Here is a 72,089-nt window from a genome sequence, read left to right on the forward strand (position 1 = left end):
AATAAAGCATACTTTTGAAAGTTTTTGAAATACTAATTTTTTTTATGAACCTAAAAACAATTAGTCATTTACATTCATGTTGTTAATCTTATAGTTAGTTTATAATATAGTATTGAGTCGAATGAATAGAGTATTTGTTTAAGTAATTCTAATATTTCTCTTCTTAGTCTTCTTTCTTCAATAAACCATCCCTACATAAAAAAAATCACTTAGTCATTATTTTTTGTTATTAATTTAAGTTTCTCTTAAATAATGGAAGAAAGATGACATTGAGTCTAAAGATGTAAGTATATTTACCTTTGAATATCACAACACCACAAATCTCAATATCCCTAAGGTGGCAATGTGAATGTCTATGTGGCTTTTCCACATCCTACGTGGCTTTGTCTAGTTGTCATTTTTTAGGATGCCTTTTAATAGTATTTATAGATAATAATAGTAATTTTCATTAATATTTTTTTCGTATTTGTTTTACCTATTGAGCTCCTCACTAATGAATTATCTTATTTAATAATACTCATAACTCAAAAATAAATGAAAAGGCAAATTAAAAGATGGGAAACAATAGTTTATAATGGCTATTAAATCTACAATAGTTTTCATTCACTAATCCTCCATTTAATAACTATTACTAATGAACTTCTAAATTACAAATTATATTTCATGGTTGAATTAAAAAATTCAAAAAAAAAAAAGATGTAACTTACCAAAATTCACATCAAAATTTCTTAATTTACAATTAAAATTCCCATTTTACAATAAAAAGAAATGTTAGTGAATCGCTTAACATTTTTTATAGTAATATAGGTCATAAAATTTATACATTTATTTATTTATTTAAAATTACACAAACTTAAAAAGAAAAACAAATAAGTAGCTTAATAATATTCTTAAAAATAAAATTAGGTCATTTTATATTTAACCATTATTTAAATTCAACCTACGATAATTTTCACATAAGTCCAATGATTTTCTTAAAGGCATCGTCGAATTTTCTCACAGGTCTCTTCTAATTCCCTACCCTAACCTAACCGTTACTCTATTTAACTCTCATACTAATTTTGCAATAATTCCTACCACCATAAAGATTGTATAAAGCAACCCACTATATACAACCCTTTGAATGTTTTTGTTTTTTTCCTAATTAATATTTATGTAATTTAAAGTTTATGAACCCTAATTTTAGTGTACATTATTTAACTTTCAAATTAGCATTATTTAGCCTCTCCTATTTAAGAACGTCTCATTTGTTTTCCTCCAAAACAATCATTTGCGGGTGGTAAAAATTTGTAGTATTTTTTCTTTAACTTAAATTTGGAATGACGAAATACTAATTTGTGTATTATTTTTTGTTGTACTTTTGTTTTGTAGGCAGTACGAAAGGAAGACCTTGTGGTGAATTCGTATGGTTAGTGGCTAACTCTTGATGCCATGCACACTCCACAAATAAATTCACTTTTTATACAACTAACAATTTCAATATTTCAATTTGGTTTTAAAGTTTTCTAATTCGTACATAATCAAATTCTAAAATTTATGAATCGTTATTAGATGATGATCAAAATTAAAGAATAGGCATATAATCAATGATGAAATAAATTTCGATTTAATTTGATATTCACAAAAAAAAATCAACTATCTAAATTTTTAATTTTTCTAGAGATACCCGTGATTTTCACGGGTAACAAAACTAGTTGTGGGGTTAAAAAATGTTAAAAAAAATATATAAATGTTGGGTTTTATGGTGGATTAGTGTGGGGGTATGGATGACATTTTTTGTAAATATGGAGTATAAATAAGGATAAAATGGTCATTTTCTTGGCCTCAAAAGGAAACATATAAAGTGGAGTTGAATGGACGAAAAAGGAATACATGTAAAGTGGAGTTGAATGGAGGGAACACTAATTTATGAAATTGATACAAACATGTTCTATATAAACAAATAAAATTATAATCCAGTGAATTTCACGGATCTACTTTTAGAGTTTTACATGCATATGGACATATGGTATTAAAATTGTACAAGTAAGGCCATGTTATTTTGGACTTAAAGTCACTTAATTTAAGTTCACTTCAGATCCTATAAGTTCATTTCAGTTCAGTTCAGATCCTATAAGTTCTGTTAAGATCCAATAAGTTCAGTTCAGATCTTATAAGTTTAGTTCAGTTCAAATCATATAAGTTCAGTTCAGATCATATAAGTTCAGATCCTATAAATTCAGTTCATAAATGTTATATACAGAGTATTATTTATAAAAACTGATGCAAAAAAAACGGGAAATTAATTATCCGATACATATATACATTATTATTTTTAAAACAAAATTATCACTCCTCTAATTATTTTTTATCGTAATATAATCGTAGTATAATGTATGAACAAACCAATGTATATAAAGCGGAAAAAATGTTATTATCTTACCTTGTGATTTAAACTATATTTTCTTATAAATATTTTCTCTTGACGACCCACTAATTTATTGTAAAAAAATTATTTAATCTAAATAAAATATTGCGTTTTTTTATTAATAATAATAATAATAACAACAACAACAACAACAACAACAACAACAACAACAACAACAACAACAACAACAATAATAGTAAAGTTAAATTAAATTTAGTTAATTTAACTTCGGTTCCTATAAGTTCAGTTCAGTTCAGATTCTACAGTTCAGTTCAGATCCTATAAGTTCAGTTCAGTTCAGATCCTATAAGTTCACTTCAGTTCAGTTCAGATCCTATAAGTTCAGTTCACTTCAGATCAGATCCGTTTCAGTCCAAAAGAATAAAGCCTAACCATCCTAATTTCTTTCATTTTATATTTATAAGAATTATTTTAGCGATTATAATTCTCTTTTTAATGGTAACATATATTAGCTGATTCTATTCATCTGAATGTAAAACAGCCCGTGAAATTCACGGGTTTAAAACAGTCCGTAAAATTCTATTAGTTTCTAACCTTAATGACATCAGGTTTTATAAATGAAACTTCCTTCATACATGCAGCCAAATTTGATGCTACAAACTTCATTACCAAACACAATTGATTTTGGTAAAGTATAAGTTCCTCCAATCTAAATAATAAGAGAAAAAAAATTAAAACTTTGGTTTGAAAAAGAGGAGACAATAAGAAAGTAAAATTATAATTATTCGATGTCATTACCATTACCAACAATAAATCATACGAAGTAATAAGAAAAAAAAATCAAAACTTTTGTTTGAAAATGAGAAAACAGTAAGATAACAGAAATCATAAGGATCCGATGTCATTACCAACAATAAATCATAATAAGAAAACAAAATCAAAACTTTGGTTTAAAAATGAGAAAGCAGTAAAAAAATAAATGAAGAAAAAAAAATTTATATCAAAATAACATGAAACTAAATAACAAAAAAACAGTACATACTCAACAATATTAAGGTGAGATAAGTTGTGCAAAATCCCCATCTACCTAAGCATGTTCTTAATAATCTTATTATTAGTTAGTAACAAAGGTTTAATTGCATATATCTTTTTGGTAACTCGATGTTCAACTTTGGGAACTCATCCAAATGACCATTTTCATCATTTTCCTATGATCTTGTACTCATCATTAATGTATCTTTTCTTCTGATGCAAAGAAAAAACAAATATGGCTTTAAGTACAAACTATTTTTATTACCCGTTAAATTCATGGGATTAACTATATTTTGAGGTTGGTGGTGTTATGTAAGCCCGAATTTATAATCGCACTGGATCTTAAGAGAAAATGATTTTGTAAGAAAAAAAGTTTCTATTAATCAATACGTATATTATTATAATATGTCGTCAAAGTATAATCTAGTTATGTTATGTATATTACCAAAATTTACTAAACTTTTACCACGAATTATTAGCATTTGACATGAATATTGTTATGTTTATTAATGTTTTGCCACGATTATTATTATTGTTGTTGTTGTCATCTTTCATTTTTTTTTCCTCCTGTTTATTATATTCCCTCTATTCCGGTAATTTGTTTATTAAAATAGAAATTTATTCAAACTAAAAAAAAGGTTTTTAAAATTAGAAATTTCTATATTTTTATTTGCGAACTATAATTCAAGGTATATTGAACAGGTAGCTTTGTTTTTGAAAGAATATGGTGCAAACTGTAAACGCTGAAAAAATAAATGATGATTTGGTTTCTAAAATTTATTATAACAATAAAATCTCAAAATTTATTTAGTATTTGTAAACTTTTATGTGAGTAACTTTAACATCTATTTCAATGAATTCTAAGGAAATAAGGATAGACATCTATTCTGGTGTTATTGTGATGTTATTCTTGTGTCACTTTGATTTTTTTTTATTACTTTGTTTTTCTTTACTCTTTTTTTTTTACCACGTGTTATTGTGATGTTATTCTGGTGTCAATTTGATTTTTTTACTACTTTGATTTCCTTACTCTTTTTTTACCACGTGTTATTGTATTGTTATTCTGGTGGTATTGTGCTGTTACTCCGATATTATTCTGGTGTTATTGTGCTGTTATTTTGGTGGTATTATGATATTATTATGGTGTTACTCTGATATCATTCTGATGTTATTGTGCTATTATTCCAGTATTATTACGATATTATTGTGATGTTACCCGGACCTTCCCTTGGTTGATCAATTCTCCACGAAGAAATACCGAGTACTCTACATCTTCCTAAAGAAAGCAGAATGTATGTATCAACACTTATGTACAGTAAATCAGTATATAAGGAAGGAAGTCAAAGTACGCAATCTATATACAGCTGTAGAGAAGTGACACTAACATCAAGCTCCCCGTACTAATTTAATCAACCACTACCGGCGGCGGATCTTGGTATAAAATCATTTCCATCATCTTTCTACAATCTTCTATCGTCAAATCTTTAAGTTTGTCTTTGTCAATCAAAATATCTAAGTACACCGATAGATATTACTTGCAAGTTCCGGATTATTAGCGTCATCTTACTTGAAAGCTCAAAGGTTTGGTTGTAATCATTTCTTAATCCATTGCGAATCAAATAACCGAGTATGTTTTGAAATCGGGCTGGTTCGGCTATAAAAACATATAATATCCGAAAGCTTATCTTAATATTCCGACGCCAGCTCCTCCACCACGAGTCCAGATTCAAGCAACCATACCCCCCCCCCAGTTGTATGACGCACCAGTAGCAGCAATGGAAGAAACCTGCACTTCGACTACCCCTGCTCCCTCCATTGACGACCAGAATTCACCTCTAACAGCACCAACGACATCATAACCCGACACCGTTCACACTACCACCAACGGCCTCGTCGCCGAGAACAACCTCGACGCAATCTCCAACGACGGTCACAAATTAAGGCCTACCGTCGTACTCTCTCTCCACCAGCAGTTCACGCGGCATCGGAATCGAAACCTTAAAAAATCGCCAACACCTAATTCTAACGAAAGCCAATTCATTTGTCGAGTTTCAAGCCTCCAATCCGAGATAAAGATAATTTCTTTTGATTTGTGAAGTTTTCCTTGAATTTGCATGGGATAAAAGATAATTTCCTTGAATTTTTGAAATTTTCCTTAAATTTGTATATTTTGTAAATTAAATATTAATGGAGGTAGATAAAATCGCGTTTTCGACAAGAGACAAAAAAGATATAGAAGGGGAGTACTGGAGCAGTATCTCTTTTGAATGACTATAAAAGTTAGAGGAGATGCTGAGATTTTAAAGCATAAACTCACCGTAAGAACCAAACTCACGAGATCCCGCCTCTCCCTCTCTCTCTCTCTCTCTCTCTATATATATATATATATATATATATATATATATATATATAGAGAGAGAGAGAGAGAGAGAGAAGAGATCAAGTGAGTCCATCCAATTTCATTGAGTCCATAAGTCCTCTTTAGGGCCATTGAAAAGATGAGATGAGAAGTTGAGATTGAAGGGGAAAAAGGGGGGATTAAGGCTAAAATAAGGGGATGGATGCTAATTAATCCATTTCTCTCTCTACCATCACTAATCAAACCCTAATTGACTATAAAAGTCTTCTTTTTCCACTCACTTATCTCTCCTATCACACAAATATCAATCCTCTACCTCTCTAAAAACCAAAAAAATCAAAAAACCAGAAAAATCAACCCCCACCCCACCCGACCTCCCTGACCTGCCACCTCCCTCCTGCCCGCCACACACGACCCACCACCGCACCACTCCACCATCCGCAGCAAACACCACCTTCCTCCATCCACCATTCGCAGCAAACACCACCTTCCTCCATCCACTACAACCGCAACCATCACCAACACCTCCTCCTCACACATACACGCCACCCACCACGTCACCACCACAACACACACGCGACCACCACTGTCGCAACACCAACATACCACCCTCCTCTCTCCCTTGCCGAAACCACCACACACGCCACCCACCATGCCACCACCACAACACACACGCGACCACCACTGTCGCAACACCAACATACCACCCTCCTCTCTCCCTTGCCGAAACCACCACCACCACCACCTCCTCTTACCCTTTTCTCCACCAACTGCATCTCACCGCCACAAAAACAGCCACGACGACCTTTCTTCACCAACCGTGTTTCCAGATCTGAACATTCTCGGTTTTTTTTTTTTTTTTTCAAATTTGATTAGTGGGGCTGGTAGTTTATATTTGTTCACAAATTTGATTAGCAGGGCAAAATTGTTGTTTATATTTTTTCACAAATCCCGTCTTTTTTCAAATATCGTCTTGTTTTATATTTTTTCAAATCTCGTCTTGTAAAAAATCGTTTTGTTATATATTTTTTTTAGATTTATGGTTCAGATCTGGTTTTGTTGGGTTCTTTTTTCATTTTTTTTTGGTTTTTTTCGAGATCTCACAAATATCATTTTGTGTGGGTTGGTGAAAGAGGACGGTGGTGGTGTTGGTGTCATTTCTCAAATTTACAAGTGTAAATCTAAAAAAAAACACTTGTATATCAATTGGAAGCTTGTTCCTTTAATCTTTTATTAAAGTTATATTCATTTTTCAAATTTACATTCGTAGATCTCATAAATATATAGTAGATTTTTGAAAAAAAATCGTATTATCATGATTTTTATTCTTAGATCTAATAAATATATTTATTATACTCATATTTCTTTACATTTACACTCGTATTCCTTTACATTTACACTCATATTTTTTTACATTTACACTCGTATTCCTTTACATTTACACTCATATTTCTTTACATTTACACTCATTTTTCAGATTTATACTCGTATTTCTTTACATTTACACTTGTATTTCTTTACATTTACACTTGTATTTCTTTACATTTACACTTATATTTCTTTACATTTACACGCATTTCTCAGATTTACACTCGTATTTCTTTACATTTACACTCGTATTTCTTTACATTTACACTCATATTTCTTTACATTTGCACTCATTTTTCAGATTTACACTCGTATTTCTTTACATTTACACTTGTATTTCTTTACATTTATACTTATATTTCTTTACATTTACACGCATTTCTCAGATTTACACTCGTATTTCTTTACATTTACACTCGTATTTCTTTACATTTACACTCATATTTCTTTACATTTACACGCATTATTTTTCAGATTTACACCCTTATTTGTTTACATTTACACTCGTATTTCTTTACATTTAAACTCATATTTTTTACATTTACACTCATATTTCTTTACTTTTACATTCGTATATCATCTTTACATTTACACTTGTTAAAATTATAGATTTGCACTCATATTTTTTGTGGATATGAGTTGGTGGTGGAGGACGACGATGGTGGTGTTTTTTGGTAGCCGGACTAAAGTTTTACTCGTAAAGGACAAAAGTTACACTTATAAAGGACCAAAGTTACACTCAAAGGCCCAATTTACTCATAAAATACTACATTTACACTCTTAAAATATTACATTTACACTCGCAAAACATCAAATTTACACTCGTAAAATGTTAAAATTATAAAAATTCAAAATTTCCGTCACAAAAAATCAAATTTACACTCTTAAAATATTAGATTTACACTCGTAAAACATCAAAGTTACACTCGTAAAATGTTAAAATTATATAAATTCAAAATTTCCGTCACAAAAAATTTAAAATTACACTCTTAAAATGTTACATTTACACTCGTAAAACATCAAATTTACACTTGTAAAATGTTAAAATTATATAAATTCAAAATTTCCGTCACAAAAAATCAAATTTACACTCTTAAAATGTTACATTTACACTCGTAAAACATCAAATTTACACTTGTAAAATGTTAAAATTATATAAATTCAAAATTTCCGTCACAAAAAATCAAATTTACACTCTTAAAATATTACATTTACACTCGTAAAACATCATATTTACACTTGTAAAGTATTAAAATTATATAAATTCAAAATTTCCGTCACAAAAAATCAAATTTACACTCTTAAAATGTTACATTTACACTCGTAAAGTGTTAGATTTACACTTGTAAAACTCATACAACATTACATTTATTTACACTTCTGAAATCTAAAACTCAAAACTGATTAATTAGGGGCTAGAGATAGAAAGAAAAATTAATTAGTTTGTAGAAATTTGATTAATGATAATTTTTTTTTGGTAATTTTCAATCTCAACCATCCATCTCAATCTAACCATCCACATTTTTTTCCTTTTCTTTTTAATGGTTCTTAATCAAATTCATTTCAACCATCCATTGAGTTCATCCAATGGCCCTTAGAGGAACTTATGGACTCAATGGCACATGTTGGACTCATTAGAACTCCTCTCTCTCTACCTTGCCCTCTCTCTCTCTCTCTCTCTCTCTCTCTCTCTCTATATATATATATATATATATATATATATATATATATATATATATATATATATATATATATATATATATATATATATATATATATATATATATATATATAGTCAAGTTCAAATGAGTCCACCTAAATATTTGAGTCCCTAAGTCCTAATCTAAGCCATTGATCTTCTAAGATTGATGATTGAGATTTGAAACTTTTAAACAATTTTTGGAATGAAACTTTAATGTTTTATAAGTGAAACTTTAATATGTGAATGAAACTTTAATTCTTGAGAATTGTAACTTTAAATTTTTAAAGTCATTTTTTAACAAAATTTTAAAATTTAAGTATTTTTGAATATAATTTTAATGTTTTTCAAGTGAAACTTTAATGCTTAAAAGTGTAACTTTAATTTTTTTTAAACCATTTCTAACAAAAAAAAATTTGATTTATGAAATAATGTAATTATAACTAATATTTTTTTAATTTAACTGCTTTTTGACTCTAACTTTAATGGTATACGAGTGCAACTTTAATGCCTAAAAATGAAACTTTAATTTTTTTAAGTCATTTTTAATAAAAAAAATTTGGATTTATGTAATAAAGTAATTGTGACTAAAATTTATTTAATTTCACTCATTTATGGACGTAACTTTAATATTTACGGGATGAAACTTTAATGTTTAACGAGTAAAACTTTAATGTTTTTTAGGCCATTTCTAATATAAAAATTGAATTTATGTATTAATATAATTTTAAAGTTTATATAACTTTAATCATAAATTATGAAACTTTAATCATAAATTATGAAACTTTATTCTCTTAGGAGAATAACTTTGACGACTGCAATTTTAGTCCATGTCCTGTAACTTTAGTACTTTACTGGTGAAACTTTAGTCCATATAGGTGAAACTTTAGTCTGAACCACCATCATCGACACCAACTAATAACAACAACCACCTCCTTTGTCACCAACCTGGCCCACCACTACCTTTACCAACCACCACCATCACAACCACAGTCCGACCACCACAACCACCTCACAGCCAACAACCACCATAGATCTAAATAAAAGAGTGGAAAAAAAAAGGAGGGAGTTAGAGAGGAGGGAGTTAGAATGACAACCGCCCATAACTCACGGCACGGCCACCACCACCACGGTCCACGGTCAACCATTCCGTCACCTACTCAAATCTGAAAAAAAAAAAAAAACAGAGAGAGAGGCGGTAGAACGACCACCACGACAACATCGAACCAAAAAAAAGTGAGAAGAACAGACGGCGGCAACCAACACGACAACAGCGAACAAAAAAAAAGATTTTCAGTACAACAACCGTCGCATCAACATCCCAACCGCCATTTTGGTCATTAGAAATTAAATTTCGAAACAAAATGAAACTTGCCGCCACTTTTATGCGTAGATTTGAAATTTTCAAAAAAAAAAGTTGTAAATGTGTAGATATGATATTTTCGAAACGAGAAATAGAGAAATGAGAAGCGGAGGGAGGCGGCAACGTGGGTAGTGGAGGACGAGAGAAAGCAGGCGGCAAGTCGCGGTTGTGTGAGGGATGGTGGCAACAAATGGTGGAGAGGAAAGGCAACTTGGGTGGCGACTGGCGGCGAGTAGGTGGCGGCAGTTGGAGGTGTTGGAGAGAAGGAGAAAGAGAATGGAGTGAGAGTGATGGTGGCGGAGGGGCGGCAGCAACGTCGTGCGGTGGCCGCGGGAGTTAGAGAGGAGGAGGGAGAGAGGAGGGAGTTAGAGAGAGGAGGAGGCAGAGAGAATGAATGAGTGAGTGAGGATGAATTAGGGTTTGCTTGCTTTTATATCTCCCCTCTTTTTTTGTTTTAATCTTAGTCATTCATTTTCTATGATCTAAGGGTTAGAAATAGGACTTAAGGACTCATCTAAGAGTAGAGGACTTACTTGAACCTAATTCTATATATATATATATATATATATATATATATATATATATATACAACAAGGATCCGGTGAGTCCGGGGTTTTAAATGAGTCCGTCCTACCATTGTGGGTCGTTAGATCTAATATTATTCAACGCACTAGATCGTGCCACGTCAGGCTGAGGAATTAGAACAAAACCTTCTGGCTGTCCCTTACTTTTCTTTTCCTTTCTAATCTCTTTCCCCAAAACCAACTAAGAAAGAAATATACAGATAAGATTGTTGATAAAATTTACGATTCGGATTCTTCATCATCTTGTTATTCCGATTCCGATACAAATGATTGCAATCCTTCCGATTCTTCGCTTGAATCCAACTTTTTTCTTCCCTTTGGTCATCAACAACTTGCACAATCTTAGTAATGGTAAACGCACTTGTCTCAGTATTTTTAATTGTTTAGCTAGTTATTGTATCTATTCATTATTGTAAAGTTTATTTTCGTCTTAATTGTGTGCTTAATTGTTAATTTTTAGTTTAGATTTGTAGGATTAATTTGTTTCTTTGAGAATCTATTAGATTATCTTTTTTTGTTTCCTTCCAGTCGACATTTTGTCACTATTTTTTTCCATGCTATTTATTTTGATTTTCTTAGAGTGAGCTCGATTGATGATATTTTAATTAACAATATGTCAAATTTAACTTTAGAATTTCAAGTTTCAAATGAAACCACAAGCAGATTCATCTTCTCGGCGTGTTTGTTATTGTAATAATACGTATTTACTCTTACTGGAATACATATTTAAGGTTATTGTAACATGAATTTAATTGGCATTGAAAAACTACTCCCCAATCACCTAGATATATCACGTCTCATATGGAATAATTTTTGTGATCGATAGGTTATCTTGTGCAACGTAACTTGTTGGTTACCAACTTATTTATAATTGGTTGTTGAGTAAGTTTATGCTTCCTGTATAATGGTCTTGACTGTGTTAATTTTGAGTCCTAGCTCTTTTGGGATGTATATGTAGTATTTGGGTAAGATCTTTCTCAAAGGCTATTAGCTCAAAGGTAGAGCAATGTACAGTTTATTGTAATACAAATAAATTGTTATTATTAAGTGTGGTATGTCAAATTCCAGTGCGTTTATGGTTTGTATAATTATTTGGCTACCTTAACCCAACATTGTGCTCTATCAAATTCGTCAGATTTATGGTATGCATAATTGTTTGGCTAGTGAATGCATTCATCGCTTATATTGAACTCGTTGTTTGTCATCTGATTTTTGACCTTTTCAAACAAGATGAAGAAGCCCTTGCTCTAACTGTGTTTAGCTATATGGCTTTATACCACGCTTCTAAAGTTTTACTCTCTAGTATTCTTGGGGTATTCTTTCTCGTTATGGTAAAGTATTCTTTTTTATTATGACAACAGAAAAAAGGTTTAATTTCTACTTGGATAAAGGATAATGCGCACATATATCTAATGACACCAATATTGTTTTGCACTTGTTTTCTTTCTGGTCAAGAACTGTTCTATTCATTAACATGATACAGGAAAATATTTCTTAGGGAAAAGATGGGCAAATTGCTGCTGTTGAGCTGCCAAATGCTCACAAGTCACATGATCATCTCCAGTTGCAGCACGTAAATGGCATGAACAATAGTTCTTTAGCCGAAAAACATGTTGACCATATGCTTGTGATTTTAACACATACATACTTTGTTCTCCTGCCTATTTTAGCATCGGGAACAACTCATATGATAGAAAGTGTTGAAGCTAAGCTCGTAAATTGATGCATAGTATATGTATTTGGTTTAAATCAATTTTGAAAGTCAAGTAGCTCAAATGGTAGAGCATTGTGCAATGCACAAGATGTGGGTTCGACTCCCATGTTGGCTATTGAATATTAGTGTGACATTAAAGAGTAACTTGTGTTATTTTAAGAACAAACTAGTGTTACATTAACTACTAACTTGTGTTACTCTAACGACAAACTAGTGTTACATTAAAGACTAACTTCTCTTACTTTAAGTACATACTAATGTTACAATAAAGACAAATTTGTGTTACTCTAAGGACAAACTACTGTTACATTAAAGACCAACTCGTGTTACTCTAAGTACATACTAATGTTACAATAAAGACAAATTTGTGTTACTCTAAGGACAAACTACTGTTACAATAAAGACCAACTTGTGTCATATAACTATGAGAAAGATGAGTTATTGTTATTGTCATAATAATTGTTTCTTATTCTAACACAATTTGCTCTTATCGTACCACATTTGTTCAAGGTTAATTAACTCAAAAGGGAGTGCAAAGTACAATCATGTACAAAAGATGTAGATTTCCGCTGTATATATATATATATATATATATATATACAGCAAGGATCCGGTGAGTCCAGGGTTTTAAATGAGTCCGTCCTACAATTATAGACCGTAGGATCAGATGGCATCAGACGCACCAGATTGCGCCACGTCACCCGTGTAATTAGAACAACACCTATCCGTCCCCAACTTTTTTTCTTTTCCGTTTCTATTCTCTCGCGTGCATGTCTCTCTCTCTGAATACATCCCAAATTTTTTTAAAAAAAAACTCCTAAAAAATCGCACTCTCTCTCTTCCGCTCCCTTTCTTCAATAGCACTGCTTCCGTTCCATCTTCTTCTCCAATAGGATTTTCGTTACTATAATATTCAATCTACAAATTTAAACATTGAAATAAGAAACTACTAATCTAAGGCAGCAGATCTACATATTTGATTACAGCTCTTAAATTCGTCGAAAAGAGATGCGCATTTAGGGTTAGGTTTATGATTGACGAAAATCGCACAAGCAGGTAAACTAAATTTGATATCTCTCGTATATTTCAAGGATTAATTAGGTATTGCTTGTCTAATTTATTTGCAAATTTATGATTTTCCATATATTTGCATCATAATCGAATCAACAATTTTCTTCGCAAGTTCGCAATAATAAAATCTTCTTAATTAATTTACTGAAGTTGAATTGTTGTGTGAAGTTTGTATGCGATTTGTGTTTATACTGCATATTTGTGTTGATGGATACAGTAGTTCGGCAGAATTGCTATTGAAAATTAGCTTATAATTTTCCAATTGTTTCAAAACTGTGGCTATTTGGCTATTCTGTCTCTAAAGTAGTTCTGGATCTATTTGGCTATTTGGGTTCAAAACTGTCACTTGTAACACATGTGAGTGGTTATTGTAACATATAATTGTTTCTTTGTTGTATCACCTAATAGTTTGTTGTTGTAACAGATGAGTTTTTTTATTGTAACACATAGGTAATGTTACTATAATACATACAATATTAATTACGGAGTATTATAACTCTTTTTATGTAACACTAGTTAGCTATTTACTATAACATATATTTGGTTATTGTAACACATTTATCTTACCAATCCGCAGTCCATATGATATGAGTTCTACCACAATCGAACAAAGCTCATATGTTTTAATATTTTTGAAAGCCAATTAGCTCAAATGGTAGAGCATTGTGCAATGCACAAGATGTGGGTTCGAGTCCCATATTGGTTATTGAATACTCTGTACTAGTGTTACACTAAGGACAAACTAATGTTACATTAAGGACAAACTAGTGTTATACTAATGGTAAATTAGTTCCTCTAAAGTAACACTGAATTTTTTAAAATACTATGCAAGTCAACCATGTTATTGTAATGGTTTAGTCGTGTTATAATAATGGGGTAACTATGTTACAATGATGGCATAATTGTGTGTTTTCAAGTATGAATGATGTGTATTTATTTACATTGTTTTGGAGTATTAGACTGGAATAATGTATTATAGACGCCTTCGTATTCTACTTCGTGTCATTAACGGCTATTAGCTCAATGGTAGAGCGGTGTGAAATATTATACAAAGGTATGGGTTTGAATCCCATGTAGCCTAGAGTTATAAGAGTGGTCACAACGAGATAGTCAATTGAGATTCATCCTCTCGATAATCACTCACAAGATAAGACATTAGTCCCACACAACCAAGGCACCAACCATGCATTTAATCCTCACTTGAAAAAAATTCACTAGCACTTTGCAGCACACATGGATTTGATTAGGCCTAAAATTTATATGAAAGTGATAGTTTTAGAACTTTTCTTCTTGCGACAATATATGCCTTAAAAAGATAGAAGCCTCGAAACAAATTACATACGTGCACGGTTAAAACAACGAGACAAACAATATCTTCGTGGACTTTATCTGTGTTATAATAATCAAGTAGTTGTGTTACAATAACTTTCCAAATCTGTTACAAATTAAAATATAAAAGTCATGGTACTATATGATGATGATAATGTATTGTGTGTTTTCCTAGTTGATTAATCTAACGAAGAATAAGTACAAATTGTATTCGAAAAAAAGGACTCGCACTACAATCATGAAACTAGAGATGACCTATGTGGGATTCGAACCCACATCATTCGCACAATTGTGCGATGCTCTACCACTTGAGCTAATAGGCTATTTACCGTGATTAATCAACGAATACGTTAACGAGTCACGGCTACCCTCTTCGATAATGGCTTACACAAACAAGCTATTTAATTATCAAGTATAATAATAGTTATGATAGTGAAGTAGAGATAGTAACAAAAATTAGTTAAGGCTCACACAAAGCAAAGCGGACCCAAGAAGTCAGTAAATACAAATCTCAGTTGTATATTCTTTGTGAGCAACAAGTACTTCCATATCCCTCCTGCAAGGGCACTCAGGGAACCTCCTGCAACTACACAAGTGAAGCAAAATGAGCTGGTCAGGTCACAACTGCTCATCCATGATGGTTGTCCTGAACATCTGCCATGTGTTGGCCGATGCTAGCACGATTCCCTTCCCGTACACGCCCACGTGTAAAAAATCCCCATCGGTTGACGGCTTAGCGAATGTGGCAAGTCTTGATGCAACACATGAGTAAGTGTCAACACAGGAGTACAACTCCTCATCTGAATCCCCTAAGATGAGTTGGACCGTTAACCTTGAGCCCTAGCCTGATAGCTGGCACTAAGATTGATCTAGAGAAGATAGCCTCATTGAGTGTCCGAGCACGTCTTTTAGGGTCGTGTAGTGTAGCTGTCCATTTTGTCTCCACATGAGAAATGCACGTGCCTAACAAGGGACATAGCAACCTACAAGAATAAATTTGCTAGCATTACTACCATAACAGAAGAATCCCGAACTTGCATTAAAATGTAAAAGAAATCAATAAATTTTCTACCATTACTACCATGAATTAACTTTAAAAGATGACACACTTGTACCCTTATTACAATGACACACTTATACAATTAAAGTAACATAACTATATCTTTATAGTAACATACTTTGACATTAGAGTAACACAATTGTTCTTTATAATAAGTCAATAACATAATAATACCATTATGATAACACACTTGTATCATTAGAGTAACACAATTATTCCTTATTGTAGCACAACTATACCATTATGACATCTCATTTCGCACGCCCTAACAAACAACAATAATGTACCACGAGTTGCACCATGGCTGCAGTACAAACAAAGAACTCATATATGCCAGCCTCTCTATTCCTAACCCCTAACTTAGTTCCAAAGGAAACTTCAAAATCCACCATCCATGGCAGTCTTTCATTTCGCACCCCATGACAGAAATGTCACCAACAAGTTTCCTACAGTCTTTTTTAATATCAAGAGCTTCACCTCTACCCCCAAAGAAAAGAAAGACACATTTCCACCATTATTGTAATAACACACTTATACAATTACAACAACATAATTATCTTTGTTATAGTAACACACCTATAACATTAGAGTAACACACTTACAACAACATAACTATACTATTATAGTAACACACCTATAACATTAGAGTAACACACCTATAGCATTATAGTAACACACGTACAACAAACATAACTATACTATACAGTTATAGTAACACGCCTATGGCATTAGAGTAACACATCTTTAGCATTAAAGTAACACATCTATAGCATTAGAATAACAAACCTATAGTTCATCTTCAATCGAAATGATATAAAAACCTGGATAAATGTCATCTTCAATCGAAACCTGGTGCGATAGAGTAGAAGTAACTGTGGACATCAAAAACAGAGACCTGAAAAACAAAAACGTAGTGATTAAAAGCTTGAATCGATGAAAAAACAATTAATATTCCAACGATTTAAAAAGTACAATTAAAAGCTTGATTCGATAAAACGAAATTTAAAGATGAATAAAGATTGTAAAAAACGTGTAGAAAATACCTGAATTGAAATGAAAATTTACACTAGTTGAAAAGAATATTCGAATTGCAAATAACAAAATTCTGAAGAAAATTATGAGAAAACTTACCATAACAATGAACGGAAAGAAGTCGATTGAAAATTTGAGCATGCTTGAATGAAGAAAACGAAGAGAAGAATCAAAAATCTGCAATTGAAACGACAATTAACCATAGATGCATTCGAATTTTTATTTTTTTTTTAAGAAATCAGCAATTTAATCTTGATGAATAACAAATCAAGAGTAAATCGTAATTTAGGGTTACGGATTTGTTCATAAATGATAGTGACAAACCTTATCCAAGAGCAACAACAACTTGATCTGTTGTGACTTGTGAGCATCAAATAATTTCCGAGATTTGCATAGCCATAGAAATCGTCGTTCGAAGTTTCCCTTCACAACTTTGTTTTGATATGAGAGAGAAAAAGTAGACAGAGAAAAATAAGAGAATATGAAATAGGGATGAAAATGACGATGACAGAAGAACAAAAGGGATTTTATATGGCATAAGCAAATTACAAATCTACCCTTACTTTAGGCGCATCAAATCTGAGCCATTGATGAAGTATGATCGGATGGCTTAGATTGGTAGGACGGACTCACCCTAAGAAGCTAGACTCTCATGATCCTAACTCTATATATATATATATATATATATATATATATATATATATATATATATATATATATATATATATATATATATATATATATAAAAGCGGGTTGAAACGCTGTGGATGCGCCACGTGGCGTTTCAACCTTAATTATCGTCATTTATTTCAACTAATCCTTAAGTATGAACATAATGAATACTGCAATCTCAACAAATTATTAATTATAGTTTAATAAATATTACGGTATTTATTAATTATATTAAATAAGTATTGTTATTTGATTCTAAATTTATTAAAAAAAATATTTGGATAAAAATTCTAAAATGTAAATCATTACGTTTATTTTAAAAATTGCTTTCAATAGAGTATAATTTCCGTTATATTAATTGCAATATTTTGATATGTATTGGTAGTGTCTATATATAAAGCTGGGTTGAGAAAATGTGGATTTAACACGTGTCAATTTTTTTAATAAAGAGAAACTTACTTGAATGTTTTACATTCATACGTGAATTGAATGTAACATTTCCAAGAGAATAGAAATTAAATTTAAATTATAGAGAAGATAATTACAATCGTATTTCCAAGATGCATACTCAATGTAAAAGACTAAAAGGAATGGTTGTGTTCCCATGTTAATTAACACATTCATGGTATCAAACTATCAATGATCTATCACATTCATACCTATTCAAAGCCCTTTGAAACAAATTCACACACTATAAATACAAGTTTTTTCTTCTCACGATATCACACTTCTAAACCTTTTTTTCATTTTCATAGACAATCTGCAAAAAAAAAAAAAGAAAACGAGAAACTAGCCATAGTTATGTTCACATGTATGATACCATGAATATGTTGAATGTAAATCCATAATGATGACTAGAAGGTTAAAGCTCAAAGTATCCATATTGAGAAAGCTTTCAATGCGAATAAGTACAAATTAAGTACATCGGAACTGCATTGTACAACCTCCTCTTATTTAGTTTTTTTCTCTTCTATGCATCTCTTGCATGGTACGGATACTTTGAAAACACAAACATTATTCTATTCATAAACCAACCGGCGAACATCAGAAGAGATCGAGTAAATGTGGTTATGGGTCTGTGTGAGCAACTTCCGTGATTGGGAAGGAAATTTGATAGAGCATGCATGTGCGTGAAGCCGTGAAGGAGGTATAGAATGGTGGCCTGGCGAGAATTGTTGTGCATTTTAACACAAAAAATGAGTATTATTTAAAAACTACTCCCATCTTTCTGTATAATGTCTTCATTAAGTGGAGTGTTTTCAAGCTTGGTCAAATATATATATATTGGTAAATAATCTTTACTTTAATCCATTATCAATATCAATTATTAATACACTATTGTCATTGACTTGCACTTGAAAGCATTAACATTAATTTGGTCTTAAAATCTTAATTGTGAGTTTTGTTCAACAATGCATTCAAATGTAAGGTCTTAAATTATTTATTCTTCGTTTTTTAACGGCTATCTAATTTAATTGCTTTTGGTTAATTTGTGGTTAATTACTACTACACTCCATATATTTATCAGATGTCCCCGAAAGAACTACACTCCATATTATTATACGTATATGGTTTAACTTTGAGGTCTTGAGATATCCGAAAAAAATAGTAATATTATATTGCCGAAGGTTCTCTACACAAATTGCGAGGTGTTTTGGTTTGAGTAAATTTCTCCTCTCTTAAAGCAGTGTAGAAATGTCACTTATAGTTGGGGTTTTATGATGAGGATGACATGCCATCATTAACTTCTCGGGGTTTATTAACCGGGAATGAATCGTCATGAAAAGAGCCGACATTTTCCGTGACTCACCCAATGGAATTTTGAAGTTTTTGCTTAATTGGGGTTCAAACCCAAACTATTTAACAAAATAGGGCGGGTTTCAAACTATTTGCCAAAAATGGGTCCACGTCACTATTTTCGCGTTTTCCCTTTTTTTTTTTGGAAATTCTACATATCTCGCTGTCTGGGACAGCGAGATACTACCGATGCCAAAAACAAAAACAAACAGTATGCTACTTATTTTGGACATGTAAAGGCTCGTTGTATGCGTTAGCGAGAAATGGCATTTAGTTGATTCTCGCTATGTTTTTTTTTTGGTTACAAGTTGATTCTCGCTATGTGGGACGACGAGATAGTGACTGCCATAACTTACAACTATTCTGACCTTGTGCACTTCATGTATTAATTCCCTTTCTCGCTGTTCAGCATGGCGAGACATTAGAGGGGTTAAAAAAAAAAGTTCAAACGACAACTTCCAGGAGCATGCATTAAGCTCCACTATAATTAATTACCTAAACCTGTAGGTAATCATCAATCCAGCGGCAACTAACGTTGATCACATGAATGAGTTTGAAATTCACAACCGTTTCATTATATAAATAAGTTTGAATTTCATACAAGATAAGTATCCTAAAATTAAACCAAACTAAACACAACCATGTATATCACATAATTTCTATTCTTGACGACTTTTCCCTTTTTTTCTTGGCCTTGAAGATGATGCGCCTTCTTCACTCTCTTGGCTTGGTGGAAATTGGAGACGGTGCTCTAAATGGCGGAAGTTGTATCGTGGAGGGGATGGAGGTCTTGGCTCTTCATAGTTGACAAGATGCCCTTGATTGGTAGTGCGCAAGGCGTTAAGTGACATATTACGCATTTTTTCAATCAATGTACAATAGCTCAAAGGGCCATCGTCCAACATATTCTCAAGCATTGTTGTCATTGTGTTGTAGTTGTATACGTTGCTCTCGGTCTATATTATGCAAATCAACATCATTAAAAAGTTACATGATAAAGTTAAATAAGTAAAATTGATTTAAAGCTAAGTAACTTAAAACGACTTACTAGTGTTTGATAATCGGCGGCGGTAGGGTAGTAGTAGTGATGATCCTCGTAGTCGTCATAGACTTGGTTACTATGTGGAGCAATGCGTTGACGAGTGATAGGGATGTACCATTCATAGTACTCATTGTCCCTAGAGCTGGCAAAAGCTGACCCGACCCGACCCGCCCGAAACCCAACCTGATACAACCCGAAAATTGGGTGAACCGAAACCGAACCGACCCGCCCCGAACCGACCTGATAACTGATAATAGCCTTATTTTCTCCAACCCGAACCCGACCTGAACCGACCTGTGACCCGATATTTTCTCAACCCGATAGATGACCCGATAATGAACTAGCTTAATAATGGTTTAAATAACACCAAATTGACATTCATCTTAATTATTTTCACTTAAAACTACAATTAGTACACCTACCTATTATTTAAACATAAAATTACCATCCAAAACGAAATTTATAAGATAAAATATATGCTGATAACCTGACCCGACACTGACCCGACCCAACTTGCCACCCGTTGATGACCCGACCCGAAAACGACCCGACATGAACCGACCCGACCCGAACCCGTCACTGACCCGACATAACCCGAACCCGATATGACCTGACCCGCTTTAACCCGACCCGTAACCGACCCGAGTGACCCGATTGCCACCTCTAATTGTCCCGGCTCATTACCCCGGAGTATTGGGCTCCCCCTTGAACCGTTTTTAGCATACGGTTGTCCCATTGCCTTATGTACATTCTATGTAGGTGGGCAAAATTCGTTGTACAATTCCCTTGTCTGCTAACATTATGCAAATCCACAGAAGTATTACAAATTGTGATAAAACAAGTTTGGTGTTAAATCTTTGGCCTACACAAAATTCTCCACCATTTACAAATTCAGCATAGACCCCGTCTATCCAACTATTAACAAATTGCTCGTTAATAGCATGAAGCCTAGTAAACTCCCCACTAGGAGCGGAAGGTGTAACAAGATCTTCACCATCATCATCATCATCATCTTCATCCACCTCATTTACCAAGATATCATCCTCATTCTCTTCAAACTCATCCCCATTAACATTTCCATCAAATTGATATTGATCAACACTATTCGCCGATAAAGAGACACAAAACATAAAATCCTCTCCCCTCATTACTTGACTTAACATGTTTGAAAAGGTTAAATTACTTTCAGTGGAGAAAGGATTAGGAATTACATTAGATGGTTGAATTGGTGTAACCTCAATATACAAATCCATAGAGGCCGCATTTGAATGATAAACACTAGCCCATAACGCCCTTAAACCTCGAGCATTATCTAAAGACAACAACTTATACCCTTTCACAGTAGGATACTTCATCTTAATTTTCAAGGCAAATTCACTACTATCAACCTCTAATTCATCACATATTAAAGAACAAACTTCATTAAAACTTTGATTGCTACTAACAAACACAAAAAATTGTTCTCCATCCTTATAACCTACATTTTCTCCTTCAATCATTATCTCACCATTACAATAACAACACAAAGGGTAATTGATTTTCTCCATTTTAATTTTTTCAAAACAAAGGAAGTAAGTAAAACAATTTTAAAACTAAAAACAGCTAACAAATCTAATGTATAGACCGAAAATTTACTCTAATATGCAAAAGGGAGAAAATACATATAATCTAATTGCAATGAGTAGGATTTTAATAACAAGAATGAAACTTGTTTACCTCTTATACTGTGATTGAAGAGATGAATGATGGATTAATTATAATGATTTGCAGGGATTTTCGACTATTTAGGGTTTGGTGTGATTTGGGGATTTTTTTTGTTTTTTAACGTTTAATGAATGGGTAATGGGGGGAGTGCTTCATTTTATCACTAGACCCGTATTTTCTCGCCGTCCCACATAGCGAGAATCAATAAAATGCCATTTCTCGCTAACGCATACAACGAGTCTTTACATGTCCAAAATAAGTAGCATACTGCTTGTTTTTGTTTTTGGCATCGGTAGTATCTCGCTATCCCAGACAGCGAGATAGGTAGAATTTCCAAAAAAAAAAATAGTTTGAAACCCGCTCTATTTTGTTAAATAGTTTGGGTTTGAACCCCAATTAAGCAAAAACTTCTGGAATTTTCAGGTCATTTTGCTCGAGTGCCAATTCGAGTTTCACATTTTGATAGTATTTTTTCAACAGAATGCCGAACAGACAATCATAAGATGAGTTAATTTTCTAGGGTTTTTGAGTTTTCTAAAAGAGAGATAAGGTAGGAGTAGGATAAGGGAATACAAATAATTGTAAGAATGCATAAGTTTGTTAGGTTTGTTGAGGCTAAAATTATTTTGTAGAAGATTTGTACATGATTCACCAGAATAAGTTGGAATAGTTTGGTAAATAGCAGAAGTTGACCATAATTATGTAAAAAGAGCATAAATGGTTATAGTATGACATACAGTAAAATATTACTCCACATTTATTACTAGAAATCCATGAAAGTAGTTTTTGTAGAAAAACAGTTTGTATAAATTCTTAAAAATATGTTTACTATCTTCTAAAAACAGTATGAAATTCCGTTTATGATGTCTTCTGAAAACAACATGAAATTAAAATAAAAAAACATTATAAAAAAGGGGAGTATAAGTGTATAACTATATCGAGATGCCATGTAAGTTAAACAAAAACTAAAAGGGATGCATGAGATGAAAAGGAGGACTATTGGATCTTTATAATGCAATAGAATAATTAACTTATGTATCAAGACTCAAGAATAATTCTGTGTATTCAGTTGCTCTTCTAATTAAAAATTTGAGTGTTTTTTACTAACTGAATATTAAAACAGGCCGTGCGAAGCACGGGATTCTACCTAGTTGGCCTATGAAATCGGGTATTGGGCCGGATAAGTAGTTAGAGGCAAGATATATAAAGGGTCTCAAGTTGGGTTAATTTGCCTAAGAATACGGGTAGAGGACCGGCGAGTTTATTGTCAGAGAGATCGAGGGAGGTTAGACCAGTTAGCCGGCGTAGGAAATTGGGTATTGGACCCGAGAACTTGTTGGAATAGAGGTCTAGGTTTCCCAAGTTAGTGAGGCGACCCAAGAAGCTAGGGATTGGACCACTTATATTGGTCACAGCTATGCTCAAGGACGAGAGGTTGGTGAGTTTGCCAATGTAGTGTGGGATTGGAGCGGAAAGGTTGGTCATAGAAATAAAACTAAGCCCGCGAAGGGCTGGAAGTTCGTCCAAGAAAGGCCGTATCCTATCGATATCTTGAAGTCCCCCAAATAGTAAACCACTTATGCGGCCCTATCCGTCGCAGTAGACGCCACGCCATGCTCCATCTGGATCACCACAATCGTTGGCGAGATCCCATAATTTGAGGGAAGGAGGATTGCCTAAGTACGCTTTGATGTGAAGGAGCACGTGTTTGTCGTCGGCATTGCAGACATCTAAATTTTGAGAGTATGAGAGATTGACAAAATGTGAAATTAGGAGCAAAGGGAGTAACATTATTAAGTGGATGTGCGAAACTGGTTGACTCATTTTGTGCATTTCTTGTTGAGAACGTTTAATCAATATAGAATGAGACTAGATGTTATGACTTTATACACAAATGGGGTGCCAGCCGTGCCACTTGATAACAAACAAAAATCTTTGTAGCTTATCTAAAGATCATATGACAAGCGATATGAATATACGAATCCACCAGACTTGGATCCTCTCTATTTTTTTTTATACCTATTTTAAATTATTAATTTCTTTTACTTTATTAATCACTTACATTATTAGATCGTTTAAAAATAAAATTCAGATAATTAAAAGGAAATAAAATAAAGAGGATCTTGTAATCACACGGTGATTTTAATGCTGATGAGGTTTGAATCAAAGTTATGAACACCGTCTTGGGCAATTGATTAGACATAGGCCATCCATTGAGTCGTTTTTCCTTAGTCAACCGTGCAAAGCCAAAGCAAAGAAAATGATGAAAACATTATAAAAATTAATGAAAATTGAAAATTCTAAAGCAAGAACAAGGTAAATGAAATTTAACTAACAATTTTGATGCTAAGATTTGCAGTTATTTGCAAGCAGGTAATGGACCACCACACAGACACTTGTTATGACTGAAGAAAATTGGATTAACCCGTTTGAGATGTCGACCATTTGGGATCGGACCACATAGTTCATTGTAAGTGATATCGACGTACTTTCCGTACTTTCCAAAATAATCTTTTAATCGATAGAACAATTTGGGTAATCTCCCATATATGTTATTGTGGCTTATATTGAAGGTGAATAAACGTGGGGCTAAGTCTACATTCGTAAGATCGAACTTGAACTGATTGTTGCTTATGTCTACTTCGATTACACCCTTGTTGCTTTTGTCTATCAAAAACGTGGCATCCCCGGTTAATTTATTGTTACCGAGCCTAAATATGGCTATGCGGCCACCCGCGAGAGATCTAGGGACTGGTCCGGTTAATTGATTGTTAAAAAGAGATATGTAAGTGAGTCGAGTAAGTAAACCTAGAGATGTTGGGATACGGCCTGAAAACTGGTTGTTATATAAAACAAGGCCATTAAGATTACTAAGCCGTTGGCCTAGAAAATCGGGTATTGGACCGGATAAGTTGTTTGTGTGAAGGGCAAGGGTTTCTAGACGAGTTAAGTGTCCCAAGGATTTGGGTATTGGGCCAGTGAGTTTGTTATTCGAGAGGCTAAGGAAGGTGAGCCCCTTAAGCCGACCCAAGAAGTTGGGTACTGGACCGGAAAACTTGTTATCGTAGAGGTCTAAGTTGGCTAATTTAACAAGACGGCTTAAGAAAGTAGGGATCGGGCCACTCAAATTGGTCGTGGAAAAGGTCAAGGATGTGAGATTGGTAAGTTTGCCAATATAGCGTGGGATTGGACCGGTTAGATTGGGAACTGAAAAAAAAGTAAGCCCGACAAGGGCGGGAAGTTGATCCAAGAAAGACGGGATCTTATAGATATCTTCATTCCAATAGAATGAGAGAGATATAATGCGTCCATCATAGTTGCATTGAACGGCATCCCATCCATCCCTCTGGACGCAACATTCGTTGGCAATGTCCCACGAGTTAAGGGAGGGAGGATTGCCCAATTGGATTTTAATGCGAAGTAGCGTTTTTATGTCGTCGGCATTGCACATTCCTGGAAAACCAGGAATTTGAGAGTTTGAGAGAGTGACAAAATGTGAAATTAGGAGGAAAGGGAGTAACAAAAGTATGTGCTTGTACGAATTGAGTGGACTCATAATGAGTATGGTGTTTTGATGCTCTTTGTTTGAAACGATTATTGAGCATACTAAGATTAATTTGGTAGATGATATGATCAAGTTTATAAACAAGTTGAGTGCATTTATGATAAATACAAAAATTAAGGCTGCCTTGTTCCAGGAAGGTTTCAGTAACGTATCCTAGTTAAACCACGTTTGCACGGTACCATATTAGTCAATTGTCAATTTACATGTAAAGAATTAAGAAGTACGCAATTGAGCCGTGACCAAAGTAGTGATGGGATTTTTAAAATGAGCTCTTACCGTATTAGTCAATTGTCAATTTACATCTAAATAATTCCTTATGTATGTTACAATAAACATAATTGTCATTATGGGCTTATTGTTTAATTATTTTTTGGGATATTATACGGTATACCCCGTGTTTTTCAGTTTTCTATGTTGTACACCTACATTTTTGAAATTCTATGGTATACCTCTAAACTTCTTACTAATTCTCCATAATAACCTCCTTCAAATCTCCATTAACTTTATCACTATAAAACAGCCGCAATTTGACCTTTATTTTGACTCATTAATGTTATATCACCATTCAATATGAGAAGTATCACAAATAACTTTTAATAAGCGCAAAATACTGTTAAAAACATTCGTTACGAAGCAAGAAATGATAATGGCGATTTGATGAATTTGAGTTAAATTTATATACTATTTGGTGCGTTAATGGTAATTCGGCAACTAATAAGTAAATGAGTGCGTTATCGAGTAATTGGAATGCTAAATTGACGATGTAATAGATCAATTAAGAAATTAGGCTAGCAAAGACAATGAATAAGGTCATTGTATAGACTAATGTATAGAGTTTAGAGGTATACCATAGAATTTCAAAAATATAGGGGTATAACATAGAAAATTAAAAAACTCGAGGGTATACCGTAGAATATCCCTTATTTATTTTTCTTACGCGCATGATAGCATGGTACATGTAACTTTGTAAGGTTAGATAATGCACACTAAGAACATCAAAAGCAATCAATAGTCACAAGTTACATATTACCATTTAATGCTTTAACTAGTGTAGGTCAGCGCAAATGCGCAAATGGTAAATATAGGCCTTTTAATTTTTAGTGGATTACTTATAGATGTTAAATTTATATCGCACGAAATTTTTATAAAAAATAATTAATATTAAAATTAATCAAAAGAATTGAATAATTACATGAATTGTGTTTTTATGAAAATATTTTTACATCAAATTATTTAAAAAAATATATTTTTTCGTCATGAAGTTAATGATAGAAGATACGGTTTTTATGTATAGATTATTTTAAATGAAAAATTAGTTTAATAAATGAAAATCTAATTTGTTTCCATATATAAGTTTGAGCAATTTGGAGGGAAAGCTTTAGAGAAGTTGTATTATCTTACTATATAGTAGGAGGATTTATATTTTTAAATTTGCACCTCATTAATATTTATCAATTCACTCCATTGTATTTTGATATGAAACAAAAAAAATTGAAATGGAAAACTATGTAAGTTGTGAATTTTTTTTTAGTGAATGTTTGTTGTCACGAAGCTAATAGTAAGCATATGTCAAGTTATTCTCTACAGTAATAATTATTGCATTACTGAAAAATTTAGCAACTTATACTTTATAGTTTAATATCAAATTTATTTTATTTTAATGAAAAAATCATAATTATGAATTTATTTAAAAAATTAGAGTTTATTTATAAGAATATATTCATTGAAAAGATAATAATGTAATGAAAGAAAATTTTATTTATTACCAAATTTAACTAGATGCTTTTTGGAGGGAAAATTAAGATAATTTTTATATTCTCCATAATAACCTCCTTCAAATCTCCATTAACTTTATCACTATAAAACAGCCGCAATTTGACCTTTATTTTGACTCATTAATGTTATATCACCATTCAATATGAGAAGTATCACAAATAACTTTTAATAAGCGCAAAATACTGTTAAAAACATTCGTTACGAAGCAAGAAATGATAATGGCGATTTGATGAATTTGAGTTAAATTTATATACTATTTGGTGCGTTAATGGTAATTCGGCAACTAATAAGTAAATGAGTGCGTTATCGAGTAATTGGAATGCTAAATTGACGATGTAATAGATCAATTAAGAAATTAGGCTAGCAAAGACAATGAATAAGGTCATTGTATAGACTAATGTATAGAGTTTAGGGGTATACCATAGAATTTCAAAAATATAGGGGTATAACATAGAAAATTAAAAAACTCGAGGGTATACCGTAGAATATCCCTTATTTATTTTTCTTACGCGCATGATAGCATGGTACATGTAACTTTGTAAGGTTAGATAATGCACACTAAGAACATCAAAAGCAATCAATAGTCACAAGTTACATATTACCATTTAATGCTTTAACTAGTGTAGGTCCCGCGCAAATGCGCGGTAAATATAGGCCTTTTAATTTTTAGTGGATTACTTATAGATGTTAAATTTATATCGCACGAAATTTTTATAAAAAATAATTAATATTAAAATTAATCAAAAGAATTGAATAATTACATGAATTGTGTTTTTATGAAAATATTTTTACATCAAATTATTTAAAAAAATATATTTTTTCGTCATGAAGTTAATGATAGAAGATACGGTTTTTATGTATAGATTATTTTAAATGAAAAATTAGTTTAATAAATGAAAATCTAATTTGTTTCCATATATAAGTTTGAGCAATTTGGAGGGAAAGCTTTAGAGAAGTTGTATTATCTTACTATATAGTAGGAGGATTTATATTTTTAAATTTGCACCTCATTAATATTTATCAATTCACTCCATTGTATTTTGATATGAAACAAAAAAAATTGAAATGGAAAACTATGTAAGTTGTGAATTTTTTTTAGTGAATGTTTGTTGTCACGAAGCTAATAGTAAGCATATGTCAAGTTATTCTCTACAGTAATAATTATTGCATTACTGAAAAATTTAGCAACTTATACTTTATAGTTTAATATCAAATTTATTTTATTTTAATGAAAAAATCATAATTATGAATTTATTTAAAAAATTAGAGTTTATTTATAAGAATATATTCATTGAAAAGATAATAATGTAATGAAAGAAAATTTTATTTATTACCAAATTTAACTAGATGCTTTTTGGAGGGAAAATTAAGATAATTTTTATTCTCTTAGTAGTAGGGGGGATTGCTTAAGTTTAACTTAGAAAATATTGAAAATATATAACCTTTGAAGATGAGGAAACAAAATTAAATTCACTTTTTTTTTAACAAAGTGTTCAATTTAGGAATTATTATAGGAATTATTAATTTTTAATGTAAATGATGTATGAGTAGTTTGGCTGGGAAAAATATAGTGGTGGTAGTTTTTTATTTTTATTTTTTTTGTATAAATGAACAATCAACTTTATTAATGGTTTTTTTACATAGTTGTTCTGTACACATTTTACTCATTCATGTACTTTTTTTCATAATATTTTTATACCTTACCCTTCCCTTACCCCAAACCCTTTCTTCTCTCATTCATCAAAACATAATCAATTTTCTCCCCAAATTTTTGATTATAGATCTCAATTCTCATTTTAAACAATAAATTACTTCATTTTATTAATAAATTACATTAATTTTGTTTGAATTAAGTGATTCAATATTGATTTTCTACATTAGGATTTAAGTTTTTCAATTAGGGTTCGTCAGAACGGTGGTAGTGGGGAGAGTAATATTTCACGATTGTGTACTTTCAACTTTTGTTCATTGTTGGGTGGAATTCTATCTTTCAGTAGGGTATTTGGATTAGTTGATCCTTAATCTTATATCCCATCAAGAGGAAAGTTGATTTAGTTTGTACTGCTTCATAATTGTATGTCGATGATTTCGACTTGTCCCTGTGCCCCTGGGCTTTGATTTTGGGATTTTCAATCCTGCTTGTAGGTAGATTATCTTCATGTACTCTGGCATATGGACAATGGGTGGTCCCGTGAACGATGGAGGGTGGTGGCACTAGGCCGTGGACTAGTGAGGAAAGGGATTGTGAGTTACGTTCTTTTTGAAAGGGGAATGAGATAAGTGAATTTTAGTGAAAGTGGTAAAAAAATATGAGAGGGGTAATTGTGGAAAACATGTATATAATTGAGTAAAATCTGTCCATAAATGAGGATCGACCACCCTTTTTTTATTAAGTCCAGTTATACATTGAGTGTCTCTGTTCGACCATGTAAAGTTAACAACACTTCACAATACACTTACAAGTTACAAGTATTACGGAGAAATAATTATACAAAAGAAATATTGAAAATAACAGGAAACAAGAACAAGGTTACTTAAATTGAGTTAACATTATTTATGTTTAAATTATTGCTAGCCTTAGAATTATTTGCATGCAGGTAACGGACCACCACATAAGCACTTGTTATGAGCAAATAGGTTTGGATCAACCCGTTTTAGCAGTCGACCGTTAGGAATTGGACCACATAGTTCATTATAAGTGATATCAATGTACGTTCCTAAAAAATCTCGTTTTCGATAGAACAATTTGGGTAGTCTCCCGTATATCATATTGTGGCTTATATTCATGGCGTATAGTCGTGGAGCTAAATCCACATTTGTCATATCGAACTTGAATTGATTGTTACTTATGTCCACCTCAATTACATCGTTATTGCTTTTGTCTATTAAAAATGTGGCGTCACCGGTTAGTTTATTGTTACCGAGCCTAATAACAATTATGTTGCCGCCCCCAAGAGATCTAGGAACGGGTCCAGTTAATTGATTGTTCAAGAGGGATAACCATGAGAGTTGAGTGATCAAGCCTAGAGATGACGGGATTGGGCCTTAAAAATCGGTTGTTGTGTAGGATAAGCGTTGTGAGATTAACAAGTCGTTGGCCTATGAAATCTGGTATTGGGCCGGATAAGTAGTTAGTGTGAAGAGTAAGGAACCCAAGTTGGGTTAATTTACCTAAGGATATGGGTAGAGGACCGGTGATTTTATTGTTAGAGAGATCGAGGGTGGTTACACTATTTAGTCGGCGTAGGAAATTGGGTATTGGACCCGAGAACTTGTTGGAGGAGAGGTCTAGGTTTCCTAAGTTAGTGAGGCGGCCCAAGAAGCTAGGGATCGGGCCACTTATATTGGTCATAGCTATGGTTAAGGAAGAGAGGTTAGTGAGTTTGCCAATATAGTACGGGATTGGACCGAAAAGGTTGGTCATATAAACAAAACCAAGCCCTCGAAGAGCGGGAAGTTCGTCTAGGAAAGGCGATATCCTATAGATATCTTGAAGTCCAAAAAATAGTAATGAACTTATACGGCCCTCTCCATCGCATTTGACCCCATGCCATACTTCCCATGGACCTCCACAATCGTTGGCGAGATCCCACGATTTGAGGGAAGGAGGGTTGCCTAAGTATGCTTTGATGCGAAGGAGGACTTGTTTGTCATCGGCATTGCACACATCTAGGAAATCAAATTTCTGAGAGTACGAGAGATTGACAAAATGTGAAATTAGGAGCAAAGGGAGTAACACAATTAAGTGGATGTGCGAATTAGGTTGACTCATTTTGTGCATTTTTTTGAGAACGATTTAGTCAGTGTGGAGTTAGACTAGATGCTATGACTTTATACATAAATGGGTGCCACTTGATAATAAACTAAAATAAAGGAAGGCTCGTCCAAGGCAGGTCTTTAAGTGGTACAATTAAGCTTCAACGAGGCTCACTCATTTCAAGGAAAGTCTTTGTAGACTATCTAAAGTTATGGCAAGCGATATCAATATTAGATGAGGCTTAGATCCATTTCATTTCTTCTCTATTTCTATTTTATACCTATTTTAAATTATTTCCTCCGTTTCGATCTTTTATTTACCTTTAATTTTGACACAAATACTAAAAAAAGGGTAAGAGGATATTTATTAGATGACAGGTGGACCAAGTATGGAGGATCCAATTATCTATCAAAGGCATTTCCAAAATAAAAAGGCAAACAATTGACATGCCAAAATGGAAACAAAAATATATGCAAACAAATGACCCGAACATGGGAGTATTATTTTTTCTTTACCTTATTAACCATTTGCATTATTGTTAGATCTTGCCATGAAATCAACTCAACTAATACTTTAAGGTGATGGTTGGAGATATAGAAATGAGTTATACTCTAACATGTCCCCTTACATGACGAAGGCCTTATCCCCACTGCTAAGATATGAGGGATGATAAGATTTGAACTCGTGACCTTTTCGTCACAATGACTCTAATATCACTTAAGTAATCGGCTCTCATGACTGATATTATATTTATCATGAAACCAACTTAGCTATATAATCTTACGACGACGATGGTTGGAGGCCTAGAAATAATTTTATACCATTCAACATTTCAAATTGGGATATAGCATGCACAGGACTAAGTGATCGGTTCAACTGTTAGGGTTTACACTTAATCCGTAGTCACGTCAGCTTAGATATATTGGTACTCTTTCTGTTTTGCAATTTGATATGTTGCATTAAGAACGACAGTAATTTGGAACTGACGATCCTAACTTGCCTAATGAAGCAAGTAAAGAGCAAACTATTAGAGATACATTAGAATAATATATTGATTAGGTGAATATTATGAGGTATCATAATATTCTAAAGATATTTAGGAATAAATTTCTCTACCCTCCTCCGCTCTTTAAGTTGGTGTGCCTCCGCCGATGCCGCTGAGTTGATTGTGTTCACGCCGCCACCGTCATCACACTTGCCGCTATCCAGAGTTGATAAAACAACCCTCTTTGCCATGTTGCTTCGACAACCGCCACCGTTCTAAACCTCCACCGCATTCCGCTATTGCCTTCTCCTTGTCCGCCACAGGTTTGCCCTAGCAACCACCCCTGCCTAACGGGTCGGGTGGTATGACTCCGCCGGTTTCGACCCGCACGGCCAACCACACCTCCACAGGATCGAAGTGCCTCTCAGATGTGTGCTTTTGTCTTTGGTTGAGTAGTATTGTTTTATTTTAATTGTACCGTTGAGTTTGCTTCGGCCCTAACCGTTCGGTGTTTCACGAGTTGTTTGGGCCCTCGTGCACCATTTTTTATTTTCTGCTGAGTCGGTGTTTCACGAGTTGCTTCGGCCCTCGTGCACCATATTTATTTTCTATTAAGTCGGTGTTTCACGAATTGCTACGGCACTCGTACACCTTGACGTTTTAGTGTTGTGTGTCTCACGAGTTGTTGCTTCGGCCGCTCACACACAATTAGTCTTAGTTATTATTATGTGTGGCTATTACTATGGCAAGATCAAGACAAGCAAGGCATCACATCCGGCACCAACGTCGACAACGTCAACTTAGCCCTACGACAATGGCATCATCAACTATATATTTTGGTCCAGTCAAAGTGTTCGTTCACTACCGCTTTGACTGAGTGGGTGTATTAGAGATATATTAGAATAATATATTGATTAGGTGAATATTATGAGGTATCATAGTATTCTATAAGATATTTAGGAAGATTGTTAGAGTGATCTCTAAGACACTCTACTACTATATATTGTATCCTATTTCATAAATATTAATCAGGTCATTATATCGTATTATACTATCTTACACAAACGACATTTTTTTTTATACTTTTTGTGTCTAAAGGGAGTCTTAAGGACGATCGATTTTAATACTAAGGTGATTCCAACGCAGGTCATAAGTATTAGCTCTTATATAATGTCATAAATACCATCTTTTATAACTTTAATACCAAATTACCAACTAAATTTTAGTTAACATGTCCATAATCACTTACTATTTGCACGTCGAGTTGTTTTTCCATAGAGTCGTTTTAACTTAGTCAACCATGTAAAGTCAACACTTCATCCGTACGATATGATTACAATACCCAAAGCAAAGAAAAATGATAAAAACAATAAAAATCAAAAGAAATTGAAAATTCTAAAGCAAGATGAAGGTAAACGAAATTTAACCAACAATTTTGATTCAAAGCTTTGCAACTATTTGCAAGCACGTAATGGACCACCACATAGACACTTGTTATGGGAGAAAAAAACCGGGTTAACCTGTTTGAGATGTCGACCATTTGGGATTGGACCACATAGTTCATTGTAAGTGATATCAACGTAGTTTTCAAAAGAATCTTTTAATCGATAGAACAATTTAGGTAATCTCCCATATATGTTATTATGGCTTATATTGAAGATGAATAAACTTGGGGCTAAGTCCACATTCGTAAGATCGAACTTGAACCGATTGTTGCCTATGTCTACCTCGCTTACACCCTTGTTGTTTTTGTCTATCAAAAATGTGGCATCCCCGGTTAGTTTATTGTTACCGAGCCAAAATATGGCTATGCTGCCACCTGCGAGAGATTTAGGGATTAGTCCGGTTAATTGATTGTTAAAAAGATATATATAAGTGAGTCGAGTAGGTAAACCTAGAGATGCTGGGATACGGCCTGAAAACTGGTTGTTAAATAATTCAAGGCCATAAAGATTACTAAGTCGTTGGCCTAGAAAATCGGGTATTGGACCGGACAGGTTGTTTGTGTGAAGGGCAAGGGTGTCAAGTCGGGTTAAGTATCCCAAGGATTTGGGTATTGGGCCGGTGAGTTTATTATTAGAGAGGCTAAGGTAGGTGAGCCCTTTAAACCGACCCAAGAAGTTGGGTACTGGACCGGTGAACTTGTTACCGGAAAGGTCTAAGGTTGTCAATTTAACAAGACGGCTCAAGAAGTTAGGGATCGGACCAAGACTCAGATTGGTCATATATATGGTCAAGGATGTGAGATTGGTAAGTTTGCCAATGTAGCGTGGGATTGCACCGGTTAGAGTGAGCACAGAAAATGCGAGCTCGACAAGGGCGGGAAGTTGATCAAAGAAAGGAGGGATCTTATAGATATCTTCATTCCAAGTGAATGATAGAGATATGACACGTCCATCATCGTTGCATCGAACGACGGATTTCCATTCACCCCATAGGAGGCAACAGTCGGTGGCAATGTCCCACGATTTAAAGCGGACGTTGTTAAAGCGTCCGTTGTAAAAGGTTTTAACAACGGTTGGTTTTCTTAAGGAAACCGTTGTTAAAAATATTAACAACGGTTTTAAGTATAAAAACCCGTTGTGGAAAGTGTGACTCAATTTTAGGGGGAAAGTTATAACAACGGGTTGTAATATACAAAACCGTTGTTATAACTAAAGACAACGGGTTTTTTATAAATAACCGTTGTTGTTTGTTCTTAAAAAATAAAAAAAAATTAAATTAAATATTACTAGATGCATGCATAATTACGGTCCGTTATAATTACGATGCATGCATTATTAATGCCATCACTGTGCATATGAACGGACAATATGGAATGAGAAGGGTTAGTAATAAGATTTGAAGCAGCATTGAGAGATATGATGATGATTATGACACAACTTCCTAACATATATATTAATTAAAAAACAACTCAACCCACACATTACTTAGTATAAATATATGCATTATCTCAACTAACATTTCCATTATCTTAATATATACATCTCAAAATCATAACTGCTAAAACAAACTCCAAATAAATTAACCCTACTTAATCTTTCAAAACAAACTCCAAACTCCAACAAAATGAATGATATCATCCTTACGACTCTTACTATGATCGAGAACAACAACAGTTTCATCCGCCGGTTGCTCCATATTGAGGAAAGTTTCAGGAGCTACCTTGCGGATGCTCGATCCGTACTGAAGGACGCCAAAGAAGATGGCTTGACGGAGCAGCAGCAGTTGCAGCTATATGACGATATAGCAACTGCTGAACGGAACCTCCAAATAGCCAAGGAGGAGAGGACGGATATGATAGAGGAGAATAGGATCCTCTATGAAAATATAAGAATTGCATTTTTATTAATGTAATTTTTTTTAATTTATGTATATATATATATATATATATATATATATATATATATATATATATATATATATATATATATATATATATAGAAGGGTTCTTATAAGGTCTTCATACCATATAAGGCCCTAAGTCCTTATAAGAGCCCTTGGATGGAAGGGATAGAGGGATGAGATTACATCTCATTGAAGGGTCACAATTCTCCCTCTCTAGTCTCCTTCCCTAATTGTGTATAACTCTACCTAATTTTGTACAACTCTTCCACCATTCTAATCTCCCAACTCACTTCCTCATTCACTCATCCTCTCTCATTTCTCACATTCACTCTTTCTCTCTCATTTTCTCCCACCCTTTCTAAACAAAAAAAAAAACCAAGTTCATAAAAAAAAAAACCCAAACTAAAACAAAACCAAAAAAAACCAAAAAAACTTCCATCCCTTCCATCTCGGTCAGCCGCCCCCCCCCACCACCCCCACACAACCACCCACAACCGACAACTTCCCCCCACGACCCCCACACCACACCCGCACAACCCCGCACCAACCCACACGACCCCGCACCACCCCCTAGCACCCGACAACAACAACAAGACGCCGACACCCTTTCCAACCCCCACTCGCCACCAGCCCACAACCGCACTGTGCCACCCTCACAACCCCGACACCACACACCAGCCGACCTTCTCTCCACCACCAATTCACCACCATGAACCGCCTCCTCGCGCCCCACGACAGCAACAACCCAACCACCGAACCAATAATATAACACCCTTAAATCTAGCCTTAACTAATTACGTAAATTCTACAGAAAAACTGGTAGGATATGTTTGTAATTGGTTCAACTAGCCAAAAACCTGTAATTTCAAAAATTTTTCTAAACCAATCACAACATTTCCAACATTCCCAGAAGCGGGTGCCAAAACCTGCAATGCTAATGAACTACTTTACATGCCATAGCTAAATAAGAAAATAGAATGATACAAACCAAAAATAGAAAAGGGAGACATATGTCCCTTCAAATTATATACAAAACCAAAAGGTAAAAGGTTTACTAATAGAATAGCCAAAACTAGGTCCAAGGTTCCTTGCTCACTAGCTCGTCTGTGACCCCAACAAAGCATCAACGACCTGTCAATCGCATTTTATACAAACACGAAAGCCACAATTCAGTGGGGAGTAACTTCGAGTCCTCCCAGCCACGAATCGTCAAAATTAATGTAACATGTAATGTAACATGTAAACAATATGATAAACCATGTAATTATCATGTAATCTAACCTATGACCCCTAAACTGACCAAACTAAACTATCATGTGAATCATATAATTCAAATAGTAATCCAAACTTTATCAATCAGAATCGGCTTACATCTCACCTATTACAGTTCATAAAATCACCATACAAGAAAGGGCAATATATCAAAGACAGGCATAAGTTCTTAGTACGGTCAATAGTCACTTTGTAACTCGAGTCTATACCACGAGGTAGGGAAGGTAATCGAACCGGTATCTTGGCTCAGCGGTTAATATTAATAAAACATGGCCAAGAGACAACACAACCCTAGCCTAAAATCTGCGCAGACCTAGACATGCGGATACACACCACCGCACCCAAGACCCACAATTTTTCTAAAACAAAGTGAGTACCCTAAGGAGTCCACCAAAGGGTTGGCTAGTACTTAAGCTGACCACTTACTATCAAAATAAGTAACGAGGTCATGCCCCAACTTGGATATAAATCCACTAGTCAGGAACACAAAGGCTATCAAGCAGTGAACATATACTCGTCAAAGACTATAAAGACCTATCTATGATGAAGGCCGAAATACTCACCTAGGACCTAGTCCCAGCTAGTCCCAGCTTGAATACTTTAGCCCACACCACACAAGACTCACCACACAAGTCAAGTAAGACACCCACTTAACCATAAGAGGGCAAAAAGTCCTACTTACCAACATAAATTCTAACATTCTATCATGTGAAAGGCTATATAAATGTCTATTCAAAGATACAAATCCAACAAGATATCCTCAATAATTATTAAATACCAAATTTCAATTCTAACAATATTAACCATATTAAAGGCTTCAGGGAATCTAGGGCCGTTTCTACAATATAAGAAGCTACTTAAATCAACTAATTACACATGTGATATAAAAATATAATGAATGGCCTAAAACAAGAAAAAGGCCGACTATCTAATTCATTCAACATTTCATCCAACCGAATTTTTACCCACAACCCCAGCCCTGCGACAGGTACGGGTTAAATTGCGGCTGACCAATCACTCAATTGACTGACATCGAATCAGTCAAAGGGATTAAGGCTCAGTTTTCGGCACAATCATCAAAACATGGCAATTATTGCTATAAAATTTACCTTGAGCCTAATCATTACAATTTCATCTTATAAACTATCCTAACGTGTGATAACTATCAATATAAGCTAAATTTTACCAACCTCATTATCTATACTACTAACATTATTCATTTTAAGCCATTTTATTACCATTTCATTTTATAACCTATACTAACACATGCTAACTACCAATATAAGAATAATTTCTACTACTTGTATGGTTCAATTTAAAAGTGTACCCATATGTGACTTATACAACTCTAACATTAATTAACCCGAAATGACCAATATTGTACGAAAAACCGCGAAACAAGCACGAACCAACCCGGGCCAACCCAAGGCGGCCGTGGGCTGCCGTGGGCTCGCTGCCATTTCTTGGCCGTCACCCCTACACCACCATTTTTCCATTTTTGTTTAGTAAAAGACCGTCTGAACACTAATTAATCATTCCCAATTCAACTTTGTTAATTTAAACTAACAAAAGGCATAAATTAAGCATGCATGGAACAAATTTTAACATGTGAAAACTACTACTCAAACAAAAATCACCAAACATACAAAAACAACAAAGCATGTGACGATCTTTCGTCGAGTAACTCGAAATATGTTACCTTAAGCTAGAAAATGAGCAATTAGCACCTCAAAACCCAAACCCTAACAACAACTAGCCGCTATCCTCGACAATATACGAGTCCCCAAACTCGTCTTCCAATTCTTCACCTAAATAAACAATAAAAACACAATAATTAAGTATAAATACCGAATTTCCGAAAATTCATCTTAAAACAACTTCAAGAAAATTAAAATTAAAACATACTAGGTTGTAGATCTCGTCGAGGGGATTCCGGAAATATAAATTTTGCGAAAAACGGACTAGTAACGAAGAAATTATGATGAAAATGGTGTTTTGGTTGATGATTATGATAGAATGACGATGGAGATGATGATGGACAGAAAAATCAGAAAAAATGAAGGGGAAGGGGGTGTGGTCCGCGGGAAAGGAGAGAAAGAAAGGAAAGAGCGGGTTTGAGTCGGGATTTTTCGAGTCGGTTTTGACTCGTTTCGATAAAAATTAAAACCGTAGGTCAAAAGCAAATTCCGACAAGACCAAAGTTCTTAAACACGAGATTACAAGAAAATTGAATACTCATACGACCCATTTCCAAATTCGTTTACCCAATGTTCAAAAGAATTGTCATTTTCCCCCCGATACGCCCTTATTTCGAAATAAAAAGTTTTACACGGTTTAAACTATTTTTAAACATTTCGAAACTATCAAAATAAATACTTTTCTTCAAAATATAATAAAATTATATTTCTTTGAATTATTTTTACTTTAAATACTTAAATATCAAATTTTATTTGATTAATAAATTATTTTCGAAATATATTAACGGTCCGAAATTACGGAGCATTACAATCACCCCTCCTTTTAAAAAGTTTCGCCCTCGAAACTTAGAAGGAGAAATTATAGTTATAAGAAAATATAGGTATCTTTTCAATGAAACGGTGATACTCTTGTTGATCAGACAAGAACATCCATATTCATATCAAGATATAAAAATATTTCTACACCAATAAATGAGAAAACCCATTATTGGGACGTCTCCAACAACGAGATTAAACACTCATTAATGTTAAAGCCATTAAAATCATAAAAGCATTTTCAAAATTTTAGTACAAAGTTCTATAATAAGAATAATATCTTTACTAATTATGATTAAATACAGCTTAGTAACGCGGAAAAAGAGTAAGAAAAAGGAATCATTACACAAAACGAGAAATAGCTTAGGTATCCAATCAAACACTAGGGTTGAAAGAGAGTGAGAAATCATTTTCAAATGTTATAGAAAGAGGTCAAATGAGTTCCATAAAGGCGAGCACAACGGAACAAGCCAGAATAACAAGAATGACAATTGTCGGAGATCGGAATTGGGAAGATCGGTCCATCGAGAAAGGTTCACTCAATTTTCCAACCACAGAGTCATCCTACTAGGTCCTCCGAACATCAACAGGGCAACAACCAGAGACCACACTAATCCTGTAATACTCCGTATTTTATTTTACTATTTAAGTCGGGTAATTGTTTAGACGATAATTACGTTAAGTTATTTTACTTGACTCGCGTTGTATCGTAAGATCGAGTTGTTTCGTAAGTTAATTGAGACGGGTTTACATGGAATTCGAGATGTGAGCTAACCCATTTACCCTCGACCCGTTGGAGTTTACCCAATAACATGTTTAACCCAACACCCGACATCATGTTTTAACCTAATTCTTAACCTAATTTTTACCCTAACACTACACAACCCTCATCTCACCCGCCTCCCTCTTTTCGACGCACACCAACACACACACACACACCATCCTTGCTTTTGATTGAAGATTGCTCATCGATTCCAACCTAATTCGATTCCCTGTTTGTAAGTCGATTTCATTCCATTGTTTATACTGTTTTAAAGTCGTCTTTTTCGAAAAGTTTGAAAAGAGAGTCCTGTTTATTTGATGTCTAATTTATGCATATAAAATCTCATAGTCAAATTCTTTGTGGTTTGTCCTAGGTGATTTATTTATGAACATGTCGCTGAAAAGTCCGCGAATCTGATTTGGTTGTGGAAAATGATTTGAAACCTTAATTTTTATGTCGATTCAGTTATGAGGCTTCTTCATACATAATCTTTGTATAGTCTAGATGATAATAGGATTTGTAATTTCTGAAAAATAATGTTTTAAACTCGTTTTATGAATCAATACTTTTTATGCGACGGTTTCTGTCAGTTTTTGGAAATCAGTCTGGAAACCCTTGATAAGTATGGAATTTGGGAAAAACACGTTAGATATAATTTGTAGCTAAGACTCATGGGGTTCCAATTCAATTGGCCTTGTATCAATTTGATTTTTCTGGAATTAGTTATGTATTTTATTCCGAGTCTGTCATGTGCTGGAAAATCAGGAAAAATCGTGTTTGTTCTTTAAGTTGATATTCCTATTAAGTTATGATGAGTCTAGGTTATGTGCATGATTATTTGATTGAGTAGGTGGTAATTATATATAATTATGTTATGTAGGTGATGGATATGTGAAGGTTCATAATTGATTGCTTGTGTGAGCTTGGATTGCGAAAAGGTAGGGAAATACACTTGACTTATAAGCGTTGTTGTTAAGTTGTGTTGACTTGTTGTGTTTCATATGACCAAACCGTGAACGTTGACTTGTTTCGTGGTTGTTGATTTATGTTATGATTTATATCTTTGGAATGTGGTTGACTGATCGATCGTGTTGAGTATGTTATCACAACATTTTTGGTAGTGGCATGATTTCATTCATTGATATACATATTGTGTTGCATTGTTTACTGTTGCGCATTCATATGCATTGGAGATGGAGGATGTTGTGGTGATGTGGTGTAGTGATGATGATGTTGTGATAAGGCCTAGGCGGGTTCTGCAGGACTTGCCCTGGTGTCCTCAACAAGGAAATGGTAGATCGGCTACGGTCGATATATATAGTCTAGGGGATCGGTATGGTGGGCGTTCGGGTTATGAGATATGAGTTGAGATGGAGGTGGAGGTGACGGAGGAGCATGCATATCATATTTTGTTGTTTCATTGTATTCCCTACTCAACCTCGTGGTTGACCCTGTGTATTCGTGAACACCGGTGACGATCCAAATATTGGGGAGCAGACTTGATGGGTTTATGAGATAGGATGGGAGCTTGATGGGCGTGAGACACTGGATCAGAAGACTTAGTAGCTAGATAATCATTTAGAAGACTTTCACTTTTATTTATGTTAGTTCTTGTAATTTGATGTAAATGAGGTTTTGTAAAAAGTTAAGTTAAAGAAATTATGTAATTTGCCTTGAGTTTAATTTGTTATTCACTACCTCGGGAAACCGAGATGGTAACAGTCCGGTTTATTAGGAATGTCTTGCTAGAGGCTCCTTTATAAATCGGGGTGTTACACATCCAAAGAGCCATCTGAACCACTCATCGACAAGTCTACGCATAAGCTAATCCTTGAGACAATTCTATCCTCTACAATTATAACTTAACCATTTCCCACTCAAAATGTTTCCACCAATATTCTCCACCGAACAAAATCAAAATCCAAAGTCGGAACTAGTAACAATACTATACCCTTACGAAGATTCAGTATTCCCATGACACATTCATGCTTGAAACCACCCCACAAGCAACAAGTTGCACTATCCAATCCATAAATAGCACTAACTATAAGATAAATGGGTTCTTCACACAAATCATCTGATCGGTTTACTCAAGATTTACTCAAGATTCACTATCCTACTTCCCAACAATATTCCAATTCCAATAGAAAGATTTCTCAAAGGATTAAATATAAGGTCCAAATTTACAATAACATTCCACAGACTTAGCTATCAATCCCCAATACCGTAAAGTAAGGATCAAATGACAAACGAACAATCCCCGAACGAACAATGCCCAAAACAAATCCAAAATAACCATAGAAATACTCCACCAAGGTAAACTAATCCCATTAGTCTCATCATCATATCGAAACCAAGTGAGTCTTATACCACCAAAACACGCGAACTTTAACTCGCAAGGAGACTACAACATTGCCATCATAAGAATTCCATCAAAAATCTAGCTCTCATATCGTATGGTCAAATACAGACACAAACTCCTACACTAATTCCCGACAAAAATCAAAATACAAAAATCCTCAAATCACATCCCACTAACTCTGTAAACATGGTTAACAAGGTACCAACTATACTAAGTAGATAAGAAGTTATATCGGGATAGAGGAATGGTAAAATATTTTCGAAGGGTGCCTGAGCATGACAAGTTAGAAAACTAAGGAGTCGGACCGTAAAGATAATGGTTGACAGAAATAAGAGGTACCCGAGTTAAGAAGATATCTCGGACAAGAAGAAGATACGTAAACTTTGGCATAAAAACAGGGTTCAAAGATCGTTAAAGAGAAGGAAAGGAGAACAGAAGCAGCATAATGAAAGGGTTACTGCTTACCAAACACTCATCAAAGCTTATGATCGATATGGTAAGGTTACCTCACTAAGGTGCTCCACAAAACCTCAAAAGTCCACCAAATCATAGGACTAACAAGGACTCCACGAGGGTAGGTATTCCTCAACTCAATTGGTTCTAAGAGCCAAAATCAATTCACCACACAAATTCATTTGTTACTATCATGTCCCAAAGTACCTCCTTTACAATTCTCGTCATTGAACTTCACTTACTATGTCATCCTCCAAGTACCATGGCTTGTTCACTCCATCCTCTCACCACTTAATACTTCTAGTCTCCGATACCATAAACTAGAATCACATCTTTGAACTCACGAACTACATCGAACAACATTCCACCAAAATTCCCAAATTCAGATATGATTAATAAGGTCAACCACGTGTTCTCAAATTTTGAAAGGTCAACAAGGGCTACTCTATACTAGATTTGGTCAACTTAAAAGGTTTAACAAACTAACTAATTCCAAAGTATAATACCAATCCATTAAGCAACATCAATGTCCTATTGTATTCCTTTCAAGGCCTACAAGGATTAGAGCTAACTATCATTCCTTTAATTCTCCACAAGAAACATCGAGACTCTCAAATGAAGTAGCCTAGGTTCATTCCATCTTATGTGCTAAGGTAGTACCCATGCTCAATCATCTATAACAAACAAGCTCTCAATAGACATAAATCCCAAGGTGTTTCTCAACTCACTAGGCTCTCATATCATGCACAACTAACAAGTCTAACCAAAGGATCCCAAGTTATATTCTCCTATACAACTCAAACCTTAAACAATCAATTTCTCAACTCGTTCACGCCTTCCAATGATACATTCTCTTAAAACCGGGTTCTCTTGAACAAGGGAACTATCCTGCGGAATAAAAGGAAGGTGTCCACAAGGACTCTTATTATAAGAAGAAAACGAACCAAGGATGAAACGGGAGAAAGAATAGAAGAGTAGTTACCAAGGCGAGAGAAGAGGAATTAAAAAAAAAGACGAATCAACCACGAGATTGGAAGACTAAGGTAAGATAGCATTATCTACATTTATTGGAGTGCCATCTTGTAAAAGAGAAAATCAATTAGTACCTAACAATTAGCAATCACAAACAGACTACCACATAAAATCCTAAATCTATCCATCCTACCCATCTCTCAAGTTTAGTATTTAAAGGTCAAGTGATTTTAAGTGGGGTGCACAAACGTGCGTCGGGAGCAACAAGCTCTGATACCAACTATAACACCCTTAAATCTAGCCTTAACTAATTACGTAAATTCTACAGAAAAACTGGTAGGATATGTTTGTAATTGGTTCAACTAGCCAAAAACCTGTAATTTCAAAAATTTTTCTAAACCAATCACAACATTTCCAACATTCCCAGAAGCGGGTGCCAAAACCTGCAATGCTAATGAACTACTTTACATGCCATAGCTAAATAAGAAAATAGAATGATACAAACCAAAAATAGAAAAGGGAGACATATGTCCCTTCAAATTATATACAAAACCAAAAGGTAAAAGGTTTACTAATAGAATAGCCAAAACTAGGTCCAAGGTTCCTTGCTCACTAGCTCGTCTGTGACCCCAACAAAGCATCAACGACCTGTCAATCGCATTTTATACAAACACGAAAGCCACAATTCAGTGGGGAGTAACTTCGAGTCCTCCCAGCCACGAATCGTCAAAATTAATGTAACATGTAAACAATATGATAAACCATGTAATTATCATGTAATCTAACCTATGACCCCTAAACTGACCAAACTAAACTATCATGTGAATCATATAATTCACATAGTAATCCAAACTTTATCAACTGTAACCGGCTTACATCTCACCTATTACAGTTCATAAAATCACCATACAAGAAATTATGTAATTTGCCTTGGAGTTTAATTTGTTATTCACAACCTCGGGAAACCGAGATGGTAACAGTCCGGTTTATTAGGAATGTCTTGCTAGAGGCTCCTTTATAAATCGGGGTGTTACAAAGTGGTATCAGAGCGAACGATCCTCGGGCCTAAATCAATGAACCCAATGAACGTAGGATGTGTCTAAATAAAATGAACCCCTGGGAATAAACTTTTAGGAGCTCACAGTGCGGTTAAGAAGGCGCCCTTAATACGTGCTCTTTTGCCCTCTCAGTTTTGAACCAGGTAACCCGAGAGAAATTGAGTGAATGGGGTAGTTAGAAGGAAAACCTTGGATATAATCGAGTGGATGTACACCTTGAGACCCATATATTCTAACCATGCTGCAGGACAACATTACGGTAAGTATTTTGTATGAATGATGGCGTGATCATGTGATGTTGTGGAGATGAGAATTAAAATTTTCGTGTTCAGGTTGATAATTGTTGGATTGTGGTAATCGTGAGCGTGAAAATAATTGCGAATTGATGATATTTATCTGGATAGATGTCGAATGACGTGTTGATAGTGCTATTATGTCTCGTGATATGCGGTTATGTGATCCCGAAGCCATGCTAGTATAGTATTGTGATAGTAATGAGAAACACTATTGAATTGCATGTTTCTAGTCATAGCAATCGTGATTTAGATGTAAGGAGTAGATCGAGATGCTTAGGGATGCTATGAGATAGATGTTTACGTAAGTACAAAGTGTGAGATTTAAGTTAGGATGGGTTAGTATCGATAGTGTGGTTGTAAGAGCTTGGAACATAGTAAATGAATGACCTAGTGCTGAAACACGTTTTGTTTGATTTTACTCTCTAATTGATCTTACTGCCATTCGTTTTCTGTTTGTCGCCTATGGATGAAAATTTTCTGAGAGATAGCCTCGTGAGTTAGTGTTCATTTGGCGTTGGTTTCATGCTTATAGGATATACGGATTAGGAGTAATAAATATTTTAGTGGGCTGTGGTCAGGAAGTTCCTGTGCAGTGATGTTTTGACCAACGATTTTGTAAAAATCCTCATTTAAATTATATTAACAATTTTTGCATAATTCCAACTCCATCGATCAGAAGATTCGCATATGTTTTCAAATTGATAAGCCACGAAAATTCTTGATATCTCTATATTAAATGGTAAGTTTTGCAAACTGACCCAAGTTTCGGACCAATTGCTGTCACATACTTGTTTGGACCAACTGAGTTGTAAAATCCTTTAAAAATTGAATTCTTGAGCTTTGGACCTCATTCTTTTTCTCACGAATTATTAACTCTCTGTATGTTATAAAAATGTAATATAACTCAAGTTTTCGTTGAACGGTTATTTATTCGTGATTTTTGGAAGTTACCACGTGAATCATAACTTTTAAAATGTGAATTCTATGTTGAGTTTTCATACAGTTGTTCGATTATTTCATGAGCCTTATTAATGTGAAATTATAGTGTCCTTATATGATGATAGTAGCACACATATTCATTGGTTATGTATCTTAACAAGTGATAAAAAAAATTAAAGTTTAGTTTATAACATTGTTGGCATGATAGTATGAGTGAAATTGAATAGCTTAATCTGATCCTTAATCGAGGGTGAAATATTTTATACGAGTCCAGTTGTTGCATATTTTATATATGTTTGGCATGTTGTAATATCTCTGGTGTGTTCATCATACTTGTATAGTGGTCGGATATATATAAATATAAAACTATATTGTCATATCTTGGTAAAATTGGTGGCGTTAAATGTTAACTTGACTGTTCTAATATACTCGCGTGAATATTTATAATAATTATGTTTAAATGTTTACACATGGATGGTAGTAATGAGTATGTCTAAATGTTCACATGTAGGATGTCATCTGGGTTCTAATGTCTTTTATGTGAGTCTGTGTGCCTATAGTTATACTTATTACTTTCATTGCATTAATTTATTGATTGAACCTAAACTTATGATATGATAATAAAATAGTGTCGTTGTTCCTTATTGGATATGTTCATAGTTGTATTGTCACGAAATGCTAAGGTGATTATTTTGACGGAAATTTTCTTATGTCAGCTATGTTGGCCAATTATAATGGGATAACCCTTTTATGATTCACATGATATGCGTTGGTTTAAATGATAGTCGTTATAGATACAATTAGTTGAGCCTACGAGTTGCCTAATTATTCAAATCGTGCAAATCAGAGAAGTTGTTCAAGTTGCTAATATTTTATCATAGATAATGTCCTACAAAGTATATGAAGGCAAATGTGTATGTTTAAGCTAATTATGCGATATCTTTTTTGTTTTGAAAATGAGTTATACTACGTTCTTTGGACACAATTGAACGATAAGGTTGCTAAAATGTTAAACACATGTGTGATATGGAAGTAATGTTGTTGTTGTTGTCATGGATCATATGTTGTTACTTTTATTGGGAAATATGTTTTCAGAATTTACATCATGCAAACTGACTAATTCGTGTTGCATAGCTGATGAGTCAAATGGTTTTGATTACATGTTATGTTTTCCGTGGTTTCAAAGTGCTTAAGTAGTGCATATGTGCAGCATGTTTTAATACTCCTGGTGATTGTTAGTGGTAGGGCGGAATGAATGCGCATATGGATCAATTGTTCGGAATTAGTAATAGTTTTGACTTGAGAGAGGAATTTGGTGGGGTCAATGTTAAAATTGTATCTTTGGTATACGTATATCCTTATGGTTGATCTTTCTAAGGTTGTTGTTCTCTAGTAGATAATGCGAACTGTGATAATCTTGAGTTGACCAAAACCCGGTACTACAAATGACTACTCGAAAACTTGTTATATAACTTTCGCACACTTAAACCACGTGAATGAATCCTGTATCTTAACACCTTCTACGGTATCACCCTTGTGTCCTAATTTGTTTAGCTTTCAACTCTGTAGGGTGGATCCCTACAATGTACACCCGCGAGACTGTTACATGTCACTTGATACTGACTTCAATGAGCATTGTGCGAAACTTTGTGCTGCCATGGACAAGTATGGCCATAATTGGCACCCTGAGTACTTAACTAATACTCAGTTAAGAGCGTATACCCTTATTGATACTATCCCTGACTCTGGCATACTAAGGGACATCAAACACTTCTATATGAGAGAGTTGTCCACCCATTGCATGAGGTTATGCCGTGACCCCAATTACTGCGGCGGGGCCAGTTACCCGCCCGAGCATACCTTTGACTTTATATCAAAGCGACACGAGATACGAATTTTATGCTAATGTACCTGATGCCGAAAGTACGACTGAACCACCCAAACCAGACTTTGGGGAAGAGGTGAACCAGGAAGGGAATGACATAGAAGTCACCAGAATCAGAGTAAGCACGACCTAGGACTGTTAGGTTAGAGCTAGTAACACCATGATCGATCTGTTATGAAACCGTGTAAACCTTTAGCTCCTTTCTTGTTGTTCTTTTAGTTTGATGTTGTGTTTTTATGTTAAGCATGAGCTAAGTAATAAGTGTTACTTGTTGACAATCAGTTAATTCCATAATAAAACCTTGTTTTCGACTTTAATGTTAATGCGCAGTCTCTTATCATGTGTTCTTTTCTGTTACATGTTGTTGACAGTGATTTTGTTGCATACGTATATGAAAGTTGAAAAGAGGTTACGAGGACGTAACCATGTTTTTAGTTGGGTAGGATTGTAAAATCTTAATGTTATGTTGCACTTGTTTATAGATTGTGGTTTGATTAAGTTGATGTTTCGTTGGGTGTACCCATGCAAATGAGTTCTCTATGTTGTGTTCTTACTTCTGTTAGTTGGTTGATGTGTAACAGAAGCGTGTAGTTAAACTACTGGTATGGTGCTCTAATAGGTCGAGGTGAACAATGGTAGTAGGATGATGGAATGATTCGTGGTGATATGTTTGCATGAAGTAAGTTCCGGGACGTAACTTTCTTTTTAGGAGGGTAGAATGTAACATTTTGTTTTATGGGCCTAAGTTAGTTCTTGAGTTCTTATACTAGAAAATCTGTTTGGTACCCACGGTGTTTCTTGGAGGTTTGATAGATGAGCGAACTTCGGGACGAAGTTCATTTTAAGGGGGGAAGACTGTAATACTCCGTATTTTATTTTACTATTTAAGTCGGGTAATTGTTTAGACGATAATTACGTTAAGTTATTTTACTTGACTCGCGTTGTATCGTAAGATCGAGTTGTTTCGTAAGTTAATTGAGACGGGTTTACATGGAATTCGAGATGTGAGCTAACCCATTTACCCTCGACCCGTTGGAGTTTACCCAATAACATGTTTAACTCAACACCCGACATCATGTTTTAACCTAATTCTTAACCTAATTTTTACCCTAACACTACACAACCCTCATCTCACCCGCCTCCCTCTTTTCGACGCACACCAACACACACACACACACACCATCCTTGCTTTTGATTGAAGATTGCTCATCGATTCCAACCTAATTCGATTCCCTGTTTGTAAGTCGATTTCATTCCATTGTTTATACTGTTTTAAAGTCGTCTTTTTCGAAAAGTTTGAAAAGAGAGTCCTGTTTATTTGATGTCTAATTTATGCATATAAAATCTCATAGTCAAATTCTTTGTGGTTTGTCCTAGGTGATTTATTTATGAACATGTCGCTGAAAAGTCCGCGAATCTGATTTGGTTGTGGAAAATGATTTGAAACCTTAATTTTTATGTCGATTCAGTTATGAGGCTTCTTCATACATAATCTTTGTATAGTCTAGATGATAATAGGATTTGTAATTTCTGAAAAATAATGTTTTAAACTCGTTTTATGAATCAATACTTTTTATGCGACGGTTTCTGTCAGTTTTTGGAAATCAGTCTGGAAACCCTTGATAAGTATGGAATTTGGGAAAAACACGTTAGATATAATTTGTAGCTAAGACTCATGGGGTTCCAATTCAATTGGCCTTGTATCAATTTGATTTTTCTGGAATTAGTTATGTATTTTATTCCGAGTCTGTCATGTGCTGGAAAATCAGGAAAAATCGTGTTTGTTCTTTAAGTTGATATTCCTATTAAGTTATGATGAGTCTAGGTTATGTGCATGATTATTTGATTGAGTAGGTGGTAATTATATATAATTATGTTATGTAGGTGATGGATATGTGAAGGTTCATAATTGATTGCTTGTGTGAGCTTGGATTGCGAAAAGGTAGGGAAATACACTTGACTTATAAGCGTTGTTGTTAAGTTGTGTTGACTTGTTGTGTTTCATATGACCAAACTGTGAACGTTGACTTGTTTCGTGGTTGTTGTTTTATGTTATGATTTATATCTTTGGAATGTGGTTGACTGATCGATCGTGTTGAGTATGTTATCACAACATTTTTGGTAGTGGCATGATTTCATTCATTGATATACATATTGTGTTGCATTGTTTTTCTTGCTGCGCATTCATATGCATTGGAGATGGAGGATGTTGTGGTGATGTGGTGTAGTGATGATGATGTTGTGATAAGGCCTAGGCGGGTTCGCAGACTTGCCTGGTGTCCTCATTGCGAGTGGGTAGATCGGCTACGGTCGATATATATAGTCTAAGGGGATCGGTATGGTGGGCGTTCGGGTTATGAGATATGAGTTGAGATGGAGGTGGAGGTGACGGAGGAGCATGCATATCATATTTTGTTGTTTCATTGTATTCCCTACTCAACCTCGTGGTTGACCCTGTGTATTCGTGAACACCTGTGACGATCCAAATATTGGGGAGCAGACTTGACAGGTTTATGAGATAGGATGGGAGCTTGATGGGCGTGAGACACTGGATCAGAAGACTTAGTAGCTAGATAATCATTTAGAAGACTTTCACTTTTATTTATGTTAGTTCTTGTAATTTGATGTAAATGAGGTTTTGTAAAAAGTTAAGTTAAAGAAATTATGTAATTTGCCTTGGAGTTTAATTTGTTATTCACAACCTCGGGAAACCGAGATGGTAACAGTCCGGTTTATTAGGAATGTCTTGCTAGAGGCTCCTTTATAAATCGGGGTGTTACACATCCAAAGAGCCATCTGAACCACTCATCGACAAGTCTACGCATAAGCTAATCCTTGAGACAATTCTATCCTCTACAATTATAACTTAACCATTTCCCACTCAAAATGTTTCCACCAATATTCTCCACCGAACAAAATCAAAATCCAAAGTCGGAACTAGTAACAATACTATACCCTTACGAAGATTCAGTATTCCCATGACACATTCATGCTTGAAACCACCCCACAAGCAACAAGTTGCACTATCCAATCCATAAATAGCACTAACTATAAGATAAATGGGTTCTTCACACAAATCATCTGATCGGTTTACTCAAGATTTACTCAAGATTCACTATCCTACTTCCCAACAATATTCCAATTCCAATAGAAAGATTTCTCAAAGGATTAAATATAAGGTCCAAATTTACAATAACATTCCACAGACTTAGCTATCAATCCCCAATACCGTAAAGTAAGGATCAAATGACAAACGAACAATCCCCGAACGAACAATGCCCAAAACAAATCCAAAATAACCATAGAAATACTCCACCAAGGTAAACTAATCCCATTAGTCTCATCATCATATCGAAACCAAGTGAGTCTTATACCACCAAAACACGCGAACTTTAACTCGCAAGGAGACTACAACATTGCCATCATAAGAATTCCATCAAAAATCTAGCTCTCATATCGTATGGTCAAATACAGACACAAACTCCTACACTAATTCCCGACAAAAATCAAAATACAAAAATCCTCAAATCACATCCCACTAACTCTGTAAACATGGTTAACAAGGTACCAACTATACTAAGTAGATAAGAAGTTATATCGGGATAGAGGAATGGTAAAATATTTTCGAAGGGTGCCTGAGCATGACAAGTTAGAAAACTAAGGAGTCGGACCGTAAAGATAATGGTTGACAGAAATAAGAGGTACCCGAGTTAAGAAGATATCTCGGACAAGAAGAAGATACGTAAACTTTGGCATAAAAACAGGGTTCAAAGATCGTTAAAGAGAAGGAAAGGAGAATGATAAAAGATAATGAAAGGGTTACTGCTTACCAAACACTCATCAAAGCTTATGATCGATATGGTAAGGTTACCTCACTAAGGTGCTCCACAAAACCTCAAAAGTCCACCAAATCATAGGACTAACAAGGACTCCACGAGGGTAGGTATTCCTCAACTCAATTGGTTCTAAGAGCCAAAATCAATTCACCACACAAATTCATTTGTTACTATCATGTCCCAAAGTACCTCCTTTACAATTCTCGTCATTGAACTTCACTTACTATGTCATCCTCCAAGTACCATGGCTTGTTCACTCCATCCTCTCACCACTTAATACTTCTAGTCTCCGATACCATAAACTAGAATCACATCTTTGAACTCACGAACTACATCGAACAACATTCCACCAAAATTCCCAAATTCAGATATGATTAATAAGGTCAACCACGTGTTCTCAAATTTTGAAAGGTCAACAAGGGCTACTCTATACTAGATTTGGTCAACTTAAAAGGTTTAACAAACTAACTAATTCCAAAGTATAATACCAATCCATTAAGCAACATCAATGTCCTATTGTATTCCTTTCAAGGCCTACAAGGATTAGAGCTAACTATCATTCCTTTAATTCTCCACAAGAAACATCGAGACTCTCAAATGAAGTAGCCTAGGTTCATTCCATCTTATGTGCTAAGGTAGTACCCATGCTCAATCATCTATAACAAACAAGCTCTCAATAGACATAAATCCCAAGGTGTTTCTCAACTCACTAGGCTCTCATATCATGCACAACTAACAAGTCTAACCAAAGGATCCCAAGTTATATTCTCCTATACAACTCAAACCTTAAACAATCAATTTCTCAACTCGTTCACGCCTTCCAATGATACATTCTCTTAAAACCGAGTTCTCTTGAACAAGGGAACTATCCTGCGGAATAAAAGGAAGGTGTCCACAAGGACTCTTATTATAAGAAGAAAACGAACCAAGGATGAAACGGGAGAAAGAATAGAAGAGTAGTTACCAAGGCGAGAGAAGAGGAATTAAAAAAAAGACGAATCAACCACGAGATTAGAAGACTAAGGTAAGATAGCATTATCTACATTTATTGGAGTGCCATCTTGTAAAAGAGAAAATCAATTAGTACCTAACAATTAGCAATCACAAACAGACTACCACATAAAATCCTAAATCTATCCATCCTACCCATCTCTCAAGTTTAGTATTTAAAGGTCAAGTGATTTTAAGTGGGGTGCACAAACGTGCGTCGGGAGCAACAAGCTCTGATACCAACTATAACACCCTTAAATCTAGCCTTAACTAATTACGTAAATTCTACAGAAAAACTGGTAGGATATGTTTGTAATTGGTTCAACTAGCCAAAAACCCGTCATTTCAAAAACTTTTCTAAACCAATCACAACATTTCCAACATTCCCTAAGCGGGTGCCAAAACCCGCAATGCTAATGAACTACTTTACATGCCATAGCTAAATAAGAAAATAGAATGATACAAACCAAAAATAGAAAAGGGAGACATATGTCCCTTCAAATTATATACAAAACCAAAAGGTAAAAGGTTTACTAATAGAATAGCCAAAACTAGGTCCAAGGTTCCTTGCTCACTAGCTCGTCCGTGACCCCAACAAAGCATCAACGACTGTCAATCGCATTTTATACAAACACGAAAGCCACAATTCAGTGGGGAGTAACTTCGAGTCCTCCCACCCACGAATCGTCAAAATTAATGTAACATGTAAACAATATGATAAACCATGTAATTATCATGTAATCTAACCTATGACCCCTAAACTGACCAAACTAAACTATCATGTGAATCATATAATTCACATAGTAATCCAAACTTTATCAATCAGAACCGGCTTACATCTCACCTATTACGATTCATAAAATCACCATACAAGAAAGGGCAATATATCAAAGACAGGCATAAGTTCTTAGTACGGTCAATAGTCACTTTGTAACTCGAGTCTATACCACGAGGTAGGGAAGGTAATCGAACCGGTATCTTGGCTCGGCGGTTAATATTAATAAAACATGGCCAAGAGACAACACAACCCTAGCCTAAAATCTATGCAGACCTAGACATGCGGATACACACCACCGCACCCAAGACCCACAATTTTTCTAAAACAAAGTGAGTACCCTAAGGAGTCCACCAAAGGGTTGGCTAGTACTTAAGCTGACCACTTACTATCAAAATAAGTAACTGAGGTCATGCCCCAACTTGGATATAAATCCACTAGTCAGGAACACAAAGGCTATCAAACAAAGTGAACATATACTCGTCAAAGACTATAAAGACCTATCTATGATGAATGCCGAAATACTCACCTAGGACCTAGTCCCACTAGTCCCACTTGAATACTTTAGCCCACACCACACAAGACTCACCACACAAGTCAAGTAAGACACCCACTTAACCATAAGAGGGCAAAGAGTCCTACTTACCAACATAAATTCTAACATTCTATCATGTGAAAGGCTATATAAATGTCTATTCAGCATACAAATCCAACAATATCCTCAATAATTATTAAATACCAAATTTCAATTCTAACAATATTAACCATATTAAAGGCTTCAGGGAATCTAGGGCCGTTTCTATAATATAAGAAGCTACTTAAATCAACTAATTACACATGTGATATAAAAATATAATGAATGGCCTAAAACAAGAAAAAGGCCGACTATCTAATTCATTCAAAATTTCATCCAACCGAATTTTTACCCGCAACCCCAACCCTGCGACAGGTACGGGTTAAATTGCGGTGACCAATCACTCAATTGATCGACATCGAATCGATCAAAGGGATTAAGGCTCGATTTTTGCACAATCATCAAAACATGGCAATTATTGCTATAAAATTTACCTTGAGCCTAATCATTACAATTTCATCTTATAAACTATCCTAACGTGTGATAACTATCAATATAAGCTAAATTTTACCAACCTCATTATCTATACTACTAACATTATTCATTTTAAGCCATTTTATTACCATTTCATTTTATAACCTATACTAACACATGCTAACTACCAATATAAGAATAATTTCTACTACTAGTATGGTTCAATTTAAAAGTGTACCCATATGTGACTTATACAACTCTAACATTAATTAACCCGAAATGACCAATATTGTACGAAAAACCGCGAAACAAGCACGAACCAACCCGGGCCAACCCCAAGGCCGGCCGTGGGCTGCCGTGGGCCTGCCGGCTGCTGGCCGTCACCCCTACACCACCATTTTTCCATTTTTGTTTAGTAAAAGACCGTCTGAACACTAATTAATCATTCCCAATTCAACTTTGTTAATTTAAACTAACAAAAGGCATAAATTAAGCATGCATGGAACAAATTTTAACATGTGAAAACTACTACTCAAACAAAAATCACCAAACATACAAAAACAACAAAGCATGTGACGATCTTTCGTCGAGTAACTCGAAATATGTTACCTTAAGCTAGAAAATGAGCAATTAGCACCTCAAAACCCAAACCCTAACAACAACTAGCCGCTATCCTCGACAATATACGAGTCCCCAAACTCGTCTTCCAATTCTTCACCTAAATAAACAATAAAAACACAATAATTAAGTATAAATACCGAATTTCCGAAAATTCATCTTAAAACAACTTCAAGAAAATTAAAATTAAAACATACTAGGTTGTAGATCTCGTCGAGGGGATTCCGGAAATATAAATTTTGCGAAAAACGGACTAGTAACGAAGAAATTATGATGAAAATGGTGTTTTGGTTGATGATTATGATAGAATGACGATGGAGATGATGATGGACAGAAAAATCAGAAAAAATGAAGGGGAAGGGGGTAGGGGTGAGCAAGTTTAGGTCCGGACCGAAAAAATGGACCGGACCGGACCATTTGGTCTGGACCAAACCCGGACCGAATTTTTTAGGTCCGGTCCTCGGTCCTCATTTTTTGAGTTTTCGGTCTTCGGTCCGGTCCTCGGTCCTCATTTTTTGGGTTTCTTGTTGTGGATTTTACGGTTGATTTTTTTTTTTTAGATTTATGTGTTTTTTTGATTTTTTATTGTTTTTGTTTTGTTTATTGTTTTTTATTATTATTGTTATTTGGTATTTGGTTATTTGGTTTTATTATTGTTATTTGTTTTTTTGTTATTGTTATTGTTATTTGGTTTTTTTATTATTGTTATTTGGTTTTTGTCATTGTTATTTTGGGCTAAAGTTATACAATAATCAAAATAGAGTTATACTATTAATGTCTAAGGTTATACATTGTATAAATTGAAGTTACACAAATTTGTTATTTGATTTTTTGGACTAAAGTTATACATCTTGTCTATTAAAGTTATACACTGCGTGCACTAGAGTTATACACACGATATTTAAATTGGTTTTGTTATTTGTTTTTTTTTTAGATTTTAGATTTGGTTTTTTGTGATTGTTATTTGTTTTTTTTTAGATTTTAGATTTGGTTTTTTGTGATTGTTATTTGGTTTTTTGTTTTGTTATTGTTATTATTGTTATTTGATTTTGTTATTTGATTTTTTTACTATTTACGACTAAAGTTATACATTTTATGACTAAAGTTATACATTTTATGACTGAAGTTATACTCTTATGGAATAAAGTTATACAATTTTGGACTAAAATTACACAAATTTGGACTGAAGTTATACAAATAAGGACTAAAGTTATACAAATAGGGACTAACGTTATACAATTTTGGACTAAAGTTATACAAATTTGGACTACAATTATACAAAAAATGATTGAAGTTATACAAATAAGGACAAAAGTTATTCAAATAAGGACTAAAGTTATACAACAATGGACTAAAGTTATACAAAAATGAACCAAAGTTATACAAAAATAGACTAAAGTTATACAAAAATGGACTAAAGTTATACAAAAATGAACCAAAGTTATACAAAAAAAGACTAAAGTTATACAAAAATTGGACTAAAGTTATACAAAAAATTGCACCAAAGTTATACAAAAATGCACCAAAGTTATACAAAAAATGGACTAAAGTTATACAAAAATGAACCAAAGTTATACAAAAATAGACCAAAGTTATACAAAAATGAAGCAAAGTTATACAAAAAAAGACTAAAGTTATACAAAAATTGGACTAAAGTTATACAAAAAATTGCACCAAAGTTATACAAAAATGCACCAAAGTTATACAAAAAATGGACTAAAGTTATACAAAAATGAACCAAAGTTATACAAAAATCGACCAGAGTTATACAAAAATGAACCAAAGTTATACAAAAATGGACTAAAGTTATACAAATATGGACTAACTTTAGTCCATTTTTGTATAACTTTAGTCCATTTTTGTATAACTTTGGTTCATTTTTGTATAACTTTGGTTCATTTTTGTATAACTTTAGTCCAATTTTTTGTATAACTTTAGTCCAATTTTTGTATAACTTTAGTCTTTTTTTGTATAACTTTGGTCTATTTTTGTATAACTTTGGTTCATGTTTGTATAACTTTAGTCCATTTTTGTATAACTTTGGTTCATTTTTGTATAACTTTGGTCCATTTTTGTATAACTTTAGTCCTTATTTGTATAACTTTAGCCCATATTTGTATCACTTTAATCCATATTTGTATAACTTTAGTCCATTTTTGTATAACTTTGGTTCATTTTTGTATAACTTTGGTTCATTTTTGTATAACTTTGGTTCATTTTTTGTATAACTTTAGTCCAATTTTTTGTATAACTTTAGTCCAATTTTTGTATAACTTTAGTCTTTTTTTGTATAACTTTGGTCTATTTTTGTATAACTTTGGTTCATTTTTGTATAACTTTAGTCCATTATTGTCTTAGATGAAAAAAAAGTATCTCACAAAAAAAAAACGAGATTTAAAACACGAAATCTTAAAAAAAACGTATACCAAAAAGAGATTTAAGAAAATGAATAATAAATGAGAACTAACAAAATAAAAGACAACTAAAATAAAATAAAAGACAAAAAAAATAATGAATGGAAAAAACAACTCAAAACATACAAATTAACACAAAACGAAAAAAAAAAAAAAAAAACGAGTTGAAAAAAAAAAAAAAAAAAACGCATCAGCGGCGGTGGGGTGGCGGCGGCGGGGGTGGTGGGTGGTTATTTGGTGTAGGGTGGGGTGGTGGTGGGTGGTGGTGAATGAGGAAGAGAGGAATGAATGATTTATTTGAGTTTTTTGATTTATTTGGATTTTTTATTTATTTGGATTTTTGGGTTTTTTTTATTTATTTGGGTTTTTTTTTTTAGAGTTTGAGAGAAGAGAGAAATGAAATGTGTAAGATGAAAGAGAAATGGATGAGTGGAAAACAAATATATAGTAAATTAGTGATTAATTAGAGTGGATTAGTGAAGGAAGAGAGAGATGGTGAGATTAGCTTATAAACACACTTTTTGGGGTTGATCTCATCCCTCCATTTCCCTCCATCTAATGGCTCATAATAGAACTTATGGACTCAATATAAATGTGGACCTTAGTTGATCTCTTCTCTCTCTCTCTCTCTCTCTCTCTCTATATATATATATATATATATATATATATATATTAATTATGTTTATCTTGCTTCTTCATCTTGCTTCTTCTTTGTTTTACTAGCTAATTATGCAAACAATACTTAAACAAATAACATAATGGTCGATAAAAACACATACATGCAAATGAAATAATTAGAAAAAGAAAATAATGACGATGAAACTAATAGTGACGGCGAGATTTACCTGATAATTACAGAACGTAAGAGACGATGAAATCAACAATGACGGCGAGAAGATAAAGCGACGATGAGAAAGAGAGAAAGAGAGAAAGAGACGATGAGAAAGTGTGTGTTTTGTGTTTGTGTTTGTCTGCTGTGTTTGTGTTTGTGTATTAAGGTTTGTGTTTTGTGGCTGCAGCAGACTTGTGTTTGTGTGATTTATAGTATGGAAGCTATTGACAACGGTTATTAAACAACAACCGTTGTCAAATATGTTTTAACAACGGTTGTAAATCAACAACCGTTGTCAAATAAGTTTTAACAACGGTTGTAAAAAACACCCGTTGTCAAATATGTTTTAACAACGGGTTTCAAAAGTAACCGTTGTGATTAATTTTCACTAACTTTGCGCCAAATTATTAACAACGGTTCCGCATGTGTTACCCGTTGTTAAAACTAATAACAACGGTTTTTAAAACCATACCCATTGTAATTCATTTTAGTAAAATTCGCGCCATACATTCTACAACGTCTATTGTGATTTTCGTGAATAATCGTTGTTAAAGGGGCGTTGTAGTTGCCTGGATTTGTAGTAGTGTGAATTTGCTAAACAACAAGATGAATATGACTTGGTAGACAAAAAACTTAGGTGTCCTTGTGCCAAATGCAAAAACCTGAAATACCAACTTGACATTGTAGTAGAAGAACATCTCATTATAAACGGGATTAAGCCAAATTATTACAATTGAATTTCACATGGAGAAGCATATTCTCCAATTCATGAACAAGTTCACACCCAACAAATACAAAATGATGAGAACCCATATAGAGAGATGGTTGTTGATGCTATGGATTCCACTATTTCTAATAGTGATGACCTTACAACCATTTCTGAAGAACAACCGCCACACCCACAAGCAAAAGCCTTTCTTGACATGTTAAAAGCCTCAGAAAAACTCTTGTATGAAGGAAGCAAAATGACATTGTTACAAGCCGCTTCTAGGCTAGTTACCTTGAAAGTGAGTTTAATATGCCATTTCTTGCTGTTGATGGCATTGCCTCGTTCCTTGAGGAATATTTTCCCGATGATAATATCATGACCCGAAGTTTCTACACTACCAAAAAAGTAGTTAAAGGTCTTCAGTTACCGCATGTAAAGATTGATGCATGTCCTGAAGGATGTATGCTATTTTGGAAAGATGATGCTTTGCTTGACAAATACAAAGATTGTGGGGCGGATAGATATGAGACAAGTGAAGGAGATACAGTTTTGGTGTTGAAAAAAGGCAAGGGTAGTAAGAGGGCCAAAAAGAGTAAGAAACCAATAGCATGTAACCAATTGTTTTACTTTCCTCTCGCACCAAGACTTCAAAGCATCTATGCCACCAAAAATATTGCCGAACAAATGAGATGGCACAAAGAAAACTCACGTGCTCCGGGAAAGATGAGTCATCCTAGTGATGGGGAAGAATGGAAACGATTTGGTTAGATGTATCCTGAATTTGCCAAGGAACCCCGCAATGTACGACTTGGCTTGTGTACGGATGGATTTGATCCTTTCGGTAATTTTGGGAGGAAGTATTCTTGTTGGCCCGTTATGGTCACACCATACAACTTACCACCTTGGTTATGTATGAAAAGACCATTTATCTTCTTGTCACTTATTGTTCCCGGACCAAAAAACCCGAAACGTAATTTGGATGTTTATTTACAACCATTGGTGGAGGAGTTGAAATATTTGTGGGAAGTTGGGGTGGAAACTTATGATGTGTCTAAGAAACAAAATTTTCAACTTAAAGCTTCCCCTTTTGTGGACAATAAATGATTTTTCCGCCCATGGTATGCTATCTGGGTGGTCTACACAAGGACAAAAAGCATGTCCTTGTTGCATGGGAGAAAGTAAAGCATTTTGGCTTCTCAATAGCAAGAAAATAAGCTGGTTTAATTATCATAGATGCTTCTTACGAGAGGGAAATCCACATAGGAGGGACAAGAAAGCTTTCAGAAAAGGTAAAGAGGTGTTTGATGCACCTCCGAAACGAGTGCCTGGGGATGAGATATGGAAGACGGTATGTGATTTAGCATCCCCTGTTGATGGTACCGAAGAAGAATTTAAAGAATTGAAAAAGCAGAAAAACGGTTGGTTTAAAAGAAGCATTCTTTGAGACCTTCCTTATTGGAAGACAATGTTGATAAGACATAATTTGGATGTAATGCACATAGAAAAGAATTTCTTTGAGCAACTAATTGACATGATCATGGATGTAGAAGGTGAAAAATGTGATAGCATTGCTTCTAGAAAAGATTTGCAGAAATTTTGTCATCGTCCCAAATTACACATTCGCGGCGACGGGTCTAAGCCAACATCCATTTTCACTCTCGACAAAGCTAACAGAAAGGTATTGTGTGAGTGGTTACAAAATTTGAAGTTTCCTGATGGGTATGCATCAGATTTTAGTCGATGTGTTGATCTTAAGAAGCTGAAGTTGCAAGGCTTGAAAAGTCATGATTGCCATGTATTCATGGAGCGATTATTACCCGTTGCTTTGAAACACCTCGTGCCGACAAACGTGTGGAATGCAGTTGTTGAGATTAGTCAATTCTTCCGAGATTTATATGCCTCTTCAATATGTGTTGATGACATGATTCGTCTGGAAGAGCAAATACCACAGATATTGTGTAAGCTTGAAATGATCTTTCCTCCTGCATTTTTTAATTCCATGAAGCATCTACCGGTTCATTTGCCATATGAAGCCAAAGTTGCTGACCCGTCCAATATAGGTGGATGTATCCATTTGAAGGGTAATTAAGATAATCTAGCTAATTTTAAATTAAAATTAATAATAATAACTAATCTATTTATTATATGTTAACTTTATTATTAATAAAACTCATCATTAACTTTTATAGGTTTCTTAATCATTTGAAGAAAAAAATTGGTAATAAAGCTAGGGTGGAAGGTTCTATATGCAATGCTTATTTAACGGAAGAGATTGCAAACTTTTGTTCTCTTTACTTTGAAAAACATATAGAAGCCAAAGCAAAAACTTGAATGTTGAGAAACCGGATGAAATAGACGGAAGTTTACCCGAATTTTTTCAAACTCAAGATGATGAAGGGTGTTCATCAAAGGGGCAAACAAGATATTTGGATGATAAGGAGTATAATCGTGCCCACCTTTACGTGCTTTCTAATTGTGACCTCTTGGAGTCATAGGAAACACAGTTTGTTAATAATTTCATTGAGAGGAATCCTAATATAAGTAAGGATGAAGTTTGGGACAAACATGAGGACCAATTTCCAACATGGTTTCAGAAACATGTAATTGAGTTGAATATTCAAGATGATTTGATAAGAAGTTTGGCTTTTGGTCCTTCAAAAATGGTAAGAATGTGGAATCGATACTCGGTTAATGGGTTTAATTTCCAAACATTCAACCACGGTAAAGGTAAGGCTAGGTGCAATTGGGGGGTTACTATTTCTTCTCTTGATGACAACGAATACTATGGTATAGTTGAAGATATCTTTGAAATTAGTTATAATGGACGTGAGCGAGCTTATAAACCTGTCTTATTCAAGGTTGACTGGAAGGATAATTCTGTGGCTGGAATGAGAGTACATGAACAATACAAACTTGTCACTACAACAAATCATCACTTGCGCCACGAATTATGCCACGGGAATTCATAATTCGTGGCTAAAATTTGCTTAGCCACGGGAAAAACTTATTCATTATTTTGGAAAAAAATTTATGCCACGGGATAACTTTTTCCGTGGCAAAAAGTTACTTCCGCCACGAATTAGGCTACACCCGTGGCAAATAATCATTTTAGCCACGGGTCATGTCACTCCCATGGCAAAATTTTATTTAGTCACGAATTGTTCCATGGCAAATAATTTTTTAGCCACGAACAAACAAACACCCGTGACGAGTATCTTTTCCAACTTAAATCTGAATGAAATTTAATCAAATATAATATTATGAAAATATATTTGAATATAAAATTTTAGAAACACTTTGATTAATTTAATTAAATTATTTTATTGTTTTATTTACTTTAATTAGAAATTTTAAAATTTTATATACTTATATGCAAGCTAAGAAAAGTTTTTGATTTTTTTACAAATCACATTTATGTTTTGTAGGTTTTTCAAAATATTGATAATTTAAAAATTTTGTTTTAATATATAACTCTGTTTATTAAAGTCGTGAATTTCTTTTACTTATTTAAATTAAACTTTATAATCTTGAATAACAATCTTAAATGATCGTATCACATTTAAAGATATAGCATACCAAATTGAATAAAAAAGTTAGGCCTCGTTTGGTTGCTATACGGGAATTAATTTCCCGTGATTTTACAAAACACGTGAATTGTCCAAAACTTGTTTCGTTGGCATGCGGGAGTTGGATTCATGCGGGAGTTTCCAATTACCTGGGGGGGGGGGGGGGCTAGGTAATTAAACTCCTCCATAATGGAGGAATCGGAAACTTCTAGGAAAATGCAATTCACGTGATTTTGGGCAAACAAACGACCCCCATTTTTTCAATTCACGTGATTTTCCAATTCATCCACTTTTAATGAGGCAACCAAACGACACCTTATTTACCATCTATCTTTGAGAAATCTAAAATTAATATATTGTTAAACTGTTTCATTCAAAATTTGATTTCCAACTTTATTTGTATGATATTTATAGAAAAATTTGAATTTGATACAAAATTTACGGAAATTTCCCATGGTACCCTCGAACTTTGCCAGATTACACATGGTACCCCTTATTTTAAGTTTCTACATATGTTGCCCTTATGTTTATCTTTTTCATTCCCAGAATACTCTTTGGGGAAATTCCGTCATAACGTCGTTACTCCTATAAGTAATTTGATGTGTAATTGAGTATGTTATGTTGTTATTGTTATATTATTTAGGTACTAAATGTTAGTTTATTAGATAAAATAATGATTTAGGTATTATTTGATGATTAATTGATAGTGTCTTAGATAACAAAAAAAGGCGCCGCAAGGCATTTGAGTAGCGGCGTTATGACGGATGTTTGTCAAAGGGTATTCTGGGACTGAAAAACGTAAATACAGGGGTAGCATATATAAAAACTTTAAAAAAGGGTACCATATGTAATCTATCAAAATTCGAGGGTACCATGAAAAATTTACATAAAATTGAAGTTGTTAAGAAAAAAAATTTGGAAATTTTTTTCACTGAAAATGAGCGTATCACACGGAAAAACATATAAATTAAATAATATAAAGTCACATGAGCAAATAATGTGAAAATTTGAGAAAAGAAACGATAAATCATAACAAAGAGAAATCAGTTTAGGAAAATAAGCGATTCTTTTTGTACAATAGTCTTTTTCGTGTTTTTTGGGTAAAAAAGTGACTACTTTTTGGTAATAGTGATCACTTTGGGGAAAAAAGACCTTTAGTTATAAAAAGCGGTCATTATTTTACCAAAAAATGGTCTCATTTTTCATATCGCAGGTACGACGGTTATACAATATAATTTGCGTAGAAAAATATACGAAAAATTGAGTACATGAGAAATGAAAATAAGTATGTCGATCAACAAAATAAAGAAAATAATGTTAGGAAAACACAATTAAATTTACTTTTTGGAGAAAATGTTTTACTGACTTCGGAAAAAAAAAAATGATGTCAAAATCATTAGTCAAGAGGTTAATGTCGAAAATTTAGTTGTTTCGGCCAAATAATGTTTTTCCCGCAAAAATTTGTAAAACACGTAAAATTTATGTAATTAAATAGTACTAAAGGTAAGATTTGAAATAAAAAAATAAACTTAAAAGGATTCAAAGTGCTAATTATATCAACAAGGTAACATTCAATTTTGGTGGCACATCAAAAGAACTCTACGGTTAAGCGTGCTCAGGTGAGAGTAGTGTTTGGATGGGTGACCTCCTGGGAAGCCTCTCTGATGCTCACAAATGCATGACTCATGAAACGAAATAACGTTCAAATGAATCAAGTTAACTAGCGAACCAATTACCTAGATTGTCACGGTTCCGTATATGATAAAATACCCATTGTGAAAAATAAATAAATTATTTTACGATTTATTTGTTTAATTTTCATATATATTGTTTGCCACGGGAATTATTTTTTCGCCACGGGAAATTTCTTTGGCCACGGGAGTTATTAGCCACGAGACAGTCCGTGGCCAAAAATTAAATAATAGCCACGTTCTTGTTTTTCCCGTGGCTATCTCTTTGCCACGGCCACTTGCGCCACGGAAGGTATTCCCGTGGCAAAATGATATAGCCACGAAAATTTAGCACTTGCGCCACGAATTTAGCCGTGGCCCAAGTGCTCATTTGTAGTAGTGTGTAGAAGTGAATCGTACTAGAACATACTCTAAGTATGATCCATTTATACTTGCACATTAGGCTCATCAAGTATATTTTGCTACTTATCCAAGCACAACAAATGATAGAAATCAAAATGCGTGGTGTGTAATCTTTAAGACAAAGGCACGGTCACAAGTTTATACAACTTTTTTCCAAGAAGAAAACGTTTCAAATGAAACACTTTTGTCTCCACCCGATGAAATCAACTATGAGCATGAGAATAAAGATGGTGAAGACATGGAAGAGGAAGAATATTATGATGTGGAAGAGAGACTGCCGGGGGAGGATGAGGAGGAGGAGGAGGAGAGGAGGGAAGAAGAGGAGGAGAGGAGGGGGGAAGAGAAGGTGAGGAGGAGAAGGGAGGAGGAGAAAAGGAGGAGGAGGGACGAGGGATTTGGAGATGAAGATGATTATGATGATGATGATGATGATGATGATGATGATGATGATGACGATGATGATGAGGATGAGGATGAGGATGAGGAGGAGGACGGCGACGATGATGAGTATGATTAAATTGGTATAATTTTGTATTCCTCAAGAGTAAATAATTAAAATTTAGAAGTCCGTATAATTTTCATTTATCATTATTTGTGTTAATTTTTATTTGTATTCTTGAGATGGTGGAGCAGTCGAGGTAGGAAGCGTGGAGGCGGCTCAGGTTCTGGACAGAGTACGCGTGAGGAGGAGGAGGAGTTTGTGCGTGAGGATCCGATGCAGACAGACGGTGACGGTGACGGTGACGAGGATCAGGCTGACGCTACCGATGAGGCAGTACAGGTGCAGATACGGTACACTTCGGATCATCGGATGATACTTGAGCCGGCGGGATTATGGTAAGTCTTATTCTTTATTAGTCTACTATTATTATTATTTTTTTTTGTAAAATAATAATTGTTTCTAATTTTACATGTTCAAAATAAATGCAGGTTTATGGACGATTGCGTGATACGAGGTGGTGTAAAAGCACGAAGACTAATTTCGTGGGTCCAATTCCTACATCGTGGACACAAGCTTCTAATGCACAAAAAGAGGCGTGGTTCAATAACTTTCGGGTATATATTTTCCGTAGTTCTTTGTTTTAGAAACCAAATAATTAATTTTGATAAATTTTTTAAGAACCAAGTTAGACTTTCATTTTATACTGATATGAAATTTTGTCGCCTTTTTTTTTTGAAGCAATCATTTGCTTGGGAACCATCTCAAGAACAGAATGTCCGTAACAGGTACAACGAAGTCGGTACTCGACGATATCGGGACGTGATCTGAAGAAACGATCAAGCGCCCAAGGAGCGGACAACATGAAAGGTATTTAATTAACTTGTTTTGTTATTTGTATTAATTAGCATATTCTCTCTTATATTATAAATAATATCAGTAACTTATTAGTTATGATTTCATATGTGTAATTGCAGGTGAGAAGTATGAAGGCTTAATAAAGCATACCAAAAGTGAAGCTTTTCAGAAGAAGTCTAAGCAAGCATCCCTCAACAAAAAAGCAGGAAAGGTAGATGCCGTGGTCGAGCCTACTCATTACGGGGGATCATGATCGTTCTGGCATCATGTATTGGGTGTAAGTTTTTCTATTATTTCACACTTTTTTTGGTTTTCAATGCAACATGTTTATTTTATGTTAGATTTTTTGTTGATTTTCTAACATGTATGTTTTTTTTTCTATTCAGAAAGGAAAGAAGAAGTCAAAGCCGATTGCGATGGTACCGGAACTGTTTCTGGACACGCATTCCAGGGTTGACCACAAAGGGGTTAGAAGGTGGACTAAGCCAAAAGACAAGGAATTATATGTAAGTTTTCCCTAACACTTAATTTTTGTTAATTTATTCTCTTTTAAAATGTCTTATATAAGCTGGTTACCATATTAACTTACTACCATTTGGTTTAATATTGTAGGATGCATTTGAACATGAAAAAGCCGCCAATCCAGAAAAACCGGATAATGACATATGGTTTGAGTTGGTGAATGGCTTCAAGAAAGGGCACGTGTATGGTACCGGAAGTTCAACACCGGCTTTCTATGAGAACACGCGTAGGAGATCGACTTCAACAATTCCCAGCACCACGTATCAACCGGGAATTATTAGTCAACTTCAAGCTTAAGTAAAAGAGCGTGATGAACGTGAAAGAAAACGTGATGAAGAATTCCGCCAAATGAAGGAAAAAATGGCAATGTTTGAGACTTGGTGGCAAGGTTATAACCCCGGACCTAGACCCGACTACGATCCTTTTGATCCGCATGGTCCACAAGGGGGGAGTGGAGCCGGTGTTGGCTTCCAAGTAGTTAAGTAAGTTTAGTTTAGCATGTAATAAGACTTGAACTTTAGTATATGTTAGCTTGTAAAACTTTCATTTTCAATATATGAAATGAAGTTTGGGAAAATGTGTGGTGTTGGGTTGAAATGTATGGTGTTGTGTGTGTTGAAGTTTGGGATGTATGGCGTTGTGGAACTTCGGTTTGTATGCAGGTTGTAAATATTTGGCTAGAAATGAAAAAGAAAAAAAACCACCAAAACATACAGTGGCTTTGGCGACTGAAAAGGGATTTGGCGACTGATTAAAGGTAGTCGCCAAATTGGCGACTGAATTTCAGTCGCCAAATCCATTTTCAGTCGCCAAATTTGACTCACTGATATTGGCCTAGTCACCCAAATTTGGCGACTAAAATTCAATTTAGCGATTGAAATTCAGTCGCCAAATTGGCGACTACTTTTAATCAGTCGCCAAATTAGCGACTACCTTTTCAGTCGTTATTTTTATCATTTGGCGACTGATTTGTCAGTCGCCAAATTTGGCGACCGACATTAGTCGCCAAAATTAGAAAAGGCGACTAATGTCTGCGACTGAAATCAGTCGCCAAATGGATTTTAGCGACGGATTGCAGTCCCCAAAATCGGTCGCCTGTTTTATTTCTTTTTGTAGTGGATATTCGGCAGGAAACGCCCCTCGAGTTCACCAATTAAAAGGGGAACTCAATGAATGTAAACAAGGAAGACAATCCATTGTTGAGTATTATACGAGATTGAAGACCGTATGAGACGAGCTTGCTAATTATAGCAAAATTCCAAAGTGCACCTGTGGAGCAGGCGCCATGATATTGAAAGAGAAAGAAGAAGAGAAAGTTCATCAGTTCCTAATGGGACTTGACACGAATTTGTACGGCAATCTTCGTACAAATTTATTAATGGAAGATCGTATCACAACTCTTACTCAAGCATATGCGTTAGTTCTTTGAGAAGAGCGACATACGAATGTTATGAAGATGAAAGAGGAGCAGAATGAAGCAGGTATGGCAACGAAATACTTCGGTGCATGAATGGGACGTGGCAACCACTCAAAACAGGACAAAGAAGAGGAGGACACACCACCACCCCAATGCACTTATTGTGGTAAGTATTATCATGTTGAAGAGAATTGTTATGATAAACATGGTTATGACGTTGTCAAAAGCCGAGAAAGAGGTCGTGGAAGAAGAGGAAACAGTCGAGGTCGTGGTAGGGGACGTTCAACAGGCAGTGGGCAGAGCAATTTCCAAGCCAATGCCGTTGGAAGTTCATCCGAAACAAAGGAAGGAGATACGTCCAAGTAGACCAATTTCCCTTTCACTGTCGAGCCCGGAAGGTAAAAACAATCTTTCAGGTAAGAACATTAATTTTGATAAATAATAGTTGATTGATAGTGGAGCCTCGCATCATATGACGGGACGAAGAGACTGCCTTCGAAACATTAGGATGGACGAACCATCTATTGTTGGCCTCCCGGATGGAAGACGGGTCACAGCTAGAGAACATGGCGAAGTCTTCTTGAGTGCAAATTTTGTTCTAAAAGATGTCCTATTTGTTCCATCCCTCACATGTGATTTAATTTCAGTTCAGCAGCTAATAAAAGAAAACAATTGTGTAATAACCTTTTTTTTCGATCATTGTATCATGCAGGACCAGGCTACGAGGATGGAGATTGGATGGGGTGAGCATCGTGACGGGGTATACCACTTCCAGCCGAGTAAAATAGAATTGGTGAGACAAACGGTACTGACCAAAGAAGACGAGTTGTGGCACAAGAGACTCGGACATCCGTCAAGTAGTATTTTATCTCAATTTTCTAATTTGATTGGTTGCAATTTACATTGGAATTTGGACCATGTTTGTGAACCGTGTTGTAGGGCTAAACAAACACGCACCCCTTTTCATCTTAATAAAAAACGATGTGACGAATTATTTGGTTTAATACACTGTGACATTTGGGGAAAATATCGAGTTGCTAGTTTATCCCGAGCCCATTATTTTTTAACCATCGTCGATGACCATAGTAGCGCAGTGTGGGTTTATTTAATGAAAGATAAAAGTGAAGCAGGCGAGTTACTTCGTGTCTTTCATCAGATGGTAAAAACACAATTTGGTAAAACTATTAAAATAATTCAAAGCGATAATGGAACCGAATTGTTAGCTGGTCCCATGAGGTATTACTATAAGGAACACGGGATCCTATTTCAAACTAGTAACGTCGATACACCACAACAAAATGGACGAGTCGAAAGAAAATACAGACATATACTCGAGAAAGCGAGAGCCTTACGTTTCCAAGCTGATTTTGTTAGGTTCATATACCTATTATTAGACTACTCTAATAGTGAACTAATTAACTTGTTAATTATATGTTCTTTAGATCTAGTGCATGCATGTAATACTATGGTTTTATGAGTCTCTGGGTACTCTATCGAGTGGGCCTTACTCTGTCGAGTAAGGATGTTTTGCGATTTAAAACAGTTTCTGACCTGTTGGGTACTCGATCGAGTAGCCTTGGTACTCGATCGAGTAGGCGGCACTCGATCGAGTACGTCAGTTACTCGATCGAGTAGCCCGGTTTACGGGTAATATTTTGTCGGGTTTTGTTAATAATGCGAATTAATATATAAACACTTCCGTCACTTTCATAATACGCTTTTACAAACCTAATTACTTTCAAAAGAGATTTCAACCTACGTACTTCGCATTCATCGCATTATTGACAAATCCCGGAGCTTGGAAGGTCGGAATTCATCTTTCTTTACATCTTTTTGATCCTTGCGTCGAGGGTAAGATTTACGTACCGAATTTTTTATATTTAATTAAGTCTTGTTAAACCCTAATTTTGGGAATTGGGGAATTGTGTTAGTTTTGTGTGGTTAGTGATATATGTGATGTTATGTTAGGAGGAGGATTCGTAGAGGAGGCTTTTTGATAACAGCTATTGAGATCGTCTGACTGTATTACATTCCAGGTAGGGTTTCCCTACTCAGTATTAGTCCCATAATGTGTTGGTGGTGATTTGTGATTTTTGATTGTTATCATACGAGTATTGTGACGATTGTCGGTTTTGATTGTTGATTAGTAGTTGCGATTGTTTGTATCTGTCTGTGTTCTTCGGGGTGCGTCCTTGGCTGAGTGGAGTCACTTGCGGGAGTGTCTTCACGCCCATTATTCGCCTTCTGTGGAACCCGCCACAGAAGGGATGTGCACATTAATGGATTTGGGTTTATCGCTCGACGGAGATGAGCGGGGCTTAGGTGGGAACGGCTGCGGTCCCCCACTGGCGGCGAGGAGTAACCTATTGTGATGGGTACTCTGGCAGGGCTACACACTTTAGTGTGTAGTCAGTATTGTGGAGTTGGTGATGGAGTTCGGAGTACATCTGTGACGATTGAGTTGTGTTGTTTGTTGTATTGTTGAGCTATATAAATTGTGTGATTAGTACTGACCCCGTTTATTGTTTTAAAAACTGTGGTGATCCATTCGGGGATGGTGAGCAGTTGTTGAGCAGGTATGAGTCAAGATACATGGGCTAGCTAGGATGTGTCACCTTCAGATAATAGAGTCTTCCGCTGTAGCTTAGTAGTTTGTCAGTGTGGATAGCGGGGGCCTTGGGGGCGCTTGGGAAACAAGCGTTTGCAGTTGTATGGAGTCGCCACCAATTTTTATGGGAAATTGGAACCGTTCGAGTACCTCGCGTCATGTCAAGACACAAAGTAGAGACATGAACACTAAGCAATCGTTACCCTTAGCATTCTATGTCTAGAATGACTCTCGTGAATGCCATTGAACACGGGTGTTCACAGATATCTGGAGTAAGGGGTGAGGGTACGTATTAGGAAGCTCTTTTGATCGAACACCTAATCCCGCCCGCCTCGATAGCGGCCTCTACTAATGATTAGGGAAGTTATTCGTACTCGATATATCGTCGGCTATATGCATGCAATGCAACATCCAAGTTTTAATCCTAGCATGTGAGAATTAATACTAAGTCGGTAAACACGTAATTAGCAAACAATTAGGTCGAAGCAGGATTTAATGCTCATTTACATGTGAAAACATACAAACAATAAAAGAAATACAATAATTATGAATTACAATAATGAAAATTACAATAATTACATTGGATTAGGCGATTTATGTCGAAAATACCTTTAAAACGGATAATTTGAGAAAAAGAAATAAAAGAATAAAATAAACTAACGAACAGATCAGAAGGTGATATTACGGATAATAGTTAGTTAATACGTAGACTAATTAAACTAGGTCAAGGCAGAAACGGAGTTCAGGGACATAACTCAGCCAGGAACAGGCGCAGCAGAGCTGCGTCCTTTGGAATAGGCGCAGCAGACGCTGCGTTTGTTCCTTTGCTCAGTTCTGGCTGTGAAGCCGTGATTGCAAGCCGTTAATGTTAATTGGTGAATTTAATGATTGATTAATGATATATACTCGGATGAAAGTGATTAGCAGGTTATTTAACATATGAATGGGTCATAAAAACAGTAAAATATGAATGAGACGGAATTGAACGAATTAATACATGATGGAATAATGACAGAAGTGAAAAATATTAATGAGTCAAACTAATTAATTGAATTAATTAAGTTAGATGCGATGGATATATGACGAATATGCGATGAACACAACAAAAGACAGATGAAAACTATATCAAAGACGAATTCCAGAAACCCAATATTAATGAATTGAATCTCTACAACCCAGAATTGAATTTAATGACGAAAACCCGCAAATATTGGATTATAAGGGAT

General features: G+C 34.7%; 2 protein-coding genes and 3 long non-coding RNA genes across 5 annotated transcripts; 1 reads left to right on the forward strand and 4 right to left on the reverse strand.

The window, feature by feature from the left end:
* Positions 1-24,336: 24,336 nt before the first annotated feature.
* Positions 24,337-25,790, reverse strand: LOC141602522 (polygalacturonase inhibitor-like). The gene has a single exon (XM_074422766.1). The coding sequence runs from the start codon at positions 25,748-25,750 to the stop codon at positions 24,554-24,556; it is 1,197 nt and encodes a 398-aa protein (XP_074278867.1). The 5' UTR covers positions 25,751-25,790; the 3' UTR covers positions 24,337-24,553.
* A 4,328-nt stretch (positions 25,791-30,118) lies between these two features.
* On the reverse strand, positions 30,119-31,307 carry LOC141600732 (polygalacturonase inhibitor 2-like). The gene is made up of 2 exons (XM_074420978.1): positions 30,707-31,307; positions 30,119-30,558 (listed from the first exon to the last, which is right to left on the reverse strand). The coding sequence occupies exons 1-2, from the start codon at positions 31,305-31,307 to the stop codon at positions 30,119-30,121; spliced, it is 1,041 nt and encodes a 346-aa protein (XP_074277079.1).
* Positions 31,308-36,528: 5,221 nt separating this feature from the next.
* Positions 36,529-38,925, reverse strand: LOC141602523 (uncharacterized). Its single transcript, XR_012524501.1, has 3 exons — positions 38,803-38,925; positions 38,597-38,705; positions 36,529-36,756 (listed from the first exon to the last, which is right to left on the reverse strand). It is a non-coding gene; the product is annotated as an uncharacterized LOC141602523 (long non-coding RNA).
* A 5,455-nt stretch (positions 38,926-44,380) lies between these two features.
* LOC141602525 (uncharacterized) lies at positions 44,381-55,725 on the reverse strand. The gene is made up of 3 exons (XR_012524504.1): positions 55,603-55,725; positions 55,397-55,505; positions 44,381-44,608 (listed from the first exon to the last, which is right to left on the reverse strand). It is a non-coding gene; the product is annotated as an uncharacterized LOC141602525 (long non-coding RNA).
* On the forward strand, positions 49,308-50,711 carry LOC141602524 (uncharacterized). The gene is made up of 3 exons (XR_012524502.1): positions 49,308-49,377; positions 50,023-50,080; positions 50,639-50,711. It is a non-coding gene; the product is annotated as an uncharacterized LOC141602524 (long non-coding RNA).
* Positions 55,726-72,089: the final 16,364 nt, after the last annotated feature.

This window comes from Silene latifolia, chromosome 9, assembly GCF_048544455.1.
Source record: "Silene latifolia isolate original U9 population chromosome 9, ASM4854445v1, whole genome shotgun sequence".
NCBI lineage: Eukaryota > Viridiplantae > Streptophyta > Magnoliopsida > Caryophyllales > Caryophyllaceae > Silene > Silene latifolia.

Coding starts and splice junctions, on each gene's coding strand:
- LOC141602522 (XM_074422766.1), bottom strand. CDS start 25,750: ATGAGTCCACTCAATTCGTACAAGCACATACTTTTGTTACTCCCTTTC.
- LOC141600732 (XM_074420978.1), bottom strand. CDS start 31,307: ATGAGTCAACCTAATTCGCACATCCACTTAATTGTGTTACTCCCTTTG. Junction 30,559..30,706: donor TCCTCTACCCATATCCTTAG/GTAAATTAACCC, acceptor CGTCATCTCTAG/GCTTGATCACTCAACTCTCA.